Source organism: Pantherophis guttatus, chromosome 2 (assembly GCF_059756535.1).
Source record: "Pantherophis guttatus breed Tessera chromosome 2, ASM5975653v1, whole genome shotgun sequence".
Taxonomy (NCBI): domain Eukaryota; kingdom Metazoa; phylum Chordata; class Lepidosauria; order Squamata; family Colubridae; genus Pantherophis; species Pantherophis guttatus.
The window spans coordinates 10,792,972-10,851,066 of NC_142064.1; the positions used below are offsets into that span (position 1 = coordinate 10,792,972).

Consider the following 58,095-nt stretch of genomic DNA (forward strand, 5'->3'; position numbering starts at 1 on the left):
TCTCCTAATCATTTTGCACCTCTCTCTCTAAAATTACTTGGCCCAGTTAATAATCATGGCATAAAATCTGTGTGAGCAGATTATTACGACAGAGATATAATCTGCCTAAAATCCTGGCCCAGCAAACCTTCCCAAAGCACGCGGGGACCGAAGCGATCAAACCGCATTCCACCGTGTGAACTCTACCTAACGGCCGCTGTCAATCAAATACGCTCCCCAGCGCAACTCAATTCAGGCCATCCCTATTACGTCACCAGCTTCCGGTCTATTGGCAGAAGGAAATACAAGTGTCGGCGACTCATTTTGCAGTGCCGTCATTGGCTAATTTCTCCCCCCCCTCGTGATTGGCCACCTTCCGAACAACCCCGCCTTCCGCTCCTTTTACATTCTAATCGATTGGCTGGGCTCGCCGGCTCGCTTTTAACCCCACCCCTCGCCTGTCAGTATTGGCTATTGGGGGACATTGATTGGTCCGCCTTCTTTCTCGGATGAAAAGCGCCGCTGAGGGAAGCGATGGAGCTTTAAAAAAAAAAAAAAAAAGCCCTAACGGAATAGCAACGCGGAGTCGTCTCGGGTTGGGTTGTGTTTTTTTTTCTTCTTCTTTTCCTTCAGTCGCACTCTCGAAATGGAGCTGACGTATCAGTCGTTGAGAACGACGCACCAGGCCAAAGAAGAAGTGAGTGAAACGAGAGTCCGTTCCTGTTTTGCCCAGTAACTATGGTAACCGTGAGGCGAAGGGGGGGGCGGGGCTCGTGGCGCACGCGCGCTGGAAAAGAGTCGCGCCCGGGCCGCGCATGCGTATTAGCGCCATGGCGGGGTGTGTGTGGAGAAATGGGATGTTTGCAGAAAATGTTGACCTGAAACAGTTTGAGGCCTTCCAGTGGAAGTTGGGCCTCGGCCTTTGTTTCCTCAGAACCGCATGGAGTTGAGAACAGGTGGCTTTTATACCTTCTCTGGGCTTTGCCCTTGAGCTCCCTGTTCCTGTGCAAGAACATGTATTCTATTGGTTGTTGTCAGAGTCCCATGGGGTTATGTAGGGGTCATAGCTGGCTCTATAGGTGTTTGAGCTAAGTTTCGTTGAAGTCTCCCCGAGTCCTTCTTTTCATCAGACTAGACCAGGGGTTTGCAACCTTAAACACTCAAAGCGCCATTTGGACCTGTTTCCCACAGAAAAGAAAACACCGGGAGCCACAAAACCCTTCCCGTGCCTGACTATTTCTTGAGCAGCCACAAAACTATCATATGTAGTTGAATTAAACGTTCTGTTTTCTTCTGAAACTTTTCTTTTCTTGGCCTACCGGGGGTTGAAAAGCTCAATAAATTTGCCTTGGAGAGCCTTGGTGGCGCAGCAGACTAAAGTGCTGTTAAGTAGCACCAGCTGCCTGCAATTACTGCAAGTTCAAATCTCACCAGGCTCAAGCCTTCCATTCTTTCGAGGTAGGTAAAATGAAGACCCGGTTTGTGGGGGCAATAAGCTGACTTTGTACAAAAAAGAACACCGCTTAGGGGGGGCCCGAAAGCCCTACTAAGCAGGTATATACAAAAGTATGAAGGCTATTGCTTAATGCATTGTAAGCCACCCTGTGTCTCCGGAGAAAGGGCGGCATATAAATTGAACCAATAAATGAATGAATGAATGCCAGCGGGTGTTGCACATTGGCAGTTGTGACGCATATTTTGAGTGTCAGGGAGCTGCAGCTCCAGAGCCGCAGGTTGCTGACCCCTAGACTAAGACATACCCAGTTCCAGCAACCGTTCTTCGTATGTTTTAGCCTCCAATCCTCTAATCTTTCTTGCTCTTCTCTGCACTCTTTCCAGAGCCTCCACATCTTTTTTACATCATGGCGACCAAAATTGGATACAGTATTCCAAGTGTGGCCTTACCAAGGCATTATAAAGCTGCATTAACACTTCACGTGATCTTGATTCTATCCCTCTGTTTATGCAGCCTAGAACTGTGTTGGCTTTTTTTGGCAGCTGCAGCACAACCCTGGTTTATATTTTAAGTAATTCCAAGATCCCTCTCAGTTACTACAGAAAGGAGCACAATGTTGAGAAAAACCATAATTATAACAATGATCATTGGGTGTTTGCTTTACAAGAAAGTGAGACTCTGAACAATAGCAAAGAAATTTTTTTATAGACATTGAGGGCTGTAGAGTGGAAGTCTTATCTCTGGCATATGTTGCTTTTCGTGTATTTTAAAATTGCCTTCATTGAGTCATGTCACCAATAGAAAACTAGGAAAAGAAATTACAGAAGGCCTGATTTCTGAATGAAGCAAACTAGGAATAATGAAATTTGTTTTTGTTTATCTTCTTCCCCTTTCAGGTTCTTCTCTTTATCTCTCATAAAATTTCCAGACTCAGCTTTTTGTTCTTTAGTGCAATCAAGAAGATTGCATAATTCATCCTACCTTGCAGAAACATTGCAAGGCATATTTACATGTAAGGTTTTGGGGAAGTCATAGGTCTGTCTGCACCACTGATCAAGGAAGGTGTCCCAGAAACAGTAGTGGGTTGCCCCCGGTTCGGACGGGTTCATAAGAACCGATAGTAAATCCGGCAGGAGGCCCTGCACACCGCCCTGGATGTCATCATCAGCGCGTGCGCAAAAGCAAAGCATACGCTTGAGTGAAGCAAGCGCGCGTGCGATCCCGTTGCAAACCTGTAGTAAAGGTAAGTAGAACCCACCCCTGCCCAGAACCACTTGCAATACATAAAAGGGATTCTTTGTGAGATCAGTCAAAATAGGTTAGGGATTAAAAACAAGTAGGAAAAAATGTTGGATTGCTTGAGGTCAGTCTTCAAGGGACATGGATAAATATCGACTTCTGGAGAACATCTATGGAGATTCTCAGCCTGGGTTGAAGAGCTGAAGAAGCTTCTTGGATGAGAAGTGAAACGTCTTTAAAGAAAAACCAGAAAGTCCAGTTGCCTCTTGAAAAAGCACCTTTGAGACTTCTGGAGAATATTAGTCAGGTAGCAAGTAGATCAAACTCAGAGCACCTGGCCACACCTTGGAGAAATTATTATTATTATTATTATTATTATTATTATTATTATTATTATTATTATTATTATTATTATTATTATTATTATTATTATTTCAATTTATATGCCGCCCTCCTCCGAAGACTCAGGGCAGCTTACAATGCACTTATAGCAATAGCCTTCATTCTTTTGTATATACTTTGACTGAAGCGCTGTCAATTTCTAAGCATTCTCCAAACCATCCTACAGAATTGCCAGGGTTCTGCATAAAAGGTCATCCTGGATTTACAACAGTTCATTTAGCAACCATTTGAAGTTATAACAGCACAGAAAAAAGTGAGTTATGACCATTTTTCACGCTTACAACCGTTGTAACCGTTGTAACCATTGTGACACTGGATGCCCCAACGGTCACATTTATTTTACTAAATTTCTATACCGCCCTACTCCCGAAGGACTCAGGGCGGTGAACAGCCACAGGATAAAACACACAAATACAAAAATTTAAAATAGAATAAAAACGAATTAAATAATTTGTCTGAACAAATTTAAAATACCCCATAATTTAAAAAACAAATTAAAATTTACATTTAAAAAGGGGAGAAGATTTAGGCCAGGCCAGCTTGATGAAATAAAAAAGTCTTAAGTGCACGATGGAAGGTGCGCATATCCGGGATCCTCCGTATCTCCGGGGGGAGCTCGTTCCAGATCATAGATGCCCCCACAGAGAAGGCTCTCCCCCTGGGGGCCGCCAGTCGACATTGTTTGGCCGACGGCACCCGGAGGAGCCCCTCTCTATGGGAGCGTACTGGCCGGTGGGAGGCTATTGGTGGTAGCAGGCGGTCCTGTAGATAACCAGGTCCTAAGCCATGGAGCGCTTTAAAGGTGATAACCAGAACCTTGAAGCGCACTCAGAAGACCACCAGGAGCCAGTGCAGCTCGCGCAGGAGAGTGTTACATGGGAACTCCACGTCGCTCCCATAACCACCCGCGCGGCCGCACTCTGCGCCAGTTGGAGCCTCCGAGTGCACCTCAAGGGGAGCCCCATGTAGAGAGTGTTACAATAGTCCAGACATGATCTGACATGATCAAAATTCAGATGCTTGGCAACTGACTCATATTTTTGACGATTGCAATGTCCCAGGATCATGTGATCTCCTTTTGCGACCTTCTGAAGAGCAAAGTCAATGGGTAATCCAATCAATCAATCAATCAGAATAGAGCTGGAAGGGACCTTGGAGGTCGTCTAGTCCAGCCACCTGCTCAAGCAGGAGATCCTATACCATTTCAGGCAAATAGTTGCCCAATCTCTTCTGAAAAGCCTCCAGTGATGGAGCACCCACAACTTCTGGAGGCAAGCTGTTCCACTGGTTAATTGTCCACAGTTAGGAAGTTTCTCCTTAATTCCAGGTTGCTTCTCTCCTTGGTTAGTTTCCATCCATTGGTTCTTGTCCTGCCTCAGGTGCTTTGGAAAATAAGTTGATCTCCCTCTTCTTTGTGGCAGCCTCTCAAATAGTGGAATTCTGCTATCATATCCCCCCTAATCCTGTTGTGGCTCCGTTACCTGAGCCTGTGTCATCAGCAGGAGAGGACTCAGAGAGTGAAGAAGAGGAGTTGGCAAGGCCTCCCTCTCCAGGACCCTCCTCTCTGGCAATGCCGCCGGTGTCCACCGAAGGGCAAGAGATAGGGCCGGGGCCAAGCATGTCCACGCAGCCACAGCTGGACAGTGATGAGGGTAATGAGTCTTGGCTGGATCCATGCCAGCGTCGCAAAGATAAGCGCACGCAACAGAAGAAAAGGCGTGCCCGAGATTAGGCTGAGTCACTGGACCACACCTCGCAGGATATAAAAGGGAGTGTGGTGGCCAGTCAAACCTTGTGATGAACAAAGCTGAAAGCTTCCACGCCATTCTGCATTGCCGGACTTTTTGCTATAGACTTTGCTGGATTATCTCTGGATTTGATTGACTCCGTAATTATTGAGCTGTTTCTTTTGATGTATCAGAAGTGAGGAGAAGTTATCTCTCTTCTTCGTAAATAATAAACTCTTGGCAGGCAGCCACTAGGTTGTTGCCAAGTTCCATTATCTTAAGGAAAAGGATTTTGCCGGCTGGTTTGGTCTTTAACTCTTGAACGTCTGTTGGTGTGTGTGCGTGTGGTTGGGGACAGAACAAGTCTTTCTTTTCTCTAGACTGGCCATAGCAATAGTACAGACTTATATACCGCTTCATAGTGCTTTTATAACCCTCTCTAAGCGGTTTACAATGTCAGCCTCTTGCCCCCAACAATCTTGAGTCCTCATTTTACCCACCTCGGAAGGATGGAAGGCTGAGTCAACCTTGAGCCTGGTGAGATTTAAACTGCCAAACTGCAGCTAGCAGTCAGCTGAAGTAGCCTGCAGTACTGCACTCTAACCACTGCGCCACCTCAGCTCTATTACCCAATTCCTCCATACTCCATCCCCTATTCCAGCAACCGTTCTTCATATGTTTTGGTTTCCAGGCTTTTAATCATCTTAGTTGCTTTTCTCTGCACTTTTTCCAAAGTCTCAACATCTTATTTGTAATGTGGTGACCAAATGCTGCAAACTTAACAACTGCACTTACCAAGAAAAGTCGTAAAATGGGGCAAAATTCACTTAAGAAGCATCTCACTTAGCAACAGAAAATTGAGGCTCCGTTGTGGTCTTAAGTCGAGGACTACCTGTATTGGTTGAAGAAAAATAAAGAAAAAAGCATGCAGTACTTGATACTTTTCCCCTGCGCTGTATCTACTCAACTGGGTGTCTTCCTTTCCTAATTCGAAGCCCCTCAGATGTGCCAATTACATATCCCATCAGCCTCCACCCTGGTCAACTGGCTAGCTACAGAATGACAGGAGCTGTCATCTTTACGAAGAGATTGAACAGCCATTTGTCTGAAATGGTAGAGGCAGTGGTGAAATCTAAAATTTGTTACCACCGGTTCTGTGGGCGTGGCTTGGTGGTGGTGAGGTATTGTGACTGTGGGCGTGGCCAACTTTTTTTTATTTATTTTTAAACCATTTTTCCCATGTAAAAAAACCATGTAAAAATGCTTTTAAAAGCCTCTGACGATCCCAGTTGAGTTGCCTGATCGGCAGAGGCTTTTTTTTCTTTTAAAAGCCTCTGCCAATCAGGCAACTCAGCTTGGATCGTCAGAGGCTTTTAAAAGCATTTTTTTTCTATAACCTCTTCAGCCGAAGAGATTGTAGAAAAAATGCTTTTAAAAGCCTCTGACAATCCCAGCTGAGCCACACGATCATCAGAGGCTTTTTTTTTTTTTTTACTTTTAAAAGCATTTTTTCGGCCGAAGAGGTTGTAGAAAAAATGCTTTTAAAAATATTTTTAAAAAAGCCTCTGATGATCGCGCGGCTCAGCTGGGCAGGGTGTGTGTGGCAGGAATTTTTGCTACCGGTTCTCCGAACCACCCGCCGCCATCGCTACTGGATTGGGCGATCCAGTCCGAATTTCACCCCTGGGTAGAGGGTTTCCTGTTTGAGCAGGGGGTTGGACTAGAAGACCTCCAAGGTCCCTACCAATTCTGTTATTCTGTTTACCATCTGAAGAGTGCCCTGTTAGGCAGTAGTGGGTTCACTTCGCTACCGGTTCGAAACTCTGAGCACGCACGCTCGCTTTGCACCCGCGCACACGCAGAGTGTCCATGATGACGTCCGGGCTGGTGGGCGGAGCCTCCCACTGCCACCACTACCGGTTCTCCCGAACCGGGGCGTACCAGTAGAAACCCACCCCTGCTGTTAGGGAAGGAGGTTTTTAGAGAATACCATTCATAACATTTCTTCTGACACCCATGCATCGAACACACTTCATTTTCATTTAAACTCGCTAATCGATTTTTTAATAGGACTCGTGTGCCTTCTTGAAGATGGAAAAGAGGCACCAGAATGTCCATGATAAATGCTGAAGAAACTAGGCCCGGGCTATTAAAATTGGAAGAAAAACCTCAGCACCATTTAAGAAGGGGAAGAAAAAAAAAGAGCCTGATTGTATTGCTAAATCTTGATTGCACCCTAATTCATCTACTGGCAGCTGCAAAGGGAAACAATGTGTGGCATTTTAAGAAATGAATAATGTGCGCTCTGTAAGCATTCAAGCTAATTAGGAAAGCGCTTTTAGCATTTAAAACCAGCTCCTGTTTAAGTGCCTTACGCTTTTATTAATCGTATGGACCAAAAATCCCTTACAGTAATTGAAATTTTAATTACACCCATTTTTTTCCCCCGTTCTAGGACTGGGAGCTTATTAAACTTTAAACACTTAAACCTCTATTGAAATACCAATAGCTGTAAAGATGGTCGCATTCTACACAGCAATTAGAGGAGCAAGTGTAAATCATGATAAACCTAAACTGAATTTTAAGTAAGGTTTTGTTCTTTTAAGTGTTTCGGTTCTTTTACGCATGTACAAGACGCACAGCTTCTATCATAACTGTGTATTTTTAGCAGCTCAAAGGCTCTTATTAATTCTGGAGGGTTTTTTTTTTTTTTGTTACAAAGAATTAATCTTGTGCCTGGGACAAATTATGTAGAATGTACAAATCCACATGGATCAGTGGTGAGTTTCAATTTTTTTTACTACCGGTTCTGTGGGCGTGGCTTGGTGGGTGTGGCATGGTTTGGTGGGCGTGGCAGGGGAAGGATACTGTAAAATCTCCATTCCCCCCCTACTCCAGGGGAAGGTTACTGCAAAATCCCCATTTCCTCCCGATCAGCTGGGACTTGTGAGGCAGAGAATAGATGGGGGCGGGGCCAGTCAAAAGTGGTATTTACCGGTTCTCCGAACTACTCAAAATTTCCGCTACCGGTTCTCCAGAACTGGTCAGAACCTGCTGAAACCCACCTCTGATATGGATGTTTGTTGATTGCACACTTCACTCTCGGATGCAGATATGGGTGATATGTTTGTTTGGTCTAAGAATATAAACAATACTTTATAGAGCAGTGTTAGCGAAACTTTTCGGCACCGAGTGCCGAAATGGAAGTTATAATGGCACTGAAAAACTTAAGGCCATTTTTCACACTTAATGGCCATTGCAGCATCCCCATGGTCACGTGATCAAAATTCAATGCTTGACTCATGTTTATGACGGTTGAAGTGTCGCTGGGGTCAGGTGATCCCCTTTTGCGACCTTCTGAAGAGCAAAGTCAATGGGGAATCCAGATTCACTTAACAACCTTGTCACTCACGTAACAAATGTAATGATTCACTTAACAACTGTGGCAAGAAAAGTCTCCAAATGGGGCAAACTCACTTAACAAATGTTTCACTTAGCAACATAAATGTTGGGCTCAGTTATGCTCGTAACTCCAGGGCTACCTGTATAACTCCCCCTTTTCTTCCCTTCTAACCCTTGGCTGCTGAGACTAACCCGAGAAATTATGATTGTTAACTCAGTTTATGGTTGCCAGATTGATGTGTGATCAAGTCGATGTGGGTAGCTCTGTCCCCAACTTGGCCCTTCAGATCTTCCAATGATGCACCCATTGCTGCTGCAATTGAGTTCATCCACCTTGCTGCAGGTTGACACCTTCCTTCCAACTTTCCTACTAGTATTAAAACACTAATTTTCTAAAAGGCGTTGAAATAAAAAATGAGCTTTTCCACTTAGAGCCACTAGGTGGCGCTCCAGTTCCTAACAAATTCTTGCTTATTACATCAAGGAAGTTGATTCCAAAAAAGTGAATAGTTTATATATCAGAGGTCTTCAAACTTGGCAGCTTTAAGACTTGTGGACTTCAACTCCCAGAATTCTCCAGCCAGCTATGCTGGAGTTGGGAGTTGAAGTCCACAAGTCTTAAAGCTGCCAAGTTTGAAGACCTCTGTTATATATGTTCAAGTAAAAGAGGATTATCTTGCCTTGGAGAAATGCTGTGATTTAGGAGCCCGCAGAGGGCAGAATATTTATTTCTGTTGATTGATTGACTGATTAATTGGATTAGGTGCCGTCAGATCGATGCTCACTCTTAGCAATCCTCTAAATAGATTTTCTCCACGACAACTTGGTTCTTCAGGTTTTCCAGCGGTGTCCCTATCACCAGGGATGTAACTTCCATCCTTCCTTTCTGCTGGTCATCCGCTTCTCTTTTCATCTACCTTTCTCTCATGTCCTATGCCTGATTGCCTAAACAGTATTTTGTGTATTTTCTTATCCCTTTTCGCATTTCCCAGAATTTCCTCTCTTGCAGAGGTGGGGAGAGAAATGGCTTGGACAAGCTATCGCTTCCTAAACTCAGGGGTGGGCTGGTGGGGGTTTGCTGGGGTTCGGGAGAACCTCTAGCTAAGATTCTGTGCAGTTCGGATAACCCCCAAATCCCACTCCTGGCTGGCCCCACCGACCCCGCCCCTCCTACTAACGCTAGGATAGTCATGTATAGATCCAAATGTAGTATGTTGATTATAGCTCAGAAATTCTTGAAACGTGAAAACTCAAGCGCAATGATATAATAAAAAATACCTACTAAAACCTTGACTGATTTTCCCAGGAAGCCTACAATCTACAAGTCACCAATGCATGCTTTACAGAGTTATATATTTTATTATTTCCTTTTCTTTTTTTTTTTTTTTTGTTTCGTAGGAACACATCCGAACAGAAGCTCGGCGCAAAAATCTCCTTATTTTGATTTTACATTATTTAACAGACGAAGGGTAAGCATTCATTGGCTTTAGAAGATACATATTACAAAACTGTAATTGTTGCCATAAGCGAACTTCATAGGGTCTCTGATAATGAAGTTCAGCTTTCTTCCCTACTATATGTCCCATCAGTCCCAGCCAATGTGATTCAGCATGATAGGGAATTGAAATCTAACACACGCAAGAAAATGCAGAAATATTTTATTCCTGAACGGCGATCCTGATTCTGTTATTTATACTTTTCCCTTTTTTCCCCTGTATAAAAATCATGTCGTAAATGACTACTGTGTTTCCCTGAAAATAAGACCCTGTCTTATATTTTTTTGAACCCTGAAATAAGCGCTTGGCCTTATTTTCGGGGAGATCTTATTATTTTGAGGTGCATGGAACAAGATGGGGCTCCTCTTGCCATCTTACCTGATTTCCAGGTATTTAAATATAAATATTTAAATACATTTAAATATTTAAATATTTTCGGGGAGGGCTTATTTTCAGGGGAAGGCTTATTTTAGCACATGCGCTCAAAAGCCTGATTGGGCTTATTATCAGGGGATGTCTTATTTTCGGGGAAACGGGTACCATTCTCAAGCCTCAGTCATACACTGAAACTTTCTAACTCCCAGGTATGTAGATGCTGCTAATGCACTGGAACAAGAAACAAAATTTGGGTTGCGCCGTTTTGAAGTGTGCGACAACGTTGATCTGGAGACCATTTTGATGGAATATGAAAGCTACTACTACGTCAAGTTCCAAAAGTACCCCAAGATTACCCGGAAAGCTGTCGACGCCAGTACGTTCCATTGATCAGAAAGAACTTTTTGTGTTTTAAATGTTGTCACTGCTACTAATACTTAAGTTTAATGCCTCTTCCCTCCCAACCTCCATCTCTGAAGGAATCCTATTAAAAAGTGAAAATGGTTTGCCCCTGAATTTTTTTATACCTCTGGCATATTGGCCTCTCTCCATGGTGGAGCAGAAACCTATATGGGTGTGGCTCCTTAAGTGGAGCTCATTTTATTCATTGATTTGATTTTTTATCTCACCTTTATCACTTTATAAGTAACTCAATGCGGTGAATGTACATACTCTTTCCTTCTCCTTTTTTTGCCATCACAACAACCCTGTGAGGTAGGTTGGACTGACAAAGGGTGACTGTCCCAAAGTCACCCAGCCGGCTTTCATGCCTAAGGGGAGGCTAGAACTTAGTCTCCTGATGATTGGCCCAAAGTCACCCAGCTGCTTTCATTCCCAATGTCATACTAGAACTCTCAGTCTCCTGGTGAGAGTCACCCAGTCGGCTTTCATGCCTAAGGCAGAACTAGAATCCACAGCCTCCAGGTGTTCAACCCAAAGTCACCCAGCTGGTTTTCATACCTAAGGCAGGACTCTAGTCCTCACCTGGAGACTCTCAGTCTCCTGGTGAGTAACCCAAAGTCACCCAGTCGGCTTTCATGCCTAAGGCAGGACTAGAACTCACAGTCTCCTGGTGATTAACCCAAAGTCATCCAGCTGGCTTTCATGCCTAAGGTGGGACTAGAACTCACAGTCTCCTGATGATTGCCCCAAAGTCACCCAGCTGGTTTTCATGCCTAAGGCAGGACTAGAATTCACAGTCTCCTGGTGATCAGCCCAAAGTCACCCAGCCGACTTTCATACCTAAGGCAGGACTAGAACTCACAGTCTCCTGGTGATCAGCCCAAAGTCACCCAGCTGACTTTCATGTCTAAGGCAGGACTAGAACTCACAGTCACCTAGTGATCATCCCAAAGTCACCCAGCTGGTTTTCATGCCTAAGGCAGGACTAGAACTCACAGTCTATTGGTCCTAGGCATCACCTTCACCGCTAGATCAAACCGGCTCCCATCACTACCAGGCTTGGATGCAATCCAGGGGTGAAATTCAGCTGGTTCTATCCGGATCACGTAATCCGGTAGGGCCGACTGCACGAAGCCCCGCCCACCCACGTGGACGTCATGGTGTCCCTTTTTTGCGATGATTTTCAGCCTCTGCGCAGGCACAGATGGATTTGCATGCGCATATTTGCGAACCGGTAGAGAAGGAAAGTGAATTTCATCCCTGATGCAATCCTTTTAATCCAATGCAAGGAGAAAACTGAACAGTGCTATTTTGGTCACGGAAGGTCTGCTGACATACCACCTCCAACTGAAGGAAGTTTTCATAGAATCGTGGCATCAAGGTTTGCAAGGGACCTTGAAGATCATCTCATCAAATATTTCCCATTATTACATATGTGGACTTCAACTTCCAGGATTCGTAGCAATGGCCGCGCTGGCTGTGGAATTCTGGGATTCGAAGTCCACACGTGCTAAGTTTGGGAAACACTGATTTAATTGAACTCCTTTCCTGTCAGCTCCTTTGCATTTGTGTTTGCTTTGAGCAAGATCTTTCTGGATTTTTACTGCATACAGTCCAAGTTCCTTGGAATATTCATCTGGAATAAATGTTGATCTTTTCTTTCTAAACTCCTGTAGGAATGCTGTAGCAGAGCAAGCCGGACCCCCAACACAAACAGGAAACCAGAATGTAACACAAATTTGAGAACATTTTTGCTTCTGTTCAGAGTAATATTTTCTTTTTTTTTTTATTTTAACTGCTGTCTTTCTCCCCTTCCACAGCAGACAATAAATCAAGAAGTGGAGGGAAAGCAAAAAGGTAAGAGAAATGTAGCTGCTGGATGGCATTAGGTAATAATTCTTTAGTAGCCATATTTATTGATTCATTTAATCCCCCCCCCCATTTCTGAAATGCAAATGGTGTTGCATTCAATGTGTTAAGTCTTGTGGGTGGGTGGGTGGGTGGGTGGGTGGATGGATGGATGGATGGATGGAGATAGATGGATAGGTAGATAGGATAGATAAATATGATAGATGGATGGATGGATGGATAGATTAGATAGATAGATAGATAGATAGATAGATAGATAGATAGATAGATAGATAGATAGATAGATGATAAATAGATAGATATAAATATGATTGATTGATTGATAGATGGATATGATAGATAGATTGATAGATAAGATAGACAGACAGACACAGAGATAGATAGATAGATAGATGGATAGATGGATAGATGGATATAGATAAATATGATTGATAGAAAGTTAGATAAATATAGATAAATATGATAGATATTGATAGATTGATAGATGTATATGATAGATAAATAGATAAATATGATGGAGGGATGGATAGGTAGATAGGTAGATAGAGATAGATAAATATATTAGATAGAAAGTTAGATATGATAGATAAATATGATATAGATAGATAGATTGATATTGATAGATTGATAGATAAATATGAGAGAGAATGAATGAATGAATGAATGAATGAATGAATGAATGAATGAATAGACTGGGTAGTTTTGAGTTTTTTCACACATACACAATCTTATGAACACCTCTGGAATTGAGAATAATGCAGAATTGCAGTAGAAGAAAATGGAAGTAATTCACGAGAGAAAATCAGATGCTCTCTGTTGATGAGTTATCTTAATGTTGGGGAAGCAACACAAAACAAAATAATAAAACATACAGGCTTTAAAATTGAGTGAAACTGCACCAGCAACTAACAAGGTTTGGGGTAAGAGAAAATTGCTCTAACTGACACAGAAGATCTGGCAAAGCCTTTGCCAAAATGAAGCCTCTGTTTTATACCTTTCCATGCTGGTCTGTCATCCTGAGTGTCTCAGCAGAGCATAAACCATCTTGAGTGTAGAGCATAGTAGATCTTAAGGCTTGGGAGAAAACCATGAAGAGCCACTTGGTTAAAAGAAATGTTGGTTAAAAGAAATGTTTCAAGTGAGCTTTAGAAATGAAGTGGCTGAACCAAGATGAGACATTTTGAGCCAGACTATCCAGTCTTACTCTGCATTATTTTGGACAAACTGATGTCTCAGAATCTCTTAAAACCAGTCCTGCCTGTAGCACAGAGTTTCAATCTAAATAGGAGAGTGAGGCGCCTGGATCTATGGAGCTTTTATTGGGAGCATCTGCGTGGAGGTAAAAAAAAAGTTAAAACGTGGCAGCTGTGTCCCACCCCTTTTATACGTGGCAAATGTAAAGGGAGGGGAGTGGCGTGGTGCCACAGAGGTGGAGCTCTTGCCTCACAATAAAGGCTGTGAGTTTGATCTTAGGTAGCGGCAGATATTTCTCTCTCTGGGTGCAAAGAGAAAATATATGCTGTGAACTCCCTATAAGCGTCAGGAAGGGAATCCGGCCAATAAATGCTCAAGATCCGCTCAGTCTCCCCAATTCCACCCCGATGAAAGGGATTACAGGATTGTTAAAAGGAAAAAAAAATATTAAAGGGAGGTGTCCCAAAAGTGCTTTTTTCAAGAGGCAACTGGATTTTCTGGTTTTTTCTTTGAAGACATTTTGCTTCTCATCCAAGAAGTTTCTTCAGCTCTGACTGGATGGTGGGGAATGGAAGGATTTATATTCCTTGCAAACAGCTGGTCATTTTCATTCTTTTAGAAAGTCGTTGAGGCCACTTGGAGGTTTGTGTCCACAGGGTCACTTTGAGTGGTGCAAATGGGTGTGGAGCCTTCTTGGAACTGTTGAAAGGACTACGTTGTAGGCTGGAGCTAGATAATGTCGTATCCTTCCCACTCGGTTGAGAGAAGGCTGTTCAATTTGGACATAGATGGCCTCTTTGACCCCTCTTTCAAATCAGCGGTCCTCTCTGTCCAAAATGTGGACTTTGCTGTCTTCAAAAGAGTGGCCTTGGTCTTTCAAATGCAGATGGACTGCTGAATCTAGCCCAGATGGGTTTGTTCTCCTATGTTGTGCCACACGTTTTTGAAATGGTTGTTTTGTTTCCCCAATGTACAGATCTGCACACGGCTCACTGCACTGTACTGCATCCTTTGGGACAAACATGACCTGGATGACTGAAAATCTCCATAGACATTTAAGAGGAAGGGCTTTTATTATCCTATTATGGCAACCGCTGGGACTTTAATTGACAGCGCGCGCGCACACACACACACACACACACACACACACACACACACACACCGTCCATGACCGGGCCTCGAATCTTTTCCGCTTTAAGAAATGTGCTCAACTAAATTTCATTTTTCCCATCTTAGGGCCCCCACCGGTACATGCCGGAATCTTCCCAAGATTAACCAACATCAGGGGAGACCCCAGTCCAAAGTGTCACCCACAAAAGTAGCAGAGCTCAAAGAAAACTCGAAGCAGGTAAATCTCGTTTTCGTTTGTTTACTGCTTTCACTTGTGAGAAGCCAGCTGGGAAAGTCACAAACGGCTGTCGGCGGACGCTGCAACCGCCATAAATACATGCCAGGTGCCCGAATTTTGATCCCGTGACTCTGAGGATGCTGCGACAGTCTTAGGTGTGAGAACTTTTTTCAGGGCTGTTGTAACTTTGAACCGTCACTAAGTGAATGGTTGCAAGCCGAGGACTACCTGCCTATGAAGCAATATTTTTAAATTATTTACTATTTTATTTATTTGTAACTGATATTTATTATTCTTTTTTTGAAATAACTCAAGGTGGTGAATGTATCCCTTCTTCCAAGTCAATGACTACCTCCCTATGAAGTAATATTTTTAAATTATTTATTATTTTATTCATTTGTATCTATTATTATCTCTTTTATTCATTAAACATGAAACCCAGCCAACTGTATTATTATTATTATTATTATTATTATTATTATTATTATTATTGTTGTTGTTGTTGTTGTTGTTGTTGTTATTATTATTGTTATTATTATTATTATTATTATTATTCGCCATACATCAGCCATATGTTCAGACTGGGTTTGATATTTTTGTTTAGCTATCGAGTCCTTACCAAGGACCTGGGATAGGATTATCTCTTTTATTCATTAAATATGAAACTCAGTAAACTGTAAATTTAAAATGTATCACAAATGGCACTAATGATTGATACGGATTGCTGCCAGCGTCCTAGGTATCAACCAAGTATCTTTTTAAAAAATACGATTGTTCCGAGTGGTGCAGTTTTTTGCAGTTCCGCTGGTGTTATTGTAGGAAGCTGCAATTTCTTGATGTGTTTTGTAACATTCCTGGACATGGTACCAAGTGCCCTGATGACATTGGGTATCGTTGTTGTATGTATGTATGTATGTATGTATGTATGTATGTATGTATGTATGTATTTATTAACTCGAGATGGTGAATATATCCAATACACCTTTTTCCTGTTTTCCCACAATAAAAATCCTGTGAGGTGAGTTGAGCTGGGAAAGAGTGACTGGCCCAGAGTCTCCCAACTGGATTTCATGGCTAAGGCAGAACTAGAACTCAAACCCTCCTAGGGATTGGCCCAAAGTCTCCCAACTGGCTTTCATAGCTAAGGCAGGATTAGAACACATGTTTTTCTGGTGATTGGCCCAAAGTCACCCAGCCGGCTTTCATGGCTAAGATGGGACTTGAACTCACGGTCTCCCGCTTTGTAACCTGGTGCCTTAATCGCTAGACCAAACTGTCTCTCACTAACTTCAGAATATATTTTTTTTCCCTTACAGGAGGATGAAGGTCCTTTAAGTCGGGTCGCATCGGAATTTGGTTTAAATGTATCTGCAATCCACAAAGGAGGTGGAGAAGGCCCTCATTCTAAAAGAGTTAGTCAAAATCCTAAAAACATTAACGGTCTTATGTAACATTAAGGAGTCCAAGGGGAAAGACTTGTAGACATCCTGAGTGTTGTTTAATATATAGATAGTCCTCAAATTACGACCACCATTGAGCCCAATATTTTATGTTGCCAAGCGAGAAATTTGCTAAGTGAGTTTTGCCCCATTTTACGACTTTTCTTGACACATTTGTTAAGTGAATCAGTGCAGTTGTTAAATTAGTAACAGCGCTGTTAAGTGAATCTGGCTTCTCCATTGATTTTGCTGGTCAGAAGGTCACAAAAGGGGATCCCATGACGCCGGGACACCGCCAACCGTCATACATGTGAGTCAGTTGTCAAGCATCCAATGCAAATCACGTGTCCAAGGGGATGCTGCAATAGTCATGAGTGAGAAAAACGGTCATAAGTCACTTTTTTTCACTGCCGTTGTAAATTTGAACAGTCACTAAATGAACTGTTGTAAGTTGAGGCCTACCGGTATTCGTAAACATACTTGAAGTTCCTAAGGTTGAGAAACATTAGATGATCAACTCTGGCCTTTGTTATCAATAAAAGTTTCTTCTTTGGTTTAGCTTGAATCCCCATTTCCTCCTGATCAGCTGGGACTCGGGAGGCAGAGAATAGATGGGGGCGGGACCAGTCAGAGGTCGTATTTACCGGTTCTCCAAACTACGCAAAATTTCCGCTACCGGTTCTCCAGAACTGGTCAGAACCTGCTGAATACCACCTCTGCACCATGGCTCTTAATATTATTCTATTCAGAATAGAATGGAATGGAGTAGAGTAGAGTAGAGTAGAGTAGAGTAGAGTAGAGTAGAGTAGAGTAGAGTAGAGTAGAGTAGAGTAGAGTAGAGTAGAGAAGAGAACAGAGTGGAATGGAATGGAATGGAGTGGATAGAATAGAGTAGAGTAGAGTAGAGTAGGGAACGGAGTGGAGTGGAATGGAATGGAATGGAGTGGAGAGAATAGAATAGAATAGAATAGAATAGAATAGAATAGAATAGAATAGAATAGAATAGAATAGAATAGAATAGAATAGAATAGAATAGAATAGAATAGAATACTTTATTGGCCAAGTGTGATTGAACACATGAGGAATTTGTCTTCAGTGCATAAGCTCTCATTGTACATAAAAGCTATAAGTGATAAATCATGATCATAGTCATAAAAATACATTTATCAGAAATCATAAGATATAACGCTTGGTGATAGTCATAGGATACTAAATAAGCAATCAACATAAATTGTACTAGGAAACTACATAAAAGAATATAAACCATAAAGATACAAGCAACAAAGTTACAAGATAAGGAGATAGGTAATATGAGAAGATGAGAAGAATAATCGTAATACATTCTTACTAATAGTTTGACAGTGTTGTGGGAATTAGTTGTTTAGCAGAGTGATGGCATTCGGGGGAAAAACTGTCCTTGTGTCTAGTTGTTCTGGTGTGCAGTGCCCTCCAGGAGGTGAGGGGTCTGTAGATATTTTCACAGCCCTCTTTTTGACTCCTGCAGTATACAGATCCCCAATGAAAGGCAGGTTGGTAGCAATTCTTTTTTTCTGCAGTTCTAATTATCCTCTAAAGTCTGGGTCTGTCTTGTTTGGTGTCTCCAAGAGTTCAGGCTGAGCAAATGGTGTTTGCTTCTCCCGCAGGGCCAAATCATTGACTTCCGTGGGCTGATTCAGGATGCTATCAAAGGAGCATCCAGTGAAATCTCCATACACAGCTTTAACTGCAATCCAGATCCTTCGGTGAGTGACGTTCTTTCTAACCAATAGCTGGCAAAAAGTCATTAGTTCTTTGGGAACAATTATTTCAATTAGAAACAAAACTCCGATCAGAACTGTTGATCTGTGTCTATTTTCCTTTTCTCTAGGAACGTCTATTAAAACCTTTGGGCGCCTTACTTGGGATGACAGCTGAAATGAGGGAGCTTGCAACGATTGTCAGCAAGGTGAGTTTCTGTTATCAGACTAAGGATGGTTGTTAAACTCCAGCCTCATTCAATGAGGGACTAAGCCTACTGTCCATCTTGATATTGAAAGTCAAGCAGAAGACACAAGGGAGGGACATCAATAGAGACCTTTCTTGCCTGAGCCCCACATTCGTATGTTAGTTCAGGGCAGGGGTGGGATTCAGCCAGTTTGGGCAAACTGGTAGTTGTGACCTGCGAGTGACTGCCCCCGCCCACCTGCCCCGGCGCTATGCCATCCTATTTAGCCACATTTTTTAAGCCGTGCACATGTGTGCAAGCCATGCACGCTCACATATTCGATTCTGGGCGAACCGGTTGTTAAATTATGTGAAGTCCACCCCTGGTTCAGGGGTCCCCAACCCCTGATCCGTGGACTGGCCCCGGTCCGTGAAATGCCAAAAACCGGACCACGCAAAGAAGAGAAGACCCATCTGCTGGATGCAGGCAGCACGTGAAACCAAGCCCCTTCCGATCTGTGAAAAAACCTCTCCCCATGGAACCTTTCCCTGCTGATCAAAAGGTTGGGGGGGCTGCTGTGTTAGCAGACTCTCCCACCTTATGGAGTCCTACAAGTTGCATAATTTGTATCTGCCAGGAAAAAAGCAATCCATTGTGGAGCCCAAAATACTACGATTAATGAAGTGTGGGGGTCCTTGGCACACTCCCCACCCCCATGCACCCACGCATGCGTGACGGAGACCCGAACACCAGCTGACGGCAGGAGGTGCATGCATGGCAGAGCTGAACTGGGGCGATGGCTCACATGCCCACAGAGAGCGCGTTGCGTGCCACCTGTGCCATAGGTTCGCCATCACGGAATTAGAGGAACGTTATTCAACCTTGGCAACTTTAACTATATGCATAATTCTGTATTTTTCTCTATTTATTAATTCTTATATTATATACCGTGTTTTCCCGAAAATAAGACCCTGTCTTATATTTTTTTGAACCCTGAAATAAGCACTTGGCCTTATTGCCACGTGCTCAAAAGCCCAATTGGGCTTATTATCAGGGGATGTCTTATTTTGGGGGAAACAGGGTAGCGTATATTGGATGCAAAATTTCATTTTGCTGATTAGTGTGCATTCAAAGTGACAATAAAGTTATTATTCTATTCTATTCTATTCTATCCTATCCTATCCTATCCTATCCTATCCTATCCTATCCTATCCTATCCTATCCTATCCTATCCTATCCTATCCTATTCTGATTTTCTACTCTACTCTACTCTACTCTACTCTACTCTACTCTACTCTACTCTACTCTACTCTACTCTACTCTACTCTACTCTACTCTATTCTAGACCTGTGGACTTCAACTCCCAGAATTTCCCCAGCCAGCTGGCTTGGGGGAATTCTGGGATTTGAAGTCCACAAGTCTTAAAGTTGCTGAAGTTGGACACATCCCTGAATTAAAGACAGGATGAGCCAGCCAGAACCTCCAGCCCGTTGCTGAATGACAATTCTTGCATGTCCAACCAAGCCTGACTAATAGAGAGAGATGCTGAAAGTCGTCCTCCAGCCACAGCTGATTCTTCCCTTCTGCTCCCCCCACCATAATGGCATCCGCATAATCACCTGCTCTTTATCGTGTTGCTTTTCCCCCTTAATTTTTACGGCACGTCTGGAGCTTATTTTGCTGCGTGTTTATTATGCTTGCACAGGAAAAATGGGAGGCCTGTTTTTAAGAAGATCAAACCATGTCTTGCAGGATATCTACCTTCACAGCCCCAATGTCAAGTGGAATTGCATCATCGGACTTGACTCAGCCAAGCGGTTGGTCAAGGAAGCTGTTGTGTATCCCATCAGGGTAAGGAGCGGCTGAACCACCTTTTCAAAAGTCACACAAATGGCCTCTGTTCTCGTGGCTGAGACACACAGGTAGTCCTCGACTTGCAGCAAGTTCATTTAGCAATGGTTGGGAGTTACGGCGGCACTGAAAAAAGGGACATTAGGGCTATTTTTCACACTTACAACCGACCACTGTTGCATCCCCCATGGTTGTATGATTTATGTACGGATGCTGGACAACTGGCTCATATTTATGATGGTCGCCGTGTCCCAGGGTCATGTGGTCAAATTTTGAGAAGGTCCGACAGGTCAACGGGGAAGCCGGATTCACTTAACAACCGGGTCACTAACTTAACAACCGCAGTGATTCACTTAACAAATGTGGAAAGAAAAGTCATCAAATGGAGTGAAACTCCCTTAACGAAATTTCTCAGCCACAGAAATTCTGGGCTCAATTGTGATTGTATGCTAAGGACTACCTGTACAGGTAGTTCTCGACGTACGACCACAGTTGGGGCCCCAAATTTACATTGCTAAGCAAGGCAGCTGTAAGTGAGTCACACCTGATTTTACAACCTTTGTTGCAGAGGTGGATTTCAGCAGGTTCTGACCAGTTCTGGAGAACCAGTACTGGAAATTTTGTGTAGTTCGGAGAATCAGTAGTAAAAATTCTGACTGGCCCCGCCCCCATTGTTCTGCCCCAGCTACGGACCCCAAAGAATGCAGCACACACAAAGTCTGTACAAACCTTAGTTTACTAAATTAAATCAGTCTTTTTCAAACAAAGGCTGTTAATTAACTTTCTTAACAGCCTACAAGAATCCAAAGAATAAACAATCGTAATTTTACTAGGATTGGCAGAAAGCCCAGAAGCAATTTGCAGGACACTGATAAAAGAACTAAGATCAAGACACGAAGGAGAGTGAACTAAGTTGTTCCCTGCAAATTGCCTCAGTCATCGTCCTTCCTTAAATAGGCTAAGGGAGTGACCAATTAGCCCCAAGCCTTACTCTCGAGGAGACCTCCTCCTGAGGAGCCACTCCTGCCTTTTGGCAGCTCTGCGCGCCCATGCATCGAGAAGAGGCTCCTCCTCTTCTTCCTCTTCACTTAAGGGAGCTTCTGGAGGTTCTGAAGGCCCTAGCTGAATCTCTGCCTCTGGCACCACATCTTCTCCAGCCTCCTCACTGTCCGACTCGAGTGCCAGCTGCACAGGCTGCTGGCACAGCACCACACCAGCCTCCTCGCTGTCGGAATCAGCTACTATCTGCACAGGCTGCTGACGGGCCACAACATCCATCTATTTTGCAGTCACCTTCCCCTGGATTGGGAAGGGAATGGAGATTTTACTGTATCCTTCCCCTGCCACACCCACCAAGCCACGCCCACAGAACCGGTAGTAAAAAATTTTGAAACCCACCACTGCTTTGATGCCACGATTGTTATACAAGTCACTGCAGTTGCTAAGTGAATCACATGGTCGTTAAGCAAATCTGGCTTCCCCCATCGACTTGCTCACCAGAAGCCATCTGGGAAGGTTACAAGTGATGATCACATGATCCTGGGACATTGTCCTACCGTAGTTGTAAATACATGCCAATTGCCAAACTCCTAAATTTTGATCGTGTGACAGCACAGATGATATGACGGTTGCAAGTGCGAAGAGCAGTCGTAAGTCACTTTTTTCAGTGCCGTTGTAACTTTACAACAGTCGGGAAACAAATAGTTGTAAGTTGAGAACTATCTGTAATCTTTTTTTTTTTTTCCTTTCCAAGCTACCGTTGCTGATTTTGAAAATACGACTTAAATTGGGAAGCAATTTGAAAGGAAGGAAAATTAACTTGAGGACTGGTTTGAGAGTCGTTTTTGTCTCGTGACGAAGGCATCAGGCTAGAAAGTGGGAGTCAGCGAGTTCTAGTCCTAAAAAACGGGCTAAAAAAATCAAATAAATAAATAAAATCTACCAATGAGCTTGATGTTCCAAAGGGAGGGGGGACATTAAATGAATAAAAGTGAAAAATACAGAATCAGCCACCCTGATTTCCTATATTTTCCTTGTAGCAATGTTCTGATTAAAAAAAAAAAATGCTGGTTGAGTTGCTAGAGCAGGGGTGTGAAGCTCGATTTCATTGTGGGCCACATCAGGGTTGTGTTTGACCTCGGGGCTGGGGGGGGGCGTGGCCAGGGTGGGTGTGGCCAGCTTGATGTCACTCGTGTCGGGGAGCGCCTGCGGTGGCCCGAGGACTCTCTCAGCGCAAATGGGCTCCCGAGCTCCGTTTTCGGCTGGGATGGCCTCCTGCAACCCTCTGCCAGCAAAAACTGAGCTCGGGAGCCCATTTTCGCTGGCAGAGGCACCACAGGCCAATCTTTTTCCAGGGTGGCTCTGCGGGTCGGATCTAAGTACCCCGCGTGCCGGATCTGGCTCCCGGGCCTTGAGTTTGACATCCCTGTGCTAAAGTAACCTGCTGTGTGCTTAGTGTTCCAAACAGCCGGTTTTTTAGTGATGGCTTTTTTCATTTTCTTCTTTTTTCCACAGTACCCACAGTTGTTTACAGGCATTCTTTCTCCTTGGAAGGGACTTCTGCTATATGGGCCTCCAGGTATGATATTATTTAATTAAATTTTGTGACTCTTTTTCATTCTGAATGCCAACAATCTCCTTAATGAAAGAGACCTTGACTTACAACAGTCAGTGACCGCTTGAAGTTATAACGGCACTGAAAACAGTGCCTTATATGACTCCTTTTCATGCTTATGACCACTGCAGCGTCCCCATGGTCATGGGATCAAAATTCACAACTTCTGGAGGCAAGTTGTTCCACGGATTAATTGTTCTCACTGTCAGGAAATTTCTTCTTAGTTCTAAGTTGCTTCTCTCCTTGATTAGTTTCCACCCGTTGCTTCTTGTCCTGCCCTCAGGTGCTTTGGAGAATCGCTTGACTCCCTCTTCTTTGGGGCTGGCCTTGAGATACTGGAAGACTGCTATCATGTCACCCCTGGTCCTTCTTGTCAAGAAAAGTATGTCTAGACTAGACAGACCAGGGGTGAAAGGCTCCCAGTTCGGACCGGATCGCCCGATCTGGTAGCAATGGTGGTGGGTGGTTCGGAGAACCAGTAGCAAAAATCCCTGCAACCCCCCCCCCACCATGCCGAGCTGAGCCGCGCGATCATCAGAGGCTTTTTTTTTTTTACTTTTAAAAGCATTTTTTCTACGTCTTCCGATGAAAAAAATGCTTTTAAAAGTAAAAAAAAAGCGCCTCTGATGATCGTGTGGCTCAGCTGGGATATCAGAGGCTTTTCAAAGCATTTTTTTCTGCAACCTCTTGGCCGAAGAGGTGGTAAAAAAATGCTTTGAAAAGTCTCTGACGATCCCAGCTGAGTTGCCTGATCGGCAGAGAGGCTTTTCAAAGCATTAGAAAAAATGCTTTGAAAAGTTAAAAAAAAAAAAAAAGTTGGCCACGCCCACCCAGTCACATTACACCCCCCCCACCAAGCCACGCCCACAGAACAGGTAGTAAGAGATTTTACATTTCACCCCTGAGACAGACCCAATTTCTGCAACTGTGCTTCATACGTTTTATGGCTTGAGAGTAAACACTGCCTTTCCTTCAACTTGTAGGTACTGGGAAAACTTTGCTGGCTAAAGCTGTTGCCACTGAATGTAACACAACATTCTTCAACATCTCCGCATCCACCATAGTCAGCAAATGGAGAGGCGATTCGGAAAAGCTTGTCAGAGTAAAAAAATCCCTTTTGTTTTCTTTATACAAAGAATTTAAGAGAGAATTAGCTAAGATACGGCCTAAGGCCGTGACGGCGAACCTATGGCAAGCATGCCAGAAGTGGCACGCTGAACCATTTTTCCGGGCACGCGAGCTGTCGCCCAACTCACCTGCAGCTGACCATGCGCACGCGCCCCAGCTGGTGTTCGGGCTTCCAGTGCGCATGTGTGTGATTCAGGGAACCTAGCTGGTCTTCGGGGCTCTCCTGAGCATGCGTGTGTGTTTGCGCATGTGCACGAGAGTACTGGTGCGCAGCATGTGCAAATGGCGTTCGCACGTGTGCGTTGCGTGTGTGAAAACCATATGCATGCAGAGATGGTGCAATTGCGCACAGCGCACGGTGGGGTGCACGCGTGAAATCTGTGAGCATGCACAGATGGTGTGGTTGCACGCACAGCGCATGGGGGAGGAGCCGCACATTGGCATGGATGGTAAGCATGCGCAAAGTGCGCAAAGCACGGATCTGTTTGGCACTCGATGAGTAAAAGGTTTGCCACCACTGGCCAAAGGCAAGCGTTGGTTAAACTAATCATCCCTATCCCAATACTTTCTAGAGCAGTGTTTCCCTACCTGAGCGTGGCCTTCAATTCCTAGCCAGTACGCTTGCTAGGGGATTCTAGGAGTCGAAGTCCAAGTCCAAAATTATCCTAGAACAGTGATGGCTAACCTTTTTGCCGTTGCGTACCAAAAGCATGGGGAGCGGGGGGGGGGCGGCGGGTCATGTGTGCACATGCCCACACCCATAATTCAAAGTGCCCTGCCCCTCTGTGCATGACCCCCCCACGCTCCCCACGCTTTTCGCATGCGATGGCACGGTGGGCCAGGTAGGCCCATTTTTCGCCCTCCCCAGGTTCCAGAGGCCTTCTTGGAGCCTGGGGAGGGCGAAAACAGCCATCCCCACCCACCCGGAGGCCAGAAATGGCCCGTTTCCCAACTTATGGTGGGACTGGAATGCCCAAAAATCAGCTGGCTGGTGCTCGCATGGGCACTGGAGCTGAGCTAGGGCAATGCTCACGTGCCCACAGATACGGCTCCGTGTGCCACATGTGCCACAGGTTTGCCATCACGGTCCTAGAAAATCACCCAAGATTAAAATGCAATGGAAGATACTGATTCAGAGAGATTTTTAAACGGGCTGTAAAAATCCAGACATTCACTAGAGAGCAGCAGAGTTAGTGTTTTCTGTTTCTTTGCTCCCCTCTAGTGGTCATTACAAGTTCTGCACTGGATTACATCTTCATGTCTCGCTGTAATTTTTTCATAATACAGGTAATCCTTGACTTACGACCATTCGTTTAATGACCAATAGTTGTAAGTCAAATTCAAAGTTACAGAGGCATTGAAAAAAGCGACTTATTTTTCACATTTACGACAGTTGCAACATCCCCATGGTCACGTGATCAAACTATGGACCCCTTACAACTGGCTCATATTTCGGTTTCAGCATCCCGGGGTCAACGTGACTTATGACCATTTTTCACACTTACGACCATTGCAGCATTCCCATGGTCACATGATCAAAGTTAGCAATTTGACTCATATTTATGACGGTTGCAGTGTCCCGGGGTCATGTGATCCCCTTTTGCGACCTCCTGACGAACAAAGTCAGTGGGGAAGCCAGACTCACTTAACAACGGTGTTACTAACTTACTGTAACAACTGTGGTGATTCACTTAACAACTGTAGCAAAGATAGTCGTAAAATGGGGCAAAGCTCACTGAGCCACAGAATTTTTGGACTCAATTGTGGTCGTAAGTTGAGGACTATCTGTACGTTTCAGCACAATTATTTTTTGCTGAACAAAAGATCTAACGTGTAATTTCCACCAGAATTCTGGTTTTTCTGAAGAGGGTTATTTGTAGAGAGAAGCGGGTGTAAAATGTACCTAAGTATTTAGCTCACCCAACTTTTAATTCTCTTTGCATTCATTTTTGCTTATGAAAGTGTATTTAAAAATCTATAAATGCAGCTGTAAAGGGACATTTTAGTCTCTAGCGGTTATAAGGAGGATTTTGTTCAGCTTTTCTTTCTGGAATCATTCTCCTCTCTTATTATTCCCTCCGTATTTGAGTAGGATTTAGGTGAAAAGATTTAAAATATAAAGACAGGATTATTTGTCTCTCTTCGCTCTTCCTCTCCTCTTCTGTGAGCTGTGGAGATTTAAGAATTATTTTGTACGTCCGTATCAAGGCAGCATTTCTAATAGGCTCCTCCTGTCTTCTCATAATGAGGTGGCTTACAATATTTTACTATAATAGCCACTGCATTTTTTCTGATCCCATGGCAGAAAGCAAGATATATACAGGTGGTCCTCGCCTAACGGCCCAAATTGAGCCAAAAAATCTCTTGTCGCTAAGTGAGACAGCTGGAGCTTCTGTCTAGGGCAGCCAGAGGTGGGTTTCAGCAGGTTCTGACCAGTTCTGGAGAACTGGTAGCGGAAATTTTGAGTAGTTTGGAGAACTGATAGTAAAAATTCTTTTTTTTTTAATAAAGTTTTTTATTTTTATTTCTCATAAACACATTTACATGTACAGTCATTTCCATCATTTTTCATTCATCTTTTCTTGTAACTTTCATTTTTCATTTTTACTTTTTGGGGGCTGCTCTTTTACCCTTTACCTTTACTCCAACCTTTCTTCTTCTCCTCCCCTTCTCTTCCTTCCTCTCTCTTCTCCTACTTCCTTCGTTCTTTTTCTCCTTCTCTTTCCTACTTCCCCTTCTCTTCCCCCACTCCTCTCTTCTTCCCCCCTTCTAACCTTCTCCTCTACTCCTCTTTCCCCTCCCTTTTCTTCCTCTCCTTTTCCCTTTCTTCTTTCTCCTCTTCTCTCCACTCCTCTCTTCTCCCTTCCCCTCTCTCTACTTCTTCCCCTCTCTCCTGTTGTTTCCCTTTTCAGTTCAATCTAAAGTGGTATTCCAGCAGCCCCGATTTTCTAATTATTCTTATTTCAATTTCTTATTCAATTATTATTTATTTTTATTTCATCATTTGCATACATTTTTATAATATCTCACTTTTTTCCCTTTTACCCCCCCCCCCTTTTTCTCCTTTTAGTTGAAAGGAGAAATAGTAAAAATTCTGGCTGGCCCCGCCCCCATCTATTCTCTGCCTCCCAAGTCCCAGCTGATCGGGAGGAAATGGGGATTTTGCAGTAACCTTCCCCTGGATTAGGGAGGGAATGGAGATTTTGCAGTATCCTTCCCCTGCCATGCCCACCAAGCCAAGCCAAGCCAAGCCAAGCCATGCCCACAGAACCCGTAGTAAAAAATTTTGAAACCCACCACTGAGGGCAGCCCCACATAGAGCGCGTTCTTCCCAGATTCCTGCTGTCAGAGAACAAGGCCAAACAGACCATTTCTCCCTCTTGACCTTTCTTTCTTGGGATTCTGTCTCTTTCTCCGCAGGTATTATTTGAACTTGCTCGCTATCATGCGCCTTCCACAATCTTTCTGGACGAGCTGGAGTCGGTTATGAGTCAACGAGGCACGGTTCCAGGGTAACCATTCTCAAGCGGTCTAGGTTCTGTTGTTCTTGTTTTTTGAGTAAGGGGAGGGAGTGTCAATCCTCTTATTGGATTTAAAAAAAAATATTTCAAAAAGAAATATAAGTAGTCCTTGACTTACAAGTGACTGTTGAAAGTTGCAGTAGCACTGGGGGGGGGGAGTGACTGAGGACCATTTTTCACACTTACGACCATTGCAGCCTCCCCACCATCATGCAGTCAAAATGTGGACTCTTGGCAACTGGGTTCGTATTCATGGCGATTGCAGTGTCCCCGGTGTCATCTGATCCCCTTTTGTGACCGTCTGACAAGTACATTCAGTGGGAAGTCAGATTCATTTTACAGCCATGTTCCTAACTTAACAACGGCAGCGATTCACTTGACAATTTGACTGTTGTGACCTAGGCCCAAGTAGGTATTATCAGACGCAATCAGTTCTAAACAAACAGATTTTATTAGAACATCTGAGAATTAACTCATTCTCAGCGTAGTCCAAACTGATTCAAAACAAATTCTTCATAACACAGTTCTTCAGCCTTATCATCAACCTCGGTCTACTTTGGCAACCTGCCAAAGGCTTTTCTTGGCAAAAGTTCAGAAGCAGAAGACGCCGACAAGAAATAAATGCAGCAAGACAAGAAACAAAACTATCAATGTTGTTTTCCGACAAAGAGCCCAAGAGCCCTTGCTGGTCTTTTAAGCCTTATGGGAGGGGCCAATCATCTCTTGGCCTTACTCCTGAGCTGTCCTTTTTGCTTTAGCTGCTCTTGCCTTCTGGCAGCTCTTCTCATGCGTGCACTAGGAACAGGCTCCTCCTGTTCCTCTGCCTCTCTGATGTCAACCTCTGGAGGCTCCGGAGTCCGCACATCACTCCCAGATGGCCCTGGCCCCATCTCTGCCTCTGACGCAGAGCCCTCATCCAGGCCTTCCCCAGCCTCCAGGACTGGCCCATGTTCTTCCTCAGCCTCCTCACTGTCCGACTCCACTACCAGCTCCGCAGGCTGCTGGTGGACCACAACATTGGCAAGAAAGATCATAAAATGGGGCAAAACCCGCTTAACAATTGTCCCGCTTAGCAACAGAAATTTGGGGGCTCTGTTGTGGTCGTAAATTGAGGATTACCTGGGTATTAACCTTTGGAGCAGAATATTTGTAGCTCAGGGTTAAAATGAGGGATCCTTGGTGCTCTCTAAGCTTGGTTGTTTTCTTGCCGACATCTCATTGCCAAACTAGGTAACATCATCAGCGCATGGCTGGCTGAGGAATTCTGGGAGTTGAAGTCCACAGATTGCAAAGGGGCCATAGTTGCCCACCCCTGCTCCTGATGTTCTTTTACCTGTTTTATCTCAGCAGGGATAGAAAGAAATTTATAATTCCATAAAAGTGGATACTATGATGACTTTTTCTAGCGGTGCCTCTGTTTCTCCAAACGAAACATTTCAGGCCAGGGAGCAGAAGTCCTTCGTAGCATGGAAGCCAAGGATCAAGTTTGCAGGTTTAAGTTTCTGCCCCAGTTTCTAAGAGGGGTCTGGAGGCTTCGGGAACATCTGAAATGAAACTTCCCAGACACTTCTACATCCCTCGAGGTCTTATTGGTCAAGTGACCTGCGGCTGAATGTCGCAAAGAAGACGTCCGCAAGGCTGGGTCAGCCAAGGTGGTTTCGCTTCCCGAACTCATCAATGGATCTGCAGAGTCACCAAGTGATGAATCATCTCTATGAAAATTGGTTTGAATATTTCTTAATTGGAGAGAGGGTTATAACATCATAAAATGCCAAGAGAAGATGATTAGATAAGCCTTGTGTGAATTAATAGCCCGCATCGCTTTCAGTCCTCGGACAAATGTCTCTGAAATCTTTTTACCTGCAGGGGGAAAAAGGATTGGGACCTTAGGCCTGGCATACATACCCTCTGCCCCGGCTTTTATGGGTCTTTTTAATTGGCTCACCGAAGAGACTTATATAGGGCGCTCCCCTGTTTTAACATTCTAATCACCATCTATCTTCAGAGCTTGGATGTCTAAACCAGGGGTCATAACGTTAAAAGATGTTAAAATGGCCCTTATCTTGCAGGGTCAGGAACCCTGAAGGCCTTCGGAAAGACGGTCAAAATGTGCCATTCGTTTTCTTCGGCCTTGGGGCTGGGAAGACTGCATTCCCTCATCTGGAGGAGGGTGTGAAGTGAATCTTTTGTTCTTGTTCAGTTGCTAAGTTGTTTTCTGATTCTTCAGGACCCCCATGGACCACAGCGTGCCAGGCCTTCCTGTCCTCCCCTGTCTCTCAATGTTTGCTCAAAGTCATGATGACCCTATCTAACCATCTCCTCCTCTGCCGTCCCCTTCTCTTTTTCCCTTCCATCTTTCCCAACGTCATTGGAGTCTTCTCCGAGGAGTCCTCTCATCTCATTTGGAGGCCAAAGTCTTTGAGCTTCAGCTTCAGGATCTCTGTTCTTCCAAAGAATAGACCGAATTGATTTCCTTTAGGACAGGGGTCAGCAACCTGCGGCTCCGGAGCCACATGCGGCTCTTTGGGCCCTCTGCTGTGGCTCCCTGTCAGGTCATCCCACCACTGGCTGGCCCTACCCCTCGCCCTCCCCTCCCAGTCACTCCTCGCCTGGCCTGAGAAGGTAAGGGCAACGGTGGAGGATGGAGAAGCGGCCAGGGCAGAGACAGGGAGATCCAGAGAGAGGGGGAGAGAGAGAGAGACATAGAGAGAGACATAGAGAGATACAGAGAGAGGGGAGAGAGGAGAGAGAGAGATCTCAAAAGGATTTTGTGGTTCCCGGTGTTTTTTAACAATGGGTTCTCTGCCCTAATGACCGGCTGGGTAGGCGTGGCTGGGGGGGGGGGTCATGTGACTGGTGGGTGACATCGAGTTGGCCACGCCCACCCAGGTTTTGTGGTTCCCGGTGTTTTCTTTTCTGTGGCTCTTTGAGTATTTAAGGTTGCAGACCCCTGCTTTAGGATCAGCTGATTTGATCTCCTTGCAGTCCAAGGGATTTTCAGTAGTCTCCTCCAGCCACCGCAGTTGGAACAGCATTGTGAATTTTTGGTTGCCTATTAAGAATTGTGGGTGTTGGGTAGGGGCTTGAATTTTTCTTTGGGTGGAGAAACCCTGGACTTTCAGATTTGCGTTAATGTCAGGGTTCCAAGTAACACCCCCAATGAAAGAAAACTCTGAGGCTTGAGTTTCCTCAAAGTTACATTTTATTAGAGATGTCATATTGGCACATCTGGGGAAAACCTGAATCTGAAAGCTTCCAGGGTTTCCCCACCCAAAGAAAAGTCCATGTCTCTTCCCCTGCACCCACATGTCCATCACATGGTCCAATCAAAGCACCGTCCCAACTGGAAATGTCTCCCAGTCACACCCGTCCAAGTGCAGGGCGCGATGTCCTTGACTCTCTGAGAAAAGAATGTTATTATGACTACGTAACTCCCTTGCTCCATACAATCCCCCCTCCCAGTTTCCTACAGCACTAATTGTGGCAGGCCTGAAGGCCCAATACAAAAGGCCTGACAGTCTGGTTGAATTTTAATTGACATTGTTTCTTTTGTTTTGTGTCAGGGGGGGCCTACTGTGGGCTGCCAGAGTCACGACATTTGTGTTAGGTGGCCATATAAATTCTACAAATAAATAACTACGGTGAAAACTCATATCATTTAGCTAATCACATCCCTTAAGGTTGTGGGAGAACTCTGAAATCTGACAAGATTTCAGCCATCAGCAGTGACTGAAAATTTTGTGTTTTTTTTCTAAAATTTTGTGGGTTTTTTTCAAAACGTTCCAAGATATTTCACGCTGAAATTCTGTAAGTAATTCAGGTAACCCGAATGACAATAGGTGATTTGGTACCAATGTACTCCACATTGCTGATCCTCTCATCCTGGACATAAACTGTTTCAACTCCTACCCTCAAAACGACGCTATAGAGCACTGCACCCCAGAACAACTAGACACAAGAACAGTTTTTCCCCGAACGCCATCACTCTGCTAAACAAATAGTTCCCTCAACACTGTCAAACTATTTACTAAATCTGCACTACTATTAATCTTCTCATCGTTCCCACCACCCATCTCCTTCCGCTTATGACTGTATGACTGTAACTTTGTTGCTTGTATCCTTATGATTTATATTGAGATTGTTTCCTGATTGCTTATTTGTACCCTATGACTATCATTAAGTGTTGTACCTTATGATTCTTGATGAATGTATCTTTTCTTTTAATGTACACTGAGAGCGTATGCACCAAGACAAATTCCTTGTGTGTCCAGTTACCCTTGGCCAATAAAGAATTCTGTTCTGTTCTGTTCTGTTCTGTTCTGTTCTGTTCTATTCTATTCTATTCTATTCTATTCTATTCTATTCTATTCTATTCTATTCTATTCTATTCTATTCTATTCTCTCACAGGTGGGACTTGTTTGGTTCCAACATAGAGCTTTGTGTCATTTGCCCTATGTAGTCCAAAACGTTATGTTGATATTGCTTGACAACAAACTGTGGCTAAAGAAATGGAGGCTTTGCATGAAGCCACTTATCAGCTATTGCTATCTTCTGGGATACTTCCAAGAAACCATCATCAGTCTCGAGTTCCCTTGCACCCAGAAGAGATCTAAATCCAACCCCCCTTGATTTCCATGGACTCTTATCTACCATCAATTTGCTTTCAATCAGAATAGTGATGGAAGGGACCTTAGAGGTCTTCTCATCCAACCGCCTGCTCAAGCAGGAGACCTTATACCATTTCAGAGAAATGCTTGTCCAATCTCCTCTTAAAAACTTCCAGTGATGGTTGAGCACCCACAACTTCTGAAGGCAAGTTGTTCCACTGGTTAATTGTCCTCCCTGCTAGGAAGTTTCTCCTTAATTCCAAGTTACGTGACTATAGATTTGCTGCAACGGTTATAAGTGTGGAAAACAGCAATAAGTTCCTTTTTTCAGGGCTGTTGTAACTTTGAACAGTCACTGAGCAAATTGTTATAAATCGAGGTCTACCTTTAACGGGGAAGCTTCTCCCGTGCCTAGGAATAATCGTTCCTCTTTTCTCCTGCCCTCAATATCTTGACAGTGGTGAACACGAAGGGAGCCGGCGGATGAAAACAGAATTATTGGTGCAGATGGACGGTTTGGCTCGCTCAGATGATCTTGTCTTTGTTTTAGCAGCTTCCAACTTGCCCTGGTAAGAGAGCCAGAGAATATGCTTTGAATACATCTGCATGAGCCTCTAAACACAGATAAAGATTTTACTTACCCGGAGCAGTAAAAGCCATGATATTTGGCTAAAGCCTTCCAAGATTAATTGGGAGGTTTGAGCTTCTTTGTTGTTATTATTATTATTGCTGATGTTTTGCTTCTGCTTCGGTTCTTGCTGTTTGCACCAGAAAGTACATAATCCTTCAGAAGATCAGCAGATGCCAGAGCAAGCCAGCTGCTAATATTTAAAAGGCAACTCGATGGCCAAGTTATTTACTATAGTTAAGCTAAAGAAGCATTCTCCGCAGAGAAACTCTTTAAGGTGCTTAAATCATCCGGCGCTTAGAAAAATATGTTCTCTAAAAATAGGGAGAGTTGGGTTTTATTGGAATTATACGCGCTAAAGTTTCAGGATGAAAATCCTTCCTTTTTTTTTTTTGTAACATGAAAATCCAGTTGGGATCAAAGCGGGGCTGCAATAGAATAGAAAAAAAAAAACACACGTTTTTTGTACAAAAGTAACAAAGGAGGAAATGACCCCAAATCAGTGGTGGTATTTAGCCGGTTCAGACCGGTTCGGGCGAAGCAGTAGTGACGACCTGCTGGTAGGCCCGCCCCCACCCCCCACCCCAATGCTATGCCGTCCTATTTAGCCATGCTTTCTAAACTGTGCGAATGCATGTAAGCAGGGGTGGGTTCTAAATTTTTTTTACTACCAGTTCTGTGGGCGTGGCTTATTTTGTGGGTGTGGCTTGGAGGTCATGTGACTAGGTGGGCGTGGCTAGCTGGTCAGAGTCATTTCTGGAAGGTCCTCGCACTTACGACCAGTCCTCGCACTTACGACCTGACTCATTTCTTTGCTTTTAACACTGATCAGCTGCAGGGCGGCCCTTTGAAGCCCCGCGGCAAGAGTTTAAACAGTTTTTTTCCCTCTAGTCATCAGCTGGGACTCAGGAGGCAGCAATAGATTGGGGGTGGGACCAAATAAAAGGTAAGAATAACGTGGGTGGGTGGGGTGGGAGGGCGAGGGGGGGAGAACCGGTTTGGTGACGTCATATTGTCACCGCTACCGGCTCTGCCGAACCGGACTGAACCGGGAGGAACCCACCACTGCATGTAAGCTGCATGGGCGAGCAAAGGACATGCGCAGAAGGCCGGGTGCATGTGCAGAAGGCGCGCTCACATTTTTGGTGTGCGGCGAAACCGGTGGTAAAATTATGGGAAACCCACCTCTGCCCCAAATCCTTGTTTTCAGGATCACAGCGCAAAAGACTTTCCCTGCAGTGGGCTGTATTATTCCTGAGATCTGTGTGAATTGACAGAAAGTAATATCAAGTGACATGGGTTTTGTAATTTCGTTAACTAACATAGTTACTTCGTATTTTAATTTGATTTATTTTTCTCTCTTTTAAAATGATGTTCAGGTTTATTAGCTTTTAACATTCCTAAACTGATAAAACACGCTGGAGAAGAAAAAGTTTGTTAGTACAAATTGGGGTCTGGCTTCTCTCTTTGGTGAACTCCAAACAACTTTTTTTCCCTGACGATTTACGCCCCTTCTGACATCAGAGCTCATTTTAATGAACATGTGTGATCTTATGGGATGCAAATATGTAACATGTTTGATGACTACATGTAAGGGATTGCCTATGCAAAGGGGAGGTTACTTTTACCCTGTCCAAACAACTTTCCTCTTGCATTTTGTTTGTTGTGTTAACTATACAAAAGGAGTGAAACATGGGGCTTGAGGTTTACAGATTAACAGAGTTGGAAGGGACTTTGTAGGTCATCTAGTCCAACCCCCCGCCCAAGCAGGAGACCCTACACCATTTCTGATAAATGGCAGTCCAGCCTCTTCTTCGAGACCATCTTCTGCCACCAGTAGCCTCCCACCGGCCAGTCCGCTCCCATAGAGAGGGTCTCTTCAGGGTGCCATCGGCCAAATTATGTCAGCTGGCGACACCCAGGGGGAGGGCCTTCTCTGTGGGAGCCCCTGCCCTTTGGAATGAGCTGCCCCAAGAAATTCGTAAAATCTCTGATCTCCGTGTATTTCGCTGTGCCCTCAAAACCTTGTTGTTCCGCCAGGCTGGGCTATCAAGGTAAAGATTTTAATCGGGTTTTTAAAAATGGGATTTAAAATTTGGGGTTTTAAATTGAGCCTATCATTTAATAATTTTAATTATTTTTAAATTTTGTCTGTCTTTGTGCTTTTAATCAGGCTGTACACCGCCCTGAGTCCTTCGGGAGAAGGGCGGTATAGAAATAAAATTAATAAATAATAAATAAAATAAATTCTTGAAAGCCTCCAGTGATGAAGCTCCCACAACTTCTGAAGGCAACTTCTGTTCCATGGGTTGATTGTTCTCACTGTCAGATAATTTTTCCTTATTTCTAGGTTGAATCTCTCCTTGGTTAGTTTTCATCCATTATTCCTTGTCTGGCCTTCAGGTGCTTTGGAAAATAGCTTGACCCCCTCCTCTCTGTGGCAGGCCCTCAAATATTGGAAGACTGCTATCATGTCTCCCCTGGTCCATCTCTTCACTAGACTAGCCATGCCCAGTTCCTGCAACCATATGCAGAATGTTCCTGCAAAACATTCATCGTATGTTTTAGCCTCCAGTGCCCTCATCATCCTGGTTGCTCTCCTCTGCACTCTTTCTAGAGTCTCAACATCTTTTTTATAGTGTGGTGACCAAAACTGGATGCAGTATTCTAGGTGTGGTCTTACTAAGGCTTTATAGAGTGGTGTTAGAGATCCCACTTTATCAGGGTACCCTAATAAGCTGCTTTTAAATGATCTTCCAACTCAGTTGCTTATTGGGAAGGTAAACTGAGGCAGAACCTAGGGCCTGCTTCCCTGCTCTAGCTACCGCACACTTTCAGCATGTAACAACTCCACACCTGACGACTGAAAACAGAGAGGAAGAACTAACTGTATTGTAAAGCATCGTGCATAACCTTAAAACTCATCTTTAGTGTGTTCACCCTGATGTCAGGATTCCAAATAACACCCCCAACCGAATCAAAACTCCAAGGCAGGCATATGCCTCAAAGTACAGCTTTATGAGGCATGTCATATTGGCACATCTGGGGAAAGCCGATTCTAACCTCCCCACCTCGGGTTTCCCCCTAGTTAAAATATATACTTTCTCTCCTCCTGCCCATGCAGACCATCACATGGCCCAATCAGGTCACAACCCAAAGTTCATCCGGACTCACGTCCTGCCTCCTCACACCTGGTGAGAACGTCCTTGGCTCTCAGAGGAAAGCCCTTGCTATCTCTACCTCCCCACTCCCATTCCCACAGCTCGCCCAGCCACCACTGTGGCAGCCCTGAAGATGCCAAGGAAAATGGCTCCAGGGCTGACACCTGATGGTTTATTCAGTGGTGGGATTCAGCCGGTTCGGGCCAGTTCAGGCGAACCGGTAGTTAAATTGCTGGCTGGCCCCGCCCCTTCCAGGAGTTCCCACATGCCCCATTTTGGCTCCCAGGTAAGTCCAGGGAGGCCTACTAGGGAGGGCGGTGCATTTCCCCCCCACCCCCGCGGCCCGTTTTTACTCCCGGGGGGGTGCAGGAGGCCAAGTGCTGCCTGTCACACCCCCTGGCCACGCCCACCATGGCCACACCCACCCAGCCAGTCATGAGAGCAGAGAACCAGTTGTTAAATTATTTGAATCCCTATTTGTACATATGATCAAGCTTTGTCTTTACTGGTTCAGTTCTGGTCTGGGTGGCTCTGATCCTTCTTTAGTTTTGGTGCCTCTTAAGGAATCTTATTACCGCTTATCCTTGAGGGAAGCATCCTGAGATCCTCTCGCTAATAGAACAGTGTCCAAGGATCTGCCATCCCTATTCTCTCCTAGGGAACTGGATTACGCCATGCTGCGCCGACTGGAGAAGAGGATTCTGGTCGACCTCCCAAATCAAGAGGCCCGGCAAGCCATGATCCAACATTGGCTTCCCCCAGTGAGCAACAGTGGAGGAGTGGAGCTGAGGACGGAGCTGGATTATAATTTGCTCAGTCAGGTGAGGAGGTAGCCCACCCACGTGGTCAAGGGTTCTTATGAATGACCTTTATAGAGGAGGCAAGGAATCTATAGAGCAGTGTTTCTCAATTTTGGCAACTTTAAGATGGGTGGACTTCATCTCCCAGGATTCCTTAGCCAGCATAGCATAACTGGCTGGAGAATTCTGGGAGTTGAAGTCCACATATCTTTCTCCCTATATCTGTCTCTATCTCATCTTCTCATCTGTCTCACCTTCTCATCTTCCCTATTATCTTCTCCTTTTGGTATCTTATGATTTATCACTTGATGTTTACATCTTATGAGTTATGATTTTATCTTATGATTTAGGATATATGGCTTATCATTTTGTTGTCCCTATGTACACTGAGAGCTTGCACAGGAAATGAATTCCTTGTGTGTCCAGTCGCGCTTGGCCAATAAAGAAGTTCCGTTCCATTCTAATTCTAATTCTAATTCTAATTCTAATTCTAATAATTCTAATTCTAATTCTAATAATTCTATTCTATTCTATTCTATTCTATTCTATTCTATTCTACTCTACTCTACTCTACTCTACTCTACTCTACTCTACTCTACTCCACTCCACTCCACTCCACTCCACTCCACTCCACTCCACTCCACTCCACTCCACTCCACTCCTTTCCTTTCCTTTCTATTTATTTCCATTCCATTCCCATTCCACTCCACACCACACACGCCACACCATGCCACGCCACGCCACGCCACACAACACAACACAACACAACACAACATAACATAACATAACATAACATAACATAACATAACATATTTTCTTTTCTGTTCCGTTCCATTCCATTCACATATATATAAGTAACCAGGCCGCCAAAGAACACGGTAGCTGGACACCATCAAAGTTGACACCAGTCAAAGCATAGAACAACTCAGAGAAGTAGTGCAAGATCAGAAGATGTGGAGAGATCTGGCCCATAGAATCGCCAAGCGTCGGATATGTCTATATCGGATATCATCATCATCATCATCATCTTGACATCATCTTGTCAAAGTTGAAAAACACTGTTATGGAGGATGGAATGCTTATTGGCAGTTAGTCTTGATGGTTTGGTGGGACACTAACTTCTAGGAGTAATTAATTACAGACTGCTGGGAAAAAGGGCACAGGCAGGGGTGAAATTTAAAATTTGTTAATACCAGTTCTGTGGGTGTGGCTTGGTGGGGACGGTTAATGTGACTGGGTGGGCGTGGCCAACTTTTTTTTTTTTTAACTTTTCAGAGCATTTTTTCTACAACCTCTTTGGCCGAAGAGGTTGCAAAAAATGCTTTGAAAAGCCTCTCTGACGATCAATCAGGCAATTCAGCTGGGATCGTCAGAGAGGCTTTTCAAAGCATTTTTTTTTACCACTGCTTCGGCCGAAGTGGTTGCAGAAAAAAATGCTTTGAAAAGCCTCTGACGATCCCAGCTGAGCCGCACGATCATCAGAGGCTTTTTTTTTTACTTTTAAAAGCATTTTTTCGTCGGAAGAGGTTATAGAAAAAAATGATTTTAAAAGTAAAAATTAAAAAAAAGCCTCTGATGATTGTGCGGCTCAGCTGGGCATGGGGTGGGGGGAAGGGATTTTTGCTACCGGTTCTCCGAACCACCCGCCTCCATCGCTACCGGATCAGGCAATCCAGTCCGAACCGGGAGCATTTCATCCCTGGGCACAGGGCTTTGAAGTCTTCCTGAAGGCATCTTGGGTGGCCTTCAGCCAAGATGGGGAATGGGATAGGCCACTGGTCTGATCCATGTAGATCTTGTAATGTTACCTTGATGCTCTTCTGGTGGCAAACAAACTCGTCACTAACCTCTTGTCCACCATAATAGGATCCATAAGACTCAGGAGACATATGATTCATGTGCTCAGGAGACCTTTTGGGTTGTATCAGAAGTGTCCCGATGTAGAAACCGCCTGTCAGGGTTCTAACTAACACCCCCAGTGAAAGAAGACTCCAAGGCTTGAAGTTCCTCAAAGTTCCATTTTATTAGAGATGTCATATTGGCGCATCTGGGGAAAACCCGAATCTGAAAGCTTCCAGGTTTTCCCCACCCAAAGGAAAGCCCAAGTCCCTTCCCCTGCACCCATATGTCCATCACATGGTCCCATCAATGCATCATCCCAACTGGAGATGCCTCCCAGTTCCAGCCCTCCAAGTGCAGGGCACGATGTCCTTGACTCTTTGAGAAAGGAATGTTATTATGACTACATATCACCCTGGCTCCATACAATCCCCCCTCCCAGTTTCCCACAGTCGTAAATATGGCAGGCCTGAAGGCCCAATGCAGAAAAGATGGCTTCCAAGCTGACACGGTCCCCATAACTTGTTTTCCTCTCCATCCTTTCTTAATCTAAATAGTAGCTTGGCAGCTACCTACAATGGGGAACCTCTGCAGATGTGAGCACACCTTTCTGTTTGTGTATTAGGAGACGGAAGGCTACTCGGGTTCTGACATTAAGTTGGTTTGCAAAGAGGCAGCCATGCGCCCTGTGAGAAAAATCTTCAGCGCTCTTGAAAATCATCAGCCAGGTACTGCAACAGTCTCTTGGGTGTTCGAGCTGAACAGGTGCTCTGGGTTAAGCAAGCAGGGAAGCTAGGAAGCATACAAAGGTAAACGATGCATTATAAATCTGTACCAGCAGGTGGCAGCATTCTGTTTGTTTCCAATTCAGGTTTTTTTTTAGGATTTGTGAACTCCCTTCCCATTTTGCCACTGATATAAAACTCTCTTAAGATCATACAAGTAGTCCTCAACTTACGACCGCAATCGAGCCCAAAATTTCTGTTGCTAAGTGAGACAATTGCTAAGTGAGTTTCCCCCCATTTTACAGCCTTTCCTGCCACAGTTGTTAAGTGAATCACTGCGTTTTGTTTTGTTTTTTATTTGATTTATATGCCGCCCTTCTCCGGAGACTCAGGGCGGCTTACAGTGCGCTAAGCAATAACCTTCATACTTTTGTATATTTATACAAAGTCAGCTTATTGCCCCCACAAACTGGGTCCTCAATTTACCTACCTTAGAAAGGATGGAAGGCTGAGTCAACCTTGAGCCTGGCGAGATTCGAACTTACAGTAATTGCAGACAGCTGGTGTTAAATTACAGTGCTTTGTCTGCAGAGCTATCCAGGTTGTTCAGTGGCTAACACGGTTGGTCATTAAACGAATTGTTGTAAGTCGAGGACTATTTGTGGAATTCTAGAGCCAGAAGAGACCTTGGAGGTCTTCCAGTCCAACCCTTCGTGTGGTATTCTGGATGAGTTTGGACTGCAACTACGCAAAACTTGCAGTAGAGCAATGGCTAGCACCAGTGGTGGGTTTCAAATTTTTTTACTACCAGTTCTGTGGGTGTGGCTTGGTGGGCGTGGCATGGCTTGGTGGGCGTGGCATGGCTTGGTGGGCGTGGCTTGGTGGACATGGCAGGGGAAGGATACTGTTAAAATCTCCATTTCCACCCCACTCCAGGGGGGAGGATACTGTAAAATCTCCATTTCCATCCCATTCCAGGTGAAGGATACTGTAAAATCCCCATTCCCTCCCCACCCCACTAACCTGCTTTCCAGCCCAGTTCTCCTGTGCAGAGCAACAAAAGAAGACCCAGCCGATCAGCTGGGACTCGGGAGGCAGCGAATAGATAAGGGGCGGGGCCAGCCAGAGATGGTATTTGCCAGTTGTCCGAACTACTCAAAATTTCCGCTACCAGTTCTCCAGAACTGGTAAGAACCTGTTAAAACCCACCTCTGGCTAACACATTGGAAGCAGTGGTGGTATTCAGCCGGTTCAGGCGTATGGGTATTGGTGACCTGTGGGTGCCCACCAGCCCCGGTGCTATGCCGTCCCATTCAGCCATGTTATCTAAGCTGTGTGCATGCATGCAAGCCGTGCGCCAGTGGTGGGTTCCTCCCGATTCGGTCCGGTTTGGCCGAGCCGGTAGTGGTGACGATATGATGTCACCGAACCGGTTCTCCCCCCGCCCTCCCACCCACATTATTCTTACCTTTTATTTGATCCCACCCCCAATCTATTGCTGCCTCCTGAGTCCCAGCTGATGACTAGAGGGAAAAAACCTGTTTAAACTCTTGCCGCGGGGCTTCAAAGGGCTGCCCTACAGCTGATCAGTGTTAAAAGCAAACAAATGAGTTAGGTCGTAAGCACGAGGGCTGGTCGTAAGTGCGAGGACCTTCCAGAAATGACTCTGACCAGCTAGCCACGCCCACCTAGTCACATGACCTCCAAGCCACACCCACAAAATAAGCCACGCCCACAGAACCGGTAGTAAAAAAAATTTAGAACCCACCCCTGCCGTGCGTGTGAGCAAAGCGCAAGTGTGGAAGGCCACGCGCATACGCAGAACATTTTCAATGCTCAACGAACCAGTGGCAAAATTATGTGAAACCCAGCTCTGATTGGAAGGTACCAATTTGGGGAATGAGATAGAAATATAATGATACTCACACAGACTGAGAATAAATTAGCAGAATAAGCTGGGGGAACCGGAACAAGACTCAAGGTATGAAGGTGTCATTTGGAGGCATCCCTTCTATGATCTCTATGATCTTACTCTATTATCTTAAGAGCCGTGGTGGCGCAGTGGTTAGAGTGCAGTACTGCAGGCTACTTCTGCTGGCTGCCGGCTGCCTGCAATTTGGCAGTTTGAATCTCACCAGGCTCAAGGTCGTCTCAGCCTTCCATTCTTCCAAGGTGGGTAAAATGAGGACCCAGATTGTTGGGGGCAAGAGGCCGATTCTGTAAACCGCTTAGAGAGGGCTGTAAAAGCACTCTGAAGCGGTATATAAGTCTTAAGTACTATTGCCATCTCATCATCTTTTGGGTTACATGCCATTCAAGAGGAGATCAGAGTTGTTCCTTGACCATCGGTGGACCAATTTTGGATGACGTTTCAACTTCTAATTGGAGATCTTCTTTCTTCAGACAGTGGAAACTTACCGGTGATCCACCTGGACACGGTCACAACCGAAGACTTCCTGGATGTTATTTCTCATACCAAGCCTTCTGCTAAAAACCTAAGTCAAAGATACGTTGACTGGCAAAGAGAATTTGAGTCGGTTTGAGCCGAGTTGAAGATCTGGAACAATCATCCACATTTCCAGCTCCTCCACCCCACCCAACTGAAGAGTTTATTTTTTAAAAAAACAAAAACAGAGAGGAGAAGAAACTTATTGCTTTCCAAGCTGGATGCTGAGTTTCGATGATGGAGAAGAGGCCGTAAATTGTTATTTGGAGAAACCTGGTTCTAGCTTTTTCATCCGATAGCTTTAGACTCATACACAAGGCGGAAAAAAAACATTTTAGCACTTTTGCCATTTTTAAATTTTGTAATTAAACATTGACTGGCCATTTGTATTTCTGTGTCACCTAGAAGACTTTTTGGATCCGTTTTGCTGATTTGCTGCTATACTTTTCTTCCTTAGTGGGACCAGATAGTAGGAAGTGATAAAGTAAGACATTAATTGGGCCTTCTCGGGCATCCTTGCATTAAACCAGTAGATTTTGAAGACTGTCCTTGAAGAATAAACCACTTTGGAGTCTCAGAGATGTCTTTTAGAGGCTTTCTTACAGTCACCAATAGGACTCCTCTCTCTTCCCTTGGTCATCTGAAGGCTGACAAATGTCTATGGAGATTCTCAGTCATCCAGGTCATGGTTGCCCCAAAGGTGCTTTTTCAAGAGGCAGCTGGACTTTCTGGTTTTTCTTTGAAGGTGTTTTGCTTCTCACCCAAGAAGCTTCCTCACCTCTACAGAAGCTGAAGAAGCTTCTTGGATGAGAAGCGAAATGTCTTCAAAGAAAAACCAGAACATCTAGGCGTCTCTTGAAAAAGCACCTTTGAAAATAGACACTTTCAATATTTTTATTCTATTAGAGAAGACACTTAGAAAGTATAAAAGGGTTTTTTTCTTTTAAAAGCCTTTGATGATTCCCAGCTGAGCCGCGCGATCATCTGAGCCTTTTTTTTTTTTACTTTTAAAAGCATATTTTCGGCCGAAGAGGTTGTAGAAAAAATGCTTTTAAAAGTAAAAAAAAAAGCCTCTGATGATTGTGCGGCTCAGCTGGGCATTGGGGGGGGGGGCAGGGATTTTTGCTACCGGTTCTCCGAACCACCCGCCTCCATCGCTACCGGATCAGACGATCCGGTCCGAACCAGGAGCATTTCACCCCTGCCATGTGGGTAGATCTGAATGCTTTATTGAAAGAACAAGATATGGTGAAAATAGAAAATAGAGATACATACAATGAGACCCAAATACAAGACAGACAGTATTGAGTTACTGCTGAACAGAACAATTTAAATTTCACCAGCGATGCTGTGTGTGCGGAATGTGGGCTTGTCCTTGGATGACCATGTGCTACACATTAAGTTCAGTGGTGGGTTAGGGTTAGGGTTAGAGTTAGTGGTGGGTTGCTACCAGTTCACCCCAGATCAGGCGAACTGGTAACCTCCGTGCTGGGGGTTCACGGAGAACCTCTAGCTAAGATTCTGTGCAGTTTGGAGAACCCCCAAATTCCACTCCTGGCTGGCCCCTCCCACCCAGCCCCACCCCTCCCAGGAGTCCCCATGCAGCCCATTTTGGATGCAGGTAAGTGCGGGGCGTGCACGGAGGCTCAGGGCAAAAAAATGGGCCTACTGGAAGTTTGGGAAGGCCGGAAATGGCCCCGTTTTCGGCCTTCAGAGGGCCTCTGGAGCCTGGGGAGGCCATTTTCACCCTCCCGGAGGCTCGAGGAAAGCCACCGGAGCCCAAGGACTGTAAAAATGCCCCCCCTGTGGTGTAGGAGGCTGACTAGGCCACGCCTACCCAGCACCCAGGCAGAGAACCCCTTGCTAAAATTTTTGAAGCCCACCCCTGGACACGTGTCTGACCCATCGCGACCCCATGGACAACATTCCTCCAGGCCTTCCTGTCCTCTACCATCCCCCGGAGTCCATTTAAGCTCACGCCGACTGCTTCAGTGACTCCATCCAGCCACCTCGTTCTCTGCCGTCCCTTTCTTCTTTTGCCCTCCATCGTTCCCAGCATTGGGCTCTTCTCCAGTGAGTCCTTCCTTCTCATTAGGTGGCCAAAATATTTGAGTTTCCTCTTCAGGATCTGGCCTTCTGAAGAGCAGTCAGGGTTGATCTCCTCTAGGACCGACCGGTTTGATGGCCTTGCAGTCCAAGGGACTCAGGAGTCTTCTCCAGCACCATAGTTCAAAGGCCTCCATTCTTTGGCGCTCAGCCTTCCTTATGGCCCAACTTTCACAGCCATCCATTGCAACTGGGAAAACCATCGCCTTGACTATACACACTTTTGTTGTCTCTGCTTTTTAGTCCGCTGTCTAGATTTGCTATAGCTTTCCTCCCCAGGAGCAAGCGTCTTTTAATTTCTTGGCTGCAGTTCCTATCTGCAAAATTATAATAAGTTAATAGGACTAATTAAAACATCTGCAGATCGCAAGTAGCAGTTTACTCTTTACTTGCTACCTCAAAAACAGGCCTGAAGCTTTAAAGATTAACAGAAGTTTAGCCAGGAATATGATTACGGCAGCCCACTCTAAATGAAGCATCACTGATGCAGCTCAGCTGGTTTAAATTGGGAAGGAAGGATTTATGACAATAACGTGTGGAAAAGTTCTTGTGTCTTAGGGTCTTACTGGAGAAGAGAATATATTTCCTTTGTTCTTTTGAAGTGAAAACATGCTTGGTTGGACACAGCTTTATCAGGAACCAAAGAATTAATCCAGGTTCTTCAGGCTAACCCACATATTCAGCTCTTCTGAATTTGTATTGTCAACGTAGCTGCACACTTGCCAATCCTATTTTATGGATAAAAAAACACTGGACATGAAAGACTACCGGTTCTCCAAAAATAAGACCCAACAGGAAAATAAGTCCTAGCATGATTTTTCACGATGCTCGTAATATAAGCCCTACCTCCCAAAATAAGCCCGTTAAGATTGTCAGCCAGATGGCTGCATTTAGTACCGTATTTTCCCCAAAATAAGACCTAACCAGAAAATAAGCCCTAATGCATCTTTTGGAGCAAAAAATAATATAATACCCGGTCTTATTTTCGCGGAAACATGGTAGTTCTTTCTTTTACAGCTAGTCCTCGACTTAACGTCCATAACACAAGTCTGGAATTTCCATTGTATGTCATGGTGGTCCTAAGTCGAGACACCCACCTAGCCAGCTGAATTTTATTAAATTTTGAGTAGTGGTCATTAAGTGAAAGCTGCCATTGCTGTCTGTAGTGGGTGGTTTTTTTGCAGAGAACTGGAAGTTAAATGTTTTCCAGCAAAAAAAAAAGAAAAAAAAAAGAAAAACACATTCAGAGACCTGATAAAACCAGCAAGATCGTGTCAACCTCTCTACTCCTCCTTTTAGTTTCTGAAATAATCCCTTTTAAAACGAGTTCTCACCTACTCGTCATTAGAAGCCGGGCAAAATTTATTTCCAGACATTATTGTACATAAAACTCACTAGCTTGGAGGGACCTATTCATTAAAGCAACCCACTTGGAAAGATGCCAACAGTCTTTGCCTGCGGAAGAACCTTAAAAATGTGCCCATTTCCTGCTATATAAGATGTTAAATATTTAAAAATGGCCAGGTAATGCATCACTGGGGAGAGGTAGGTGAGCCTACCTGTATATTAGGTGTGTAACAGTGGTGGGATTCAAAATTTTTTACTACCGGTTCTGTGGGAGTGGCTTGATGGGTGTGGCATGGCTTGGTGGGCGTGGCAGGGGAAGGATACTATAACATCTCCATTCCCTCCCCACTTCAGGGGAAGGTTACTGCAAAATCCCCATTTCCTCCTGATCAGCTGGGACTCGGGAGGCAGAGAATAGATGGGAGCGGAGTCAGAGGTGGTATTTACCGGTTCTCTGAACTACTCAAAATTTCCACTACCGGTTCTCCAGAACTGGTCAGAACCTGCTGAAACCCACCTCTGGTGTGTTAGTAAGTTCTGGGCATCAGGTGCACTACTTCTCCTTTCCATGAAGATGGACAGTCGTGCAATAACAGACCGATTCCACAGGCCAATCTAATGTATATTATTATCCAATTTATTTGCCATCCAACTTGCGTTTCAAGGTGATTCTGAGCGGTATGTAGCAATAGCACTTAAGACTTATATACCGCGTCATAGTGCTTCACAGCCTTCTCTAAGCGGTTTACAGAGTCAGCCTATTGCCCCCAACAATTTGGGTCCTCATTTTACCCACCTTGGAAGGATGGAAGGCTGAGTCAACCTTGAGCCTGGTGAGATCTGAACTGCCAAATTGCAGGCAGCCGGCAGTCAACAGAGGTAGCCTGCAGTACTGCGTTCTAATCACTGCGCAACTGAGGCTTTATAAGGCTGAATCGCATATTTCCTTCTTTATTCAACCTCACAAATTCCCCCCTCTGCCTCCGGGAACCGAGCAAGGCAAGACGGGAAGGTTGGACACAGAGTCCTGTTGGACAGGATAACTTTTTGGGCTGTGGGAAGCAATGATTACGGTGAGAACATTCATTCCATCACAGTCCCCAAAAGGGTGGAGTCCAACGACGATGCACCAAGAAAATCCGAACGCTCTGCAAAGGATGCTGTGGGCCATTTCATTTTGTGGCACCGGAAGATGACATTCAAAAGTTGCGGTGCTTCTTCAGAGCAGATGCTGGAGGATGTGTTCCACGGCATGGGGAAAGCTCTCGCAGGTTAAGTAGGGGGGTGGGTTAATTTTGCCTTCGTCGGCATCTCGGTATTTCCCTGCAACGACAAAACCAGAAATAAATGAATTACGTTCTGTAATTAGGTCAGAATTAGCCTCAAACTTTGCCGGAGATCAGAGCTGGCACCGCAAATTTCTGCAGCCCTATTCGTGTCAGCTATTTTCCAATGTTCTCAACCGGTGCATTCAGCTTTGTAAAAGTAATCCAGTGGGCATGGACGGCTCTATTTACTGACCAAGGAACTGAGGCCTCATCCTGTTAAACAATAGATGAAGTGTGTTCTCATTACTTTTCTGTGATTTAATTATTTCTCTGACGGTCAGCCTTCTGCATAAATCAAATTGGAAAATCAAGAAGTAACGTAAATTACATGGAGTAACACAGACAAGGAGACAATGACCACAACTACCCGTGTTTCCCTGTCTTATATATGTTGTGGCCCGCCAGTGGCCTGCGCGGATTGTGGCTGATCCTGATGACGACGAGGCTGGTATGGGGTCGCGCCAGCAGCCTGCGCAGCTGGCGCTCAGGCTGGACAGCGAGGAGGCTGAAGAGGATGTGGTGCCAGAGGCAGAGACTCAGCCAGGGCCTTCAGAACCTCCGGAGGCTCCATCAAGTTGAGAGAGCGAAGTGGAGGAGCCTCTCCTCAATGCTCGAGCACGCAGGGCTGCCAAAAGGCAGGAGTGGCTACTCAGGAGGAGGAGGTCTACTCGAGAGTAAGGCTTGAAGATAATTGGCCACTCCCTTAGCCTATTTAAGGCGCACGCAGTTAGTAATTTCTTGCTGGAAAGAATGTGAAATTATTAAAGAGCATTTTTGAAGAGTGAGTGTCTTATCTTGTCTTCTGGGCTGGTTGCCAACCTTTGCCGGACTTTGTTTATTCTTGGTACGTTATAACTTTGATAAGGACTGTTGGTGTGTGTCACAATCCTTGGGAATCCGGAGCTGGGGCAGAACAATATATTTTTTTCCCACCAAAAAAAGGCACCAGGTCTTATTTTCGGAAGGGGGGGCAGAGGGGATGTTGTCCACACCTCACTTGCGTGTGTCACCCCCAGCCTCTTTTTCACTATCAGAGGCCTTCAGGAACTCCTGCAGCTTCGGAGAGTTGCAGCCAGGCCTTGCATACCTCGGCCCATTTCTTCTGCAGCCAGCAAGGCTTTCCTGAAGGCTTCTGTAGCCGATAACAGAGCTCCAGATCAATCCAGAGCTCTGTTATCGGCTACAAAAGCCTTCAGGAAAGCCTTGCCGGCAGCAGCAAAAGAAACGGGCTAAGGTGTGCGAGGCCTGGCTGCAACCAGGGGTGAAATGCTCCCGGTTAGGACCGGATCACCCAATCCGGTAGCAATGGCGGCGGGTGGTTCGGAGAACCAGTAGCAGAAATCCCTGTGCCTCCTCCCCAATGCTCAGCTGAGCCGCACGATCATCAGAGGCTGTTCTTTTTTTTAACTTTTAAAAGCATTTTTTCTACAACCTCTTTCGACGAAAAAATGCTTTTAAAAGTAAAAAAAAAAGCCTCTGATGATCGCGCGACTCAGCTGGGATCCTCAGAGGCTTTTCAAAGCATTTTTTTCTGCAACCTCTTGGCCGAAGAGGTGGTTAAAAAAAAATGCTTTGAAAAGTCTCTGATGATCCCAGCTGAGTTGCCTGCGGCAGAGAGGCTTTTCAAAGCATTTTTTAAAAAGCCTCTCTGACGATCCCAGCTGAGTTGCCTGATCGCCAGAGGCTTTTCAAAGCATTAGAAAAAATGCTTTGAAAAGTTAAAAGAAAAAAAAAACTTGGCCACGCCCACCCAGTCACATTACCCCCACCACCAAGCCACGCCCACAGAACTGGTAGTAACAAATTTTACATTTCACCCCTGGCTGACAACTCTCCGAAGGTAAGTAGTAGGGCAGCTCTAACTCCCACCCCCACTTTCTCCACCTAGTTTAGTTTTTACCTGTGCATCCTAGAGTGGGCCGGGTCTTAATTAGGGCTTATTTGGGGGGGGGGGTAGGGCTTATATTGGGTGCACATGTACAAATCAAGCTAGGGCTTACTTTCTGAGTAGGTCGTATTTTCGAGGAAACACGGTATCTAGTTCAGCGTTTTTCAACCTCACTGTCTTTAAGACGGGTGGACTTCAACTCTCAGAATTCCCCAGCCAGCATGGGGAATTCTGGGAGTTGAAGTCCACTCGTCTTAAAGTCGCTTAGGTTGAAAAACGCTGATCTAAATGCAACAGCCTTTCAGCTACTACTTGAGTAGCCATTAGACGGCTTCCTTGTTCTATAGCAGGGGTGTCAAACTTGCAGTGTCATGTTGTCATCACGTGATGTAACATGACTTTTTCTCCTTCACTAAACCGGTGGGTGGGCATGGTCAGCACGGGACACATCCATCCCGCGGGCTGTGAGTTTGACACCCTTGTTCCAGTGGTGAAATGCTCCCGGTTCAGACCAGATCGCCCGATCCGGTAGCGATGGAGGCGGGTGGTTCGGAGAATCGGTAGCAAAAATCCCTGCCCCCCTCCCCATTGCCCAGCAGAGCCGCGCAATCATCAGAGGCTTTTTAAAAAAATTTTCTACAACCTCTTTGGCAGAAAAAATGCTTTTAAAAGTAAAAAAAAAAAGCCTCTGATGATCGCGCAGCTCAGCTGGGATCGTCAGAGGCTTTTAAAAGCATTTTTTCTACAATCCCTTTGGCCGAAGAGGTTATAGAAAAAATGTTTTTAAAAGGAAAAAAAGCCTCCGCCGATCAGGCAAGTCAGCTGGGATCGTCAGAGGCTTTTAAAAAAAAAGCTTCTGCCAATCAGGCAAGTCAGCTGGGATCGTCAGAGGCTTTAAAAACATTTTTAAAAGCCGAAGAGGTTGTAGAAGAAATGCTTTTAAAAGTAAAAAAAAAAAAAAAAAAAAAAAAGTTAGCCACGCCCACTCAGTCATATTCCCCCCCACCAAGCCATGCCCACAGAACCGGTAGTAACAAATTTTACATTTCACCACTACCCTGTTCTATAGGGATAGCTAAGTTCAGGTGGAAAAGATCTGCAGAAGGTTAACCCAGGAGGGAACAGCAGAAAGGTGTTACAGGTAGGATGTTGGTTCGGCAAATGTGTATAAGCAACCTGACACGAACACCTGCAGCTTGACTGAAGTTGCTGAAAAACAGGTTGGTATAGATGATCACCAAGATCCCTTTCAAGGGTGTCCCTGCAATTCATCCATGACTAGATAAATCTCTGATCTTCCCACTTACCACTTTTTCTTCCTAAGGAAAAATGTTCTTTCGTGGATTTTTTACGTAAGGCAGAATAGAAATAAACATCAGCCTAGTTTCAAGTGTAGTTCTTTTAGTGCCCAGGTATCATTACGTACCGGTCTTCACCAGTATTCCCAGCATGCCAGCGTTCTGGGCACCCCCGACGTCATCCCTGCAGTCCTGCAAATGCAAGAGAAATGCAAAGAATAAGAATAAGAATAGAGTGGAGTGGAGTGGAGTGGAGTGGAGTGGAGTGGAGTGGAGTGGAGTGGAATGGAATGGAATGGAATGGAATGGAATGGAATGGAATAGAATAGAATAGGATAGGATAGGATAGGATAGGATAGGATAGGATAGGATAGAATAGAATAGAATAGAATAGAATAGAATAGAATAGAATAGAATAGGTGGAGTGGAATGGAATGGAATGGAATGGAATGGAAGGGAAGGGAAGGGAAGGGAAGGGAAGGGAAGAGAAGAGAAGAGAAGAGAAGAGAAGAGAAGAGAAGAGAAGAGAAGAGAAGAGAAGAGAAAGTATGGAATGGAATGGAATGGAATGGAATGGAATGGAATAGAATAGAATAGAATAGAATAGAATAGAATAGAATAGAATAGAATAGGAATTGGAAGGGACCTTGAAGGTCTTCTAGTCTACCCCGTTTAGGCAGAAAACCCTACACCATTTCAGACAAATTCTCCTATCTCTTCTTAAATTTCTTAGAGAAACCTGCAACTCACAAATAGGTTGTAAAAGCTCCTTAAAAATAGGGATGTGTTTTTAATAAACTCTTTGTTTCATAACAATCCTTAACGTGTGCTATTTTTCCTATGCTGCAACCAAGTGGTAAAATAATAAAAAAACAACTGAAGAGTTTGAACTCATGCTACATTGGGGTCCCCCGGAGCCTCCTCGGCCCAAAAACGGGCCACGGGGGGGAGGGGGCGCACTGCACCCCCCGCTCCCCGTTTTGGGCCTAGCAGGCCTCCCTGCAGCCTCCTGGGTCCAATAACGGGCTGTGGGGGGCATACGCTGTGCCCCCCATGCATGCGCGCGTGACCCCCACCCCCTGTGCATGCATCCCCCTGCATATGCGCACGTGTCCTGCCTGCGCATGTGCATGCATCTCCCGCATGCGCCCCACCACCTGTGCATCCCAAAAATCAGCTGATCGGCAGGAGGCGCAAGAGTGCATGCATGGTGGGGCTGAGCCGGGTGATGGCTCACGTCCCCGCAGAGAGGGCTCTGCGTGCCACGTGTGCCATAGGTTCACCATCACGGTTTTAAGAAGCCTGTATATACCGTATTTTGAATTGTAAACCGCCCAGGTCGCTTACTGAGAAGGGCAGCTATAAAAATCCAATAAATGTCTAAATAAACAAACAAGCAAGGATTCTAGAAGACTCACGTCGCCAATCATGATGGCTTCCTCAGGTCCACAGTTGGTCCCACACAAGGCCTCCAGGAAAAATGTCCGCTCTGGCTTCCCCACCACCGTGGCCTTCTGGTCAGTGGCATACTCCAGGCCGGTCACAAAGGGTCCTGGGCCGAGGGCGAGGCCATCTTTCTTCTTGTAGTACCTTGCCTTGTGAATAGCTATGAGGGGAGCCCCGTCCAGCACCAACCTTGGAAGAGGAAGGAGACAAAAGCTGCAACGTAACCCTAGAAGCATCAGGCAGCTGAGAACATTCAGCGGGAATTCTTCGAAAATAGCAATGGCACTTAAGATTTATATACCGCTCTGTTCTGCCCCAGCTATGGACCCCAAAGAACACAGCACACACAAAGTATGTTTAGTTTACTGACTAAACCAGTCTTTTACAACAACAGCTGTTAATTAACTGCATTAACAGCCACCAAGAATTCAAAGAATAATAACTGAAAGCTTACTATGGTTGGCAGAATGCCCAGAAGCAATTTGCAGGAAGCTGATAAGATAAGCAAGACAAGACACGAAGGAGAATGAACGAAGTTGTTCCCTGCAAATTGCTTCAGTCGGCGTTCCTCCTTAAATAGGCTAAGGGAGTGGCCAATTAGCCCCAAGCCTTACTCTCGAGGAGACCTCCTCCTGAGGAGCCACTCCTGCCTTTTGGCAGCTCTGCCCGCCCGTGCATCGAGAAGAGGCTCCTCCTCTTCGTCCTCTTCACTTAAAGGAGCTTCTGGAGGTTCTGAAGGCCCTGGCTGAATCCCTGCCTCTGGCACCACATCTTCTCCAGCCTCCTCATTGTCTGACTCAAGTGCCAGCTGCACAGGCTGCTGGCGCAGCACCACACCAGCCTCCTCGCTGTCTGAATCAGCTACTATCTACAACCTCTTCAGAAAAAATGCTTTTAAAAGCCTCTGAGGATCCCAGCTGAGTTGCCTGATCGTCAGAGGCATTTAAAAGGAAAAAAGCCTCTGCCGATCAGGCAACTCAGCTGGGATCGTCAGATCCTTTTGAAAGCATTTTTTAACAACCTCTTCACCGAAGAGGTTGTAGAAAAAATGGTTTTAAAAGTAAAAAAAAAAAAAAAAGGCCACGCCCACCCAGTCACATTACCCCCGACCACCAAGCCACGCCCACAGAACCGGTAGTAACAAATTTTAGATTTCACCACTGTGCCTCCAGGGAGGGAGGGAGGGAGGGAGGAAGGAAGGAAGGAAGGAAGGAAGGGGAGAAAGGGAGAGAGGAAGGAGGGAAAGAAGGGGGAGAGAGGGAGAAAGGAAAGAAGGGAGGGAGGGAGGGAGGGAGGGAGGGAGGAAGGAAGGAAGGAAGGAAGGAAGGAAGGAAGGAAGGAAGGAAGGAAGGAAGGAAGGAAGGAAGGAAGGAAGGAAGGAATAGCAATAGCACTTAGGCTTATATAGTGTTTCATAGTGCTTTACACCACTCTCTGGCCGGTTTACAATATCAGCATATTGTCCCCGACAATCTGGCCACCGTTTTATCCCATTCTGAATTTCAACGGCAACCATCCACAAAAAGAGTTGCATCAGAACACTATATGACAGGATGAGAACTCACTGTAGTCCTGTTCTGCCCCAGCTACAGATCCCAAAGAACACAGCACACACACAGTTTGTACAAAACTTAATTTACTAAAATAACTCAAGTCTTTTTCAAAACAAAGGCTGTTAATAAACTTCCTTAACAGCTTACAAGAAACCAAAGATAAAGTAATCACAATCTTACTAAGGTTGGCAGAAAGCCAGAAGCAATTTGCAGAGAATCCCGCCGCGAAGGAGAGTGAACTAAAGTTGTTCCCTACAAATTCCTTCAGTTGGCGTTCCTCCTTAAATAGGCTAAGGGAGTGGCCAATTAGCCCAAAGCCTTACTCTCGAGGAGACCTCCTCCTGAGGAGCCACTCCTGCCTTTTGGCCACGCTGCGCGCCCGTGCATCAAGAAGAGGCTCCTCCTGTTCGTCCTCTTCACTTAAAGGAGCTTCTGGAGGTTCTGAAGGCACTGGCTGAATCCCCGCCTCTGGCACCATATCTTCTCCAGCCTCCTCATTGTCCAACTCGAGCGCCAGCTGCACAGGCTGCTGGCGCAGCACCACACCAGCCTCCTCACTGTCAGAATCAGCTACAATCCGCACAGGCCGCTGACGGGCCACAACAAGTACCCAGCAAGCTGAGAGCAGGTACCCACGTCAACAATTCAAGCAGGGAGGGATTTATTCCTGCTTACCTGAAAGCTATGTTCATAGTTTGATAGTTGAACTGGTCAGGAGCCAACCCAACCACTACAGCATTCGGATCGCTGGTGTCTATGCCTAGAGGAAAATGCAAATATCTGTTAAAACCAGTCCTACCCAGGTCCCTACAGAGGAAGGGTTCCCCTGGGTGGGCTTGCTTTCCTCTTTCCAAAAGCCACCTGGGTGACTTTGCCTAATCACCCGGAGATTGTGAGTTCTAGGCCCACCTTAGACAAATAAAAGCCAGCTGGATGACTTTAGACCAACCACCCAGAAACTATGAGTTCTAGTCCTGCTTCAGGCATGAAAGCTGGATGGGTGTCTTTGGGCCAATCAGCAGGAGACTGTGAGTTCTAGTCCCGCCTTAGGCATGAAAGCTGACTGGGTGACTTTGGGCCAATCACCAGGGGACTGTGAGTTCTATTATTTTATTATTATTTTATTATTCATATTTTCTATGCCGCCCACTCTCCGAGGACTCTGGGCGGCTTACACCAGAGACAGTATACTAAATAGCATGTTGCCCCCAACAATCTGGGTCCTCATTTTACCCACCTCGGAAGGATGGAAGGCTGAGTCAACCTTGAGCCGGTTGAGAGGCATGAAAACTGGCTGGGTGACTTTGGGCCAATCACCTGGAGACTGTGAGTTCTAGTCCCGCCTTAGACACAAAAACTGGCTGGGTGACTTTAGACCAACCACCCGGAGACTGTGAGTTCTAATTCCACTTCAGGCATGAAAGCTGGATGGGTGACTTTAGACCAATCACTCTCTCAGCTCATCCCACCTCATAGGATTGTTGTTGTGGGGAAAATAGGAGGAGGAGGAAGGAATATTAGATATGTTCACTGCCTTGAGTTATTTATAAAGTAATGAAGGTAGGATTTTTTTAAAAGATTCAATATATTTGTTAGCATCTGAAAATTGAAAAAAGAATAGAATAGAATAGAATAGAATAGAATAGAATAGAATAGAATAGAATAGAATAGAATAGAATAGAATAGAATAGAATAGAATAACAGAGCTGGAAGGGATCTTGGAGGTCTTCTAGTCCAGCCCCCTGCCTAGGCAGGTGCCTTGGAGAATAGCTTGACTCCCTCTTCTTTGTGAAAGACCCTGAGATATTGGAACAATACTATCATGTCTCCCCTAGTCCTTCTCTTCATTAAACTAGACATACCCAGTTCCCGCAATCGTTCTTCATATGTTTTAGCCTCCAGGCCCCTCATCATCTTGGTTGCAGAAAAAGACAAAGCTTTCCTCAAGTCAAGCTCAACTCCTGGTGCCTACAAGAGCACTGGGCTCAGGTGGAGTAAATCCAGGGGTGAAATCCAGCAGGTTCTGACAGGTTCTGGAGAACCGGGAGGGGAAATTTTGAGCAGTTCGGTGAACCGGCAAATACCACCTCTGGCTGGCCCCAGAGTGGGGTGGGAATGGAGATTTTGCAGTATCCTTCCCCTGGAGTGGGGAGGGAATGAGGATTTTGCAGTATCCTTCCCCAGGAGTGGGGTGGGAATGGAGATTTTGCAGTATCCTTCCCTGGGAGTGGGGTGGGAATGGAGATTTTGCAGTATCCTTCCCCTGGAGTGGGGAGGGAATGGGGATTTTGCAGTATCCTTCCCCAGGAGTGGGGAGGGAATGAGGATTTTGCAGTATCCTTCCCCAGGAGTGGGGTGGGAATGGAGATTTTGCAGTATCCTTCCCTGGGAGTGGGGTGGGAATGGAGATTTTGCAGTATCCTTCCCCTGCCACACCCACCCGCCACGCCACGCCCACAGTACCGGTAGTAAAAAAATTTGGATTTCACCACTGAGTAAACCATAATAATGAGAATGGGCGTCCTACTCACCCATCAATGCAAATAGAAAGGTTAAGCCCCATTCTGCTCTCCACAAGGAAGTACGTGACCCAAGGCGAAATTTAGTTAAACCTGCGGGGCAATTCTAGGCCCGGGATATTCTTTCAAAGAGAAGGTGTCCTTACGAAAGGCACAAATGGAAGTGCAGCAATGAGAGATACTCCAACGTGGATTTTATGCATTTACTTGGACTTACTTTGTAACACTCCCTGGGAGCATCTGGCGCCATTAAGCAAAGGATGGATTATGCTCATCTGACTGCGAGCTATCTTAAACGAAGATTATCCAAGAATAATTCCATAGTAGTTACTAACAGGGGCTTAAACATCTTTCATCGTACTTAAAACTACTGGACACATACACAAAAACGCACATAAAACATTTTAGGTGAAGAGAAGGAAGAATCACGACCCAATGGGATTTGACACAGAATTGATCTAAAGACAGGAAACACAATCTGATTTAACTAAACTTTTAAATCTCCCTTACATTAAGATGTTTCAGTGTCGTACACTGACCGGGGCCAGATGGAACGGGAGGCCTAGTTAGCTTGTCCACATATGCCAAAACTGGAATGAAGTACCGTATTTTTCAGAAGTGGGTGGAAATGTCTGTATGTCTTATAGACCGAATACGGCCCTGTTTTTGGCTTCCCGAAACCACTCCGTGCATCCCCTTTTCGCCAAAAACGGGACGCGTGAAGGGTTTGGGAAGCCTGCAGAGTGCTCCTGGGGGCTGGGGAGGGCAAAAACAGGACGTGGGGGGGGGGTCGGGAGGCCAAAAATGGGCCCGTTTTTGGCGAAAACAGGATACGCAGAGGGTTTGGGAGGCCTGCAGAGCAGGGGTGAAATCCAGCAGGTTCTGACAGGTTCTGGAGAACTGGTAGCGGAAATTTTGAGTAGTTCGGGTAATTGGCAAATATCACCTCTGGCTGGCCCCAGAGTGGGGTGGGAATGGAGATTTTGCAGTATCCTTCCCCCAGGAGTGGGGAGGGAATGGGGATTTTGCAGTATCCTTTTCCCAGGAGTGGGGAGGGAATGGGGATTTTGCAATATCCTTCCCCAAGGAATGGGGAGGAATGGGGATTTTGCAGTATCCTTCCCCTGCCACGCCCACCAAGCCACGCCCACAGAACTGGTAGCAAAAAAAATTGGATTTCACCATTGCTGCAGAGTGCTCTTGGGGGGTGGGGAGGGCAAAAACAGGACAGGTGGGGGATTCGGGAGGCCAAAAACGGGCCCGTTTTTTATAAGAACGGGATGTGTAGAGGGTTTGGGAGGCCTGTAGAGTGCTCCTGGGGGCCGGGGAGGGCAGAAACCGGACGCGTGGAGGTGAAAAACTATTTTTTTCCTTGTTTTCCTCTTCAAAATCTGGGTGCATTTTATACTCTGGTGCATCTTATAGTCCGAATAATACGGTACTTAGCAAATACACAACTCTGGTGTGAAACTGAAGTCAACCGAAACAACCATCATCATGGAAAGAAGAGGCCAGAAAAACCCGCTTAAGACTTTTTCCTAAATCACAACCACCACCTCAGCATTGAAATACCGGTACTTACGACCTCAATTGAGCCCAAAAGTTCTGTCCTTAAGTGAGACATTTGTTAAGTGAGTTTTGCCCCATTTTACAACCTTTCTTGCCACAGTTGTTGTGAATCACCGCAGTGGGTAAGTTAGAAACATGGTTGTTAAGTGAATCTGGCTTCCCGGTTGATTTTGCTGGTGGGAAGGTCGCAAAAGGGGATCACAGGACCCTGGGGCACAGCGACCGTCATAAATATGAACCAGTTGACGATCATCTGAATTTTTTTTTTCACCCTTACGACCGTTGCAGCATCCCCATGGACACGTGATCAAAAGTCGGTTGCTTGGCACCTGGCACCGAGCTGGTTTCGAATCCAAGACAGTCTTCCGGCTACCAGCCTGTGGCCTTAAACTGGCTCCCATTATAGTACAGCAATGGTTAAATCATTCATACATCCTTTGTCTGTATGTATAGATATAATTCAGCGGTGAAATGCACTTACCTTCGCTACCGGTTCGGGTATGTGAGCGTGCATGTCTCTGCGCATGTGCAGAGGGTCAAAAATGGAACGTAATGACGTCCCGGCAGGTGGGTGGAGCCTCCTGCCACCGGCGCTACCAGTTCGCGCGAACCGGATATATCCAGCTGGATTTCACCGCTGATATAATTCTATATTTATGCCAGGAGAGTTATACTAGGATGCCTTCATTTTGTTATATTGTACTATATTAATTTATTTGAATCTTTTTTGTTAGTTTTTATTGTTCTAAATGTGGTTTTATATTCTGTAAGCCGCTTTGAGTCGCCATGGGCGAATAGGCGGCAATATAAATTCAATCAATCAATCAATCAAATACCTGTAAAATCATGCAAAGCATTTTTCTCCACCATCAACAAAGGCCGGACTTTTTTCTGCTCCAACAAATTTCGGGCTGCCGTCAGGGACGTGAAGATCTCATCTTCCTTAATGTCAAACTCAAGTTTCTTCAGCCTCTCCACCAAGTCTTGCTTGCACTCCTTTGTCGTGTTCGTCACAAATCGGATGGCCACGGGAGCAGAGCGCAACCTGGCCGGGAGAAAGAAGAGAAGCGGATGGCTGTTTTGATCGCAGAAGTACTTTTGTGTGTAATCCTCTATTGTGACCTAGACCCAAGTAGTTATTACGAGACACAATCAGTCCTAAACAAACATATTTTAATAGAACAGCTGCGAATTACTTCATTCTTAGCTTAGTCCAAATTAATTCCAGAACAAATCCTTCATAAACAGTCTTTCAGCCTTATCACCAACCTTTGTCTACTTTGGCACCATGCCAAAGGTTTTTCTTGGCAAAAGTTCAAAAGCAAGAGACACCGACAAGAAACAAATGTAGCAACAAATTTGCTTTCCTACAAAGAACCCAAGAGCCCTTGCTGCTCTTTTAAGCCTTCTGGGAGGGGCTAATCATCTCCTGGCCTTACTCCCGAGTCGTCCTTTTTGCTTTAGCTGC

General features: G+C 45.2%; 2 protein-coding genes across 3 annotated transcripts in view; one reads left to right on the plus strand and one right to left on the minus strand.

Annotated features, from left to right (window-relative positions):
- Positions 1-267: 267 nt before the first annotated feature.
- Positions 268-42,150, plus strand: KATNAL2 (katanin catalytic subunit A1 like 2). 2 transcript variants are annotated; one of them, XM_060690760.2, is made up of 16 exons: positions 268-676; positions 9,604-9,674; positions 10,286-10,452; positions 12,299-12,335; positions 14,778-14,889; positions 16,206-16,301; positions 17,972-18,070; positions 18,196-18,273; positions 20,005-20,103; positions 22,618-22,681; positions 23,701-23,819; positions 27,266-27,357; positions 32,433-32,543; positions 36,422-36,584; positions 39,028-39,130; positions 41,531-42,150. In XM_060690760.2, exons 1-16 carry the CDS (start codon positions 626-628, stop codon positions 41,668-41,670), a joined length of 1,602 nt encoding a protein of 533 aa, XP_060546743.2. In that variant the 5' UTR covers positions 268-625; the 3' UTR covers positions 41,671-42,150. The 2 variants fall into 2 exon arrangements, with proteins under 2 accessions (XP_060546743.2, XP_087741643.1); XM_087885517.1 differs by having other exon boundaries at positions 387-676; positions 12,302-12,335.
- A 3,492-nt stretch (positions 42,151-45,642) lies between these two features.
- HDHD2 (haloacid dehalogenase like hydrolase domain containing 2) overlaps positions 45,643-58,095 on the minus strand; it is a 16,989-nt gene continuing 4,536 nt past the window's right edge. The window contains exons 3-7 of the mRNA XM_060690758.2: positions 57,464-57,672; positions 53,215-53,299; positions 50,959-51,175; positions 49,669-49,732; positions 45,643-46,349 (exon numbers count right to left, since the gene is read on the minus strand). Of these exons, the coding sequence (XP_060546741.2) occupies positions 46,246-46,349; positions 49,669-49,732; positions 50,959-51,175; positions 53,215-53,299; positions 57,464-57,672 (679 nt within the window). The 3' untranslated portion in view covers positions 45,643-46,245. The remainder of the gene's footprint in view (positions 46,350-49,668; positions 49,733-50,958; positions 51,176-53,214; positions 53,300-57,463; positions 57,673-58,095) is intronic.

Bases quoted from the DNA above. Each gene is read 5' to 3' on its own strand.
- KATNAL2 (XM_060690760.2), top strand. From the start codon at position 626: ATGGAGCTGACGTATCAGTCGTTGAGAACGACGCACCAGGCCAAAGAA. The intron at 20,104-22,617 runs GTAAGGAGCGGC...TTTTTTCCACAG, and splicing joins CTGTTGTGTATCCCATCAGG to TACCCACAGTTGTTTACAGG. The intron at 22,682-23,700 runs GTATGATATTAT...TTCAACTTGTAG, and splicing joins TCTGCTATATGGGCCTCCAG to GTACTGGGAAAACTTTGCTG.